We start from the raw sequence: 66,991 nt of genomic DNA on the forward strand, positions 1-66,991 counted from the left end.
CTTTATAGGGATGTCCTATATATATAATTGTTGATTTGATAGTTTCCGGTGCATGGCCTCCAGCCATGGCCATGGGCCCCAAATCATGTCTCTCTCAAGTCTGTTCTTCTTAACTTTAGACCTCAAGTTGTAGATAGGTGAGTCACATCCTTGTAACTTAAAAATTACCTATTTTAAAGACAGTTTGCTTTTACTTTCACAGTGGAATTTAATCATGTAGCTGCACATTTTACAGAGTTTGGTGGTGATATTTTGTGCAGACATTATGCATTACTATTGAAGCTAAGCCTTCAGTTAATTATGCATATTATAGGGTCAAATTTTTAGTTGATGTTAAGTGTAAATTAAAAACTCAAAATGCTTTATAAACAAACATACAACATAATACTTCCTTAGATGCATCGTAATTAATTAGTAATTGTTTAATTTACATGTAACTATCATGTTTATATATAAAAAGAAAATAAGAGAAACAGTATTAGCCCATGCTCTAAAAAACGATAACTTTCTTAATTTGAAAATAACTTAACTTTTCTTTTGGAATCAATTGAAATTGAACTTCTTATTTATCCTTCATTACAACCTTTTACGTCGGAAGACCACAAATTTCAAAAGTCAAGCCACACAAAATATAAAATATTCACTAGCATCAAATTTGTATTCTGTCAAGTTATGCCAATAAAGAGATGCAGGAGGTAAGATAGTAACCAACAACCACCCAAAGGAACATGGTTAGGGAATAGAATATACTTGCATTCAAGGTAAACTGTATTTTATGTAAACGATGTGAAAATTACCAATCAAATGAAAAAAGTACTAAGATAAGATAAAGTAGGTTAATAAGATAACTACTACTCTATCTGACGAGACCTTTTTAATCACTTGTGGAGATACTTCCACTTCATCTTTTTGGAGGACAATAATTTGGAAAGTGGCTTTTCAGTGATATAATTTGATTAGGCATAAAATTTAAAAAAGAGATGAAGACTTTTAAAATTTATAGTCTAAAACAAATCATAAATATTTATTTGGCTGTAAAACATTTCTTTAAGGATAAAAGGCAAGAATTCAAGTTAAATTATATCTAAATATAAAAATATCATTTTTTTTTTTTGACGGATCGAAAAAGAAAGCATTTTTTTCTTGAGAACTCACAAGCCGCTCCATTGAAACAGTAAAAACAAATTGATCCTTCATAGAAGGACAAACGCAAGGGAATAACTCATGGGAGCTCATTTGGATGAGTATTTGAAGTTTGTGGGGGAGGATGGAGAAAAAGATTTCGTGAAAGTTTTGAATCATCAATATAATTAATGTTAAATGTAAATAATTGAAGAAACAATCACATGTAGATAAGAATATGGTAATCTTCAGGGTATTTTTTTTATATATATTTTAAAAATGGTCATATATTTTGTCTAAGGGTTGTCTGTTTATGGGGATTAAGGATGTTATCACAGCATAAAATTTGTCCAGTATTTGATTGTCGGTGTTAGCTAAAATCAAGATAAAATTTCTACCAAAATTATGGGATTATCTATTGCTAATGATGATCACGGATAGGATAATGGGGGAGAATGTCAATTGTTCAAAGTTCAGGGAGAATTTGATTTTTAAAGCAAAGTTGGGGAGGGTAAATGATTTTCACCCATTAAATTAAGCATAAATAGTATAGAGCTTAATACTGGAAAAAATTAATCTCTATATCACTAATGGTTTGTATAACTTATATTCAGCAACTTAGATCTTTTTATACGACAGAATAGTGATTAAAAATTGTGCATCAACAATACCTTAATTAGCATTCATCGCATTAGAATTCTTATATTATTATTAACCGCATAATAATCTAGATATCGATATTTAGCACATTATAATATGCCAAGAACAGAGGCGAATCTAGGATTTCATGAGGATGAGTTCACCATTGCTTTAAGATAAGATATAAATTTTTATGGGAACATCGACTTCCTGAGCAAAAGATAATTAATTACATCTTTTTAAGAAGTAAGTTGTTTTATTAAAGGAAAGAAAAGTATATGATGCAATATGAAGTAAAAACACTTTTTTACTTGAGTAATAATATAAAAAGGAAAGTAAAAAGGTAGCTTTAGAAAATAATAGCAAAAATTAAAAAAGCTGCCCGAGATTGAACCCGTGACCTTGAGAATACAAAGATAACCTTGACCAAAGGCTCCACTTAGCCTATTATGACCATGTGTTCACTTAGTTAATATTAGATATATTTTCATAATTATACACATAATATATCGAGATTAGTCGAGTGATCATGTGTTCACGTGACCCAAAATTCACACACAAATTCGCCCCTGGCCAAGAACCACATGATCCCCTTAATAGTTAATGCAGATGAAATCTCCTCTCTTTTTCGACCACATGATAAAAAGATTTCAAAGACGTTTGTGAGATTTGAACTAATTATTTTAACGTTTGGTTTTAATATGGATGCATCGATTGAAGAATATACTTTCATGCACATGCTGTTTATTTATATTAAACGACTTAGCAATTTTTATGCAATTTTAATCCCCATATAGATCTAAATCTACATTTCGCATATTTCTTCATTGACGCAACTTGATGGTCGATTAATCTACTCATTGAGATTAAGAAAAGTTTAACTTATCCTTCACATTTCAATTTCTTTGAACATCAAGGTTTTATCGGTTGGTTGGTTTACTATATTAACAAAAATAATCTCACTATAAAGCTATACATAAGTTGTACTTACAATAATTGATAGAGTGTAGAATAGAATATTATTGATTCTGATTGCTAATACCTACGTAATAATAAGAATAAGACTAACTAAATACCCCTCCCCCCCGCCCCCAAAAAAAAAAAAAAACCCTTCAAAGTAGTCAATCAATGTACAAACTCGGGCGGATACAACTAGGTGGTTACGGGTTTCATATTAAACCAATACTTTCGGCACGAAATACAAAGTTATGTGTAAACATTCTCCAAAATTACAATATATATAGATATGAACATATAATATCTACATAATTAGTACTCTCGCCATCTCAATTTATGTGATGACATTTGATCGGAAATAAAGTTTAAAAAAGAAGAATTTTTTTTTGAACTTGTGATCTAAAATAAGTCATAGATACTTGTGTGATTACAAAACATTTCATTAATTGAGGGTAAAGTGAGTATTTATAAAATTAAATTATTACCAATATAGAAATATGTCTTCTTTTTTTTTTTAACTGGCTAAATTGGGACAAACGAAGTACATGACTTTTAATCTTCATACATATAATGCTAAAACGAGATCTCACTTCTTCATTTATGGAATGAGATAATCTTTTTTGAAATGGAAAAAATCATGGCATTTCGACCTTATGCAAAGCAACTCCGAATTAATTGAAATTTAAAAATGAATACTGGGTAAGAAATCAACAAAAAGAATGTATAATTAACTCATTTGACGTGTAGAAAAGAATTCCTGCCCTACACACCCGCACCTCACAATAATTTTATCTTCACTATTTAAAGGACCATTTGCCTACCAGATAATATGATACTGAATTATATGGACCATTTGCCTACCACACAAGTGTTTTTAGTGGACTAACAATTACATCATCAACAGAAAAAGAAAAAAAAAAACACTTTTGCAAGTTGCATCACACTTAGTAGAAAAAATGATTCAACAGTCAAATTCTTGATTAAGAATCATGCAAAACAAACATCACAACAAACACAAAACCATCATAAAGCACACAGATTTAGAACAGATTGAAACAACCAAAGGAAATGCAAATTGCAAAAAAAAAAACACAAAAGACATTCACAGTTCAAGAAACCTTCTTGACATTCAGCCTCTAAATTAATAATCTAACAACATGAAAAACAATAACAATACACATAAACAAACTAATAAAAAAATTCCCAATATTGGGAATTTTAAATCTGAATCTACACCTTATTATTTATCTTCAAGCAAGTGTAGAATTCTTCTCTGTTGTTGCTGAAGTCCAAACAATGTCCTTAAGTGCAGGTCTAAGCTCTTTGCTGCAGAATTGGTTGTACTCCAAGGTATCACCACTAGATTTTTTCACTTCCACAACCAAAAATGAATTTGTCACAGCAAAAATATCAGCATTAATTCCCAATTTACCCTTCCTACCACTCTCTTGACCTTGCAACCTAACACAACCATCACTTTTTTTCACACTAAAATTCGAAATTTTCGCCACTTCTTCTAATTTCTCAATCACACTACTAGCTGGCCTAGTAGTTGCGAATATCATCTGTTCCTTCTCCTCCTTCTTCTTCTCCTCGAATAAGGGTGACAAATCGAACCCTTCAGATAACGAAATTATGTGAAACGCGTTTAACGTCTCAACTTCCTTAGTACCCTTACAATTGTGATCACTTATCGTGATAAATTCTTCATCCTCTTTTGTCCTTAGGGTTTTTGGCACGGATTTCTTGAACCACGTCGAATCCATGATTTTCGACGTGGTGATTCTTGAATTCGGGTTCGGATCCAACATCTTTGTGATCAATCTCCTTGCTTCTGATGAAAACCAAGGTGGGCATTTGAAATCACCCCGGTAAATTTTTTTATACATAGCCATGATATTTTCATCTTGGAATGGCAAAAAACCGGCTAGTAACACATAAAGAATTACACCACATGACCAAATATCAGCTTTTGCACCATCATAGCCTTTTTTACCTATAACTTCAGGAGCAACATAAGCAGGGGTACCACATGTTGTATGCAACAAGCCATCTTGTCTTAAATGGTCGGTAAATGCACTCAGCCCAAAATCAGTTACCTTAAGATTCCCTTCTTCATCTAACAACAAATTTTCAGGCTTTAAATCTCTATGATAAACCCCACGGCTATGACAGAAATCAATGGCTGAGATTAATTGCTGAAAATAGCCTCTAGCCACATCCTCTCTTAACCTGCCTTTCGCGATTTTCGCGAAAAGCTCGCCTCCTTTAACGAACTCCATGGCGAAGTAAATCTTTGTTTTACTTGCCATGACTTCGTGGAGCTCGACTATATTCGGATTTTTCACCATCTTCATAACGGAGATTTCACGTTTGATTTGCTCCATCATACCGACTTTAATCACCTTTTCTTTGCCTACCACTTTCATAGCAACGTTTTTGCCATTTTGCACGTTACGTGCATAGTAAACTTTCGCGAATGTACCATGACCTAAAAGACGTCCTAGTTCGTATTTCCCATGCAAAGCTGCACATCTCTCCTCAGGTGCCATTCTTTTTGGAACAAAAAAACTACGATTTTTTTTGGTTGGAAAATAGACTAAAGATCGAAAAGGGTGTTTGTTTATGTTAAAAAAATATAAAATATTTACCCGTCTTCAACGTGTTTCCGGTGACAATTCCGGCCACTAGTGACTGGAATTTGGGATTTTCCGGCAACCAAAAGGGGATTAGAAAACGGAGAGAATTTCATCTTTCTGCATTCCCTAGCTATATTCCAATTAATTGGAAAGAAAAAATTTCAGGGAGTTTCTTTTTCTAGGGTTTATAGAAGAAAAGAAGTGAATTAATAGGTTTTTTGTTGTTTCTCTAATCTTTCTGAATGGAGGCTCTAAGCATAAATTTATAGGTGGCTCAAGGGTAAAGCCGCCTTCTCAGCAAAGGGCTAATAGCGTTTTTGGTCCTTCAATTGTGAGTAAATTCTGAATTTCATCCTTGTGGTATTTGATGAAGCATATCTAACCTTCAACTAATTGAGATGTGTATCTTTAGTCCTTTTATGTAAAAAATATGTTATATTTAAACTACTTTTAGAAGTGTATTATCATTAAATATGAGATAATAATACAAGTTTAGTATGACACATCAGTAACTAAGCAGTGGAATAATTTATAATTAGGCTAAATTTATGAATATTCATTGGCAGAGGGATCAAAACTGCACAGTTCATGCTTAGTCAGATATTACAAACACCGAAATTAAAATAGAACCAATAATGGAGGAACCCTTTTGTGAATACATAGAGTTGTTAAGATCCGACGGCGTATAGTTTTGTTGATTGACACGTGGCAAGATCTTAAGAAGTTAGAAGGAATCATGAGGATATTTTAGGCAATTATAGAGTGACACGTGTAAGAACAGGTAGGATTCAAGTAGGTTCGGTTTATTAGTGACGTGAAGAACTTGGTCACTTTAAAATTTGGTATTTTTATGACTATTTTGCCCTTGAGGAGGTAGTTTGCCGCATTTAGTATAGTCTTCAATAATTTTAGGGAATTTTGGTTCCATAGCTAAATATAGAGTACCTAAAATCGGTATGATTTGACTATTGAGGCTGAATTATTGAGGTTTTGGTACAAGGGTATAGTTGTAAAATTATATTTTCACCCAAAATATGGAATTAGTGGGTTCATCTTTGGAAGGTTTGTGAAAAAAATACTTAAAAAAGTTATACTGTAACTCAGTTTATATTACAAAAGTCCTACTTCATATTTTTACTAATTTCTGTTTGTTTTTGTTTTCTTATTTGGTATGTTTTTCTTTAAAAAAAGAAAAAGAAATCAGATGACTTGATTTAGTAAGTCAAACCATCTAATTTTGATGGGCATGATCTTTTCTAGATTATTTTTTTTTTGAACTATGCTCAGCATATTTCGACAAGTGTGGTCCCGAGAAGGTAAGATATACGTAGAACTTAATCTTATCTTTGTAAGGTAAAGAGGCAGTTGTGATTGACCCTCGACTCAAATAAAGTCAAACTTATAGTTTAGAACTAAATGTGTTAAATTGCAATAGGGTAATTGAACAAGTTGTAAAAATATTGAAAGACAAACCTATTAATTTGTATGTATGTTAGCTGTACCCAAGTAGGTTAATATTTTCACTTTTTGGTATTTTAAAAAATCCAAAACTTGTGGCCAAAACTTGAAGTACCTCAATACTATTGGTGGCAGATTGCAATAATTGAAAATTTTGTCATCTTGTGACTGACAACCAGAGGGTAAGCTGACGAGGACTCTGGAATTTATCTCTTTCACCGTGGGTCCTACTAACTGAATCCCATAAATTTGAATCAAGTAAATATCCATCATTATAAATATAATATTATATTATACTCTTCTTTTTTATTTTCTAACTTTACGTTAAAAACGAGGTGATATAAGATAGTACTGGATCCGTCCGTTTTTAGTTGTACATGTTTAACTTGACACACTCTTAAGTAGCAATTAATAAAATAACGATTTTACTATATCACATTTAATTATTTTAAATTATATAAATAATTAAAATTAATCAAACATACTTTAAAAATTGTACAGTTACTGACAATTTCTTTAAGTCTCAACCCAATAATTAATAATAAGGGTAAAATAGATATGAAATGGTAAATTATCTCTCAATATTTCAAACTGGAGCAATAAAAATGAACGTCTATTTTTTATATACTGAATAAGTAAAAATGGACAGATGGAGTACTATATAATCTATGCACATGGATCGAGTAATTTGTCTCTTTGACCAAGAAAAAACATTTCTAATTTCCATGGTTCAATCACTAATCGCAAAATTTTTTACAATAAATTAGGTAGATATATTTGGAAGCTCTCGACTAAATAAGCATTTTACAGAAAACCGACAAGAAATTTCGCTAATCACTGACCGTTTTGATCCATTGGAACAATTCGATAAATCTAGTAAATCGTCTTAGGAGACCCGAATTGGAATTCATCGGTACCAATGCACAAGCTTCCAAAATAAAATGTGATCTTTTCGTTGTATCAATATATTTTCTTATTAGTTTATTTTAAGAAAATTACATATATTTTAACCTTTCATTTTACTTTTATTTGTATTATTATGACTACATAAATGTCGTTGTATATCTAATACCATAAATTTTAGATATATATATTTGTTTGATTTGTTTGATTTAGTGTCTAATAAAAGACCGTTATACAAATTGAACTAGGGTTAGTATTTATATTAGAGATGATTAGACATGTAGGCTATCTATTTATCTTTAATTTAGTTTCTGAAATAAACTACTAAGTACTAGTTAATGTGTAACTATATTTATGGAGAGAGAATAAATTTACAATTTTAATTTCTTGATATATTAAGAGAAAAAATGATCAAAAGAGATCCAACTATGAAGGTATTCTTATAATCTCACATTCATTTAGATAGCAATAGAATAAATTTACAATTTTAATTTCTTGATATATTAAGAGAAAAAAGATCAAAAGAGAACCAATTATGAAGGTATTCTTATAATCCCACATTCATTTAGATAGCAATACATTCATTTTTTAAATTTCATTTGCAATCAAATACCGTTATATAGATCGATTGAAATGGGGGCACATCATATAAGAGAAAATTGGACAGGTAGGCTATCTATTTAGTTTCTAAAATAATCTATGAAGTACTAACTAATGTGTTCCTATAGTTATAGTGAAAGAATCTATCATTAATTTCTCAGTATATTTAGAAAAAGAAGATGACAGGTAATACAATTATCAAATTATTCTTATAGTAACACATTCACTTTAGATGTTAACAAATCACCTTCTCACCTAACAATTTAATAGTTTACCCTATTGTGTCGTCCTAATTCTAGTCATACTTTTACCTTTCAGTTATGGTAATTTATTTCATTCAGAGAAATATCAGTAAAATAATTATGACTCGTTCCAGTTCATGTTCTAACTTAAAACAAACTCTCCACTTTTATCTCACAATTTAAGTTGTATTAATACAGGTTCAAGTTAACTGAACTCCTGATTATTACTATTCAGTTGAGTTTTTCTCGTCCTATGTTTCTTACGTTTAAGAAAAAAAAAAGGCACTTCATTAATTTCTTAAGTCAACTCACTTAATTAAATGAAAAAAAAAAAAAAGGGCCCTGAATTGTTGGAAATAGAGCAATTATCTCATTCATTTACTCCAGTTAGTTAATCAATAGAAGATACACACAGATTTTTGGAACAAATATGCACCAACTATTAGCCAAGTGGAGCAGATATGTCCTGAACTATTAAAATTACAACAATTATGAAGTTTGCTTACTTTTCATTTTAGCCTAGTGAAGCACACTCCCTCTCCACTAATGGACTTCATATCATATGTAAATTAGCGTAAAATAATATTTCTTCCCCTAAGTTAAAAGTTGAGATTGTAAAAATATATTCTCAGTAACAAATTAACAATATAACACAATTAGTGAACTAAATCAAAATAATAATTTCCGTAACAATATAATACAATTAGTGAACTAAATCAAAATATCTAGGAAAGTAGGAATTTCCACTAATTGAAAATTTTGTCATTTGTGACTGACAAGTGACAACTAAAGCTGACGAGGACTCTGGAATTTATCTCTTCACTGTGGGTCCTACTCACTGAATCCTGCAAAATTTGAATCAAGTAAATATCCATCATTATTAAAAAAAATTTCGTGGTCAAATCTTGCTTTTTACTTGTCTATAGTAAAAAAAATGACGCTCTAATTACGATAACGGGTGATTCGGTTATTTAATTGACGAGTTTTAGTCCTCATTTGACATGCGAGGACGAATGTTCTAAAGGAGGGGAGAATGTCACACTCCATAATAATCCTTGCTACTTGTATTAAAACAAGAAAGAATGAGTTAAGAAGGTTCAAGGAAAGTTAATCGAGTTAGTAAGAATATCGTTATAAATATGGTTGTCTTAAGTATCTCGAGGTGACCTGGTAACCTAAAGGATTTGAAATCGCGTTATGAGTATGTATATGAGGTAATGTGAGTGACCTTTTAAAGTATTTGAGATTATTAGTAATGATATAGAAGATGGACAAAAGATAGGAATATACTTTTTCGATTGGAGTTTCGTCGAAGCTTTGTGAGTTCTACTTATGGTTATTGTGATTCTACGGACCCTTCGAGACATGTATATGAATTGTTATGGATGTAAATGACTGTGTATATGTATGTATAAGAGGTTACATGAGGTTGGAAGAGGATTAGAAGTTAAACGAAATGAATCGGAACAATTTCAGTAAAATCTCGGACCCGATTTTAGCCTATATTGTAGGAGGCATATCTCCTAGTATATGAGGAGTTTTAAGGTGTTTCAAAAGCCTAAAATTAAGTTCATCGAGTCTAGTTTGCAACGCAACAAACAGCTCGTCAAAATGATATCGGGGTAAGGAGATATGGATGATTCAAGTCGGGCTGAGTATTAAGACTATCTCAAGATACAAAGTAGAGACTTTAACTTCCGATTTCGTTTGAAGTCACAATTTATCTACAAATTTTGTTTGGTATAGAAGCATTAATGGAAATTAGGAACTACTTAATTGTGGTGTTAAGTTAAAATTAGTGGCAACAATGAGCCAATATGAGCATTAACATGCCATGTCCAAAAGATGACTCAAAGTCATCTTAAATAAGACTACTATGGGAGACATACAAATATACATTTAAATGTGATTCATCCACTACACTTACATTATATTGTGGACAACCAAATTGAAAGAAAGGAGTATGGAATTCAGCCAAGTGACTGAAAATAAGGCATCCATGTGAGGCATGCATTTGAATATTTAAGCATCTACTACTTTATGAAAGTATACATTGTTTTAGGAGGACATAACATGGTGGAGGGATCATTTCACATTAAATATTGCTCATTCATCTTGGCATAATTACAATGGACAAAGGGTGGTGTATGAATCATTCACCACACATACAATTGTCTTGTAAACAATTGAAAAGAAAGAAGAAAGGAGAAACAAGAAGGTGAGGTTGGCCAAAAGTTGTAGAAAACAAATTAGAAAATTTAAAGTGTAAAGTTAATGGAATGAATCATGCCATAAGTGGAGCATGTGACCAACTTGTAGGCATCAAAGTTGAACCAAATAATGACCAAGAAATCAGCCATCACAATTCATTTCAACTACACAACACAAAGAAAGAAAACTTAAGCCTAGAGAGAGAGAGCATTCGGCCAAGGGGCTGATTTTTGAGCCCTTTGAGTCTTGATCCAAAAATTATTTTCCAAGGTGTTTCAACCCTTTAGAAGGTCCCTAAAACGTGAAGATAGTCTTTGGAGCAACAAGAACCATTTCCATCTCAAGTCACCAACTCTAGCCAAGTAGAGAAGTCAAGTTGTCAAGGTAAGATCTAACTTTCTTGTCATGTATTAAGGGTGATGTAGATGTGTGAATATAAGTTGTATGCATGAAATAAGGTGTGTTGATGTTGGAACATGATGGTAGTTATGGGGTTATATGTGTTGATGTTGAAGTATGGTTGTAACTTGACGAACATGAATCGCATGCATAAAATCATGAAAGTTGGTGTTGGAATGTTAGTTGGCCGTAGGGACTGTTTTGGTGGAATTAATGGACTGATTTTCTTTAATAAATATGGTTGTTACTATCATAGATCTCATGGTAAAAAGAATGAAAAGAATTGGAAGGTTAAAGGTGAAGTTATGTTAGTATGAAAATGGTTGAATCTATGATTTTATGTGAGAGATGTTGAAGCATGGTGTAGCCGTGTGTGGACTGTTTTGTGAAGAAGTTAGTGAACTGTTTTTACTTGATATTTTGATTGTTATTATCATGAATTTTATGATGGAAAGGAAGGTGTTTAATGGTTGGAGTTGAAACTAAAGTCATTTGTGAGTTGTTTTAAGGATTATAAAAATGACGATATAGCGTAGTTGCGTATGAATTGATGTTGTACTTGTCGTGTGGATAGCTGGTCATAACTTACTAAAATTATATGAAAAGAAGACATGAAATGATGTATAAAAATCGCATGTGGTTGGCTTAGTATGTTCGTAAACGTTTGCAAGAATTCCGAACATCGTTATGTTGTCGGTTAGAGACTGTTTTGGACATGTTGTGGTAGTGGACTGTTTTGGACTTGTGTTTTCATTAAGTTGGAAAGAATAATTATAAGTTAAGAGTATACATCATATTGTATGTTGGATGGGCTGTTATAAGTTGTTACATGCAAACGTTAAGGCTACAAACTAATAAAAGTAACTTGAGAATGTCGAAGCCGTATGTGAATCGTTATTGCATGTTATGAATGTGGGCTGTTTAGAATATTGTGTGGGCTGTCCGGATTGGTATTGAACACATAATTATTGATGTTGTATTGGTAGTATGTGGTTGGTTTAGATACAAGAGAAAACATCGCCTAAACATCTAGAAAGGAGTTACTAACGTTAGAATACGTTTGAATCTCCCCGTAGCTTAACCATAGTTGTTGGCGTCTTAATATAGGTTGAAGTATTATTGGGTAGCGTACACATATTGTGTGACGAATAAGCACTAAAGACCTTGTCCGATCGGAAGCACTTCGAAGGAAAAAGCTTTGGCATGGGAGTTCGTGACACACAGTCGGCATTGAGGTAGGTTACGGTTTACCTTATGGTGAGACTTTGATTAGCGAAGCGTATGTTTAGATGATATTGTCGGAGAATGCATATAAACTGCGGGTATCAAGTTGGGTTAGATATTTTCTTAGGTTGGACCTTGTTGTATGATTTGGGGGATACACATCCCGTTGTGTTGTTGACTTATCTTGATCTATTTTTTTTTTTTGTGTGCTCGTTGCCACTTGAGACATTGAGTATCTGTGACTAATGATATATCATGACTATGATATTGCGGTGCTTTACTTGATTGATATGGAGATGAGAATGGTGATCCCATCGTGGCTTTTTGTGTAGCCTTATTCTTGATATTACTTGTATTCCATGTGCGGTACCGTTTCGGATTGAATTGGTTTTTAACATTACATTTCATCATACTCATATGCATTTCCATGATACATTGATATATGCATGGTTATGGCACTAATGATGATATGTGAGAGAGTGTAGCCTCCGAGGTCTTTGCGGAGAGGGTAAAAGAGAGATGAGTGTTTGTTGCCCGAGGTTTCTTGCGGGAACGATGGAGTGTCCGATGCCCGAGGTCTTTGCCGGGATCGTGAGAGTGTGCTCGTGATCCGAGGTTATATTCGGAGCGAGTGGTACATGGACTTCGCGGGTCCCCCATGGGTCATGATCGCCGAGACGTGGAGTTAAGCTCCGTCCGGGACATGTTGTACAAAACTGCATATGCATTGCATTCATCCTACATACATTATTGCATTGCATTGCATTATATCTTGGTTCTTTTCTTGATTGTTGTGATACTACCGTGATGTACTGATTCGGATTGATTATACTAAGACTTGGCACAATTGGGTTTAGATGCTATAACATAAAAGATGACTTGTTCTGTGGATATGGATTCATATTGACTTGTACTTGTTGGTTTATATGTTTTTCTTGCTTGTTGTCTTTATATACGTTATCTAGTCTTTGTCGGCCTATGATACCTACGAGCCTAGTGTTGTGCTCATACTACTCTTGCTACACTCCTTCTGGAGTGTAGAGTTATTTTCGAGCGATGTTCGGAGTCTCACGACCGTTTCGAGGCATTCGTCAAAGGCGTTTGGGTGAGCTATTTGAGATATTGCAACCCGAGTCTCTCCTTAGATTTACGTTGTTCTCTATCCTTCAACGAAGTCGTATCCGGTTGAGTCTATTTATCTATTCAAATTGTAAACTTCTTAGAAGCTCTTGTATGAGTCTAGCCAGATTTTGGGAATTTCTTATAATAACAGTATTTATTCCGCATGTTGTATCAAATTAAGGTAGTTATCTGAAGGGTTCGCCCACCAGGGAGGGTTAGTGTGGGTGCCCGCATGATCCATAATTTGGGTCGTGACAAGTTGGTATCAGAGCTTAGGTTACCCGGTCTATAAGTACAAGAGCAATGTCTAGTAGAGTCCTACTTATGGGTGTGTTGCGCGCCACACTTATAATTGGGAGGCTATGGGACATCTAGGAAACTTCGATTCTTTCATTATTTCGTGCTACTTCATTCAAATTGGTATCTAGTTGATCCCAATTGGTATATGAACTTCTCTGTTTTACCTTCTCCCGGATGATGGGAACTCATCCTTAAATTCTTGCGCGAACGGTTGTTTCCGACATGTGGTACAATACGAGCTGTGTTGTCCTAATTTAGATGCGTGACTAAGTTCGGTTTCTAGCTATGACCTGAAGTTTCAGCTGTGTGGAGTCGCGGTTAGGCTCGTTATTGTAAGGTTGGTTGAAGGAATGGGAAAGGTGATTCATAGGGTCATAAGATCTCCATATTTATAGTATTGGGTTTTCTCGAAAGAGGCAAGAACGCATTTATGGCTTAATAAGAGCGATTTGTCTCGATGGTATGATCGGTTTTAGGAAGCGTATAGCAAGTAAGAGTTCTTATGGTATAGATGAAGGATTATCGGGTGCTTTGCATCTAAGTTTTCGAATGAGAATTATGGGAAAGTTGTGAAATGGCTACTGAAATTCGTATTAAAAATCTGCATTCTTTCCAAAACTTGAAACCACCATATCTCATTCATTATAAGGTCAAATTGAGTGATTCAAAAGCCTAATTTGAGTGAAATTTCACAAGGAATCCGTTGGAAGCATCAAAAGCGAGTTTTGGGATCCGTTGGCACGAGAAACGAGACTGAACAGCTGGGCATTTTTGTTATTAATGTTGGATTGTAGTGGGGATAAAAGATAAAAATAATTTGATCAATGGATTAGTGCTATGACTTTTCCTTTCTAAAGGTTGGTGGCAGTGGAACCTAATTATGAAAAGGTGAGAATAGGGTATAGATGTAGTGGAGTGGTCATTTAACGAACGAATTATTCAAAGTATTTAATTATTTTATTTTAGGATTGTCCACCTTATAATAGGATTCATTATTTATTTGGGTTTATCCACCTTATAATAGGATTTAATTATAGGCTTACATAGGCTTCGGTCACATTATTAGAAATCTTAATTTTATTTTCCTTGCACATATGAACTACTTTTGACCCGATTCCTCCGGCTAGTGTCGGCAATTGCAAGATTCAGATAAAGCAAAGGGCAAAGCCAACTAAATACCGATTAAATTTGAAACTCACAAATTTCTTTGAGTGCAGGAACTTTTTAGACGTGAATTTTGGAAGGGTAGAAAATCCCCAAATCATTGGCACTGCATCATTAATAATCATAGATCAAGCACCGCATTTAGGCTAGTTCGCCTTTAATTGATCATTTTAGGTTTGTTCGCCTTTAATTAAACATTTTAGGTTTATTCGCCTTTTATTGAAAAGAAAAGGAACTGCATTTCAAGAGCTGTGATATCGACGGTCTACACAAATGGAAGTTTTAAAGAGATTGATTTCACCACTCAAATCAGCATTTTTACCATTGTCCCAACTACTTTCTTCGAGTAGCTAATAGGAACACACAAAAAAAAAAAAAAAAAAAAAAAAAAAAAAAAAAAAAACAAAGTTCAATCATGCAAGGTTGGGCTGCTGGAGTTGAAACAGTCGGCAAGAAGAGACTTAATGACTTCATCTTCATCATCTTCCTCTCTATGGCCATAACCAATAGCAGCATTATTGTCTGCAACTATCGACCACTATCGCGGTAAGTATCAAAAGAAGCACACGCAATTCTGCCATACCCATAAGCTTTCTCTTCTTGTGGTTAGCCTTGAAACAAGATTGCCTTAATTTCTTTGTTTTCTCCTCAAGTTCCATGTCTGGGATTTCCTCCATCCTTTTCTTCTCTTCCTCTAATGAATCTATCACATCCTTCCACTTCTGTTCCATACCATTTCCTTCCCCCCTCTTCAATTCCTGCAAATATTCATCATCGAAACAAGGGTAACATGTCTATTAAGAGAATATAATATTATTACATAAACTAAAAGGTGAATTTTTTTTTTATTTTTTTTATTTTATTTGAAACAAGAGTGTAAAGAAGATGTGTATATAGAGAGAGAACCTTAACATTCTTGATTAGGGTTTGAAGACTCATTAACTTCCTATGTGGCCACCTTCGAATTCCCAAATCCCTACATCTTATCTTCAAAAGTGTCACCCCAATATTGAGTTCCTTGGCTGCTTGATTTATTGGCATGTAAAAACACTTTGAAATTGCTTCTCGAGACAACATTTTTTGCTTCCCTTTTTCCGTTATAATTATCTTTTCTTGATTGTTGTCACATGACAACAATTCACAGTTCTCATTCGCCCAAGTAATTGGGTACTTAATCCAAATCCACCGCTCGTTTCGCTCCACATCCCCGCACCCATAACATTATAATACATTAGCTAATTTATTTAGAACAAATACTATTAGTGTATACAAATAGATATTCGAATATGACCATCACCTAGGGTAGGGTTATAAAAAGAAGATGAATAAAATGGATCTTCAAGAGTACAGTCCATCATCAAAGGATTGTTAGCAGCATCAAAGGCGAAATCATACTGATGATCGATAGTGTAGTGGCTTGAATTACCTTGCATTCTTTCTTTAATTGGGTTCGTAAGGAAGGATCCTAGAGGCATATACGCAGCACTGGTTCTATATGAACGAAGAGTGCATGAACGAAGGTCAGCTAGTGTAGTCACTTCATGTACATCATCTCTTCCCTATAAATTGCTTAATCCAAGTGGACGGCTGATCTTGAAGATGCCGTTTGCTTTTGCTTTTGGAAAGAGGACAGCTCCTTTCATAAAGTTGTCGGCCATCGGGGTTTTACCTGAAGGGTAAAAGCCTTTTTGAGAGTGGAACGATTTGCTTTTTATAAAGCTTGTCGGCCACAAAAAAATCAAATGAGCAGAAAAAAAAAAAAAAAAAAATATATATATATATATATATATATATATATATAAAAAAAAAAAAAAAAAAAAAAATAGGAATTGTGTATAGATACGTATTGTTTATTTTTAAAATACGTAATTAAGAATAGACGTATATAACCGATAACAAATACGTAATACGTCAAAGCCATTATATACAAATCAAGAATCAATTAATTACGTTATATAAGTACGGTTAAGAAATCTATATTGACAAGAAATAATTTGTATTAGTATTTATACACATAAGAAATATATAAAGACAAGACTAGTATTTTAAAGTAAATTATCTACCCTAAGTCTACAATACGGTGACTTATACCTTATATTTGACTAATTTCGGTATAGTTAAGTAAAGGTCGGTTATTCATATGTAAGCATCTTTTTGAGGACTATCGAATAAGGCGTGGGTCAATGGAATTAAATACGGGTGACAGAATGATGATGGTGTGACTAGCACTAATGGTGAAATACTTTTAGATATCAGTGATCACGTTAGTGAACTTATGAACTAAGGAGAAAGGGAAATTATTTCCAGTAAGGATTTTTGGCAAGGGTACTTCGACGAAAGAAAATTTAAGAATGGTGAAAGAAGGGTTAGTGAAATCAGAATACTTTACCAGTTCAGAGTGGGCAAGGTTTGCGTCTTATTCTAAGGTTGGTGTGGTTCTAAGGAAAATTGTGAGGCCTATCGATAACGTTCATAGGTTTGGTTATATAGGATTAGAACATTTTGACAAAAGCAATGGTTATATTCGGAAACGAGGATGGGGGAAAATTTTGAATTTAAAATATGAAAATTAGGTCTTTTATCTAAGTTAGAGGGAGTTCCGACTAGTAAGGAGAGAGAGAGCGAAATGTTTATGGCGTATTCCATAGAGGTTTTCCGCATTGTCCTATTAAGGATTCTTTAGTTACCATCGCGTTCATTCTCTCTTGTCGCTCGAGGACGAGCGATTGTTTAATTGGTATCTAATGTAACGACCCATTTGGTCGTTTAGCACTTTTAGGCATAATATTCCTAAAAACACCCTTTTCGTGGTCAAATCTTGCTTGTCTATAGTACGCGATAACGGGTGATTCGGTTATTTAATTGACGAGTTTTAGTCCTCATTTGACATGCGAGGACGAATGTTCTAAAGGAGGGGAGAATGTCACACTCCATAATAATCCTTGCTACTTGTATTAAAACAAGAAAGAATGAGTTAAGAAGGTTCAAGGAAAGTTAATCGAGTTAGTAAGAATATCGTTATAAATATGGTTGTCTTAAGTATCTCGAGGTGACCTGGTAACCTAAAGGATTTGAAATCGCGTTATGAGTATGTATATGAGGTAATGTGAGTGACCTTTTAAAGTATTTGAGATTATTAGTAATGATATAGAAGATGGACAAAAGATAGGAATATACTTTTTCGATTGGAGTTTCGTCGAAGCTTTGTGAGTTCTACTTATGGTTATTGTGATTCTACGGACCCTTCGAGACATGTATATGAATTGTTATGGATGTAAATGACTGTGTATATGTATGTATAAGAGGTTACATGAGGTTGGAAGAGGATTAGAAGTTAAACGAAATGAATCGGAACAATTTCGGTAAAATCTCGGACCCGATTTTAGCCTATATTGTAGGAGGCATATCTCCTAGTATATGAGGAGTTTTAAGGTGTTTCAAAAGCCTAAAATTAAGTTCATCGAGTCTAGTTTGCAACGCAACAAACAGCTCGTCAAAATGATATCGGGGTAAGGAGATATGGATGATTCAAGTCGGGCTGAGTATTAAGACTATCTCAAGATACAAAGTAGAGACTTTAACTTCCGATTTCGTTTGAAGTCACAATTTATCTACAAATTTTGTTTGGTATAGAAGCATTAATGGAAATTAGGAACTACTTAATTGTGGTGTTAAGTTAAAATTAGTGGCAACAATGAGCCAATATGAGCATTAACATGCCATGTCCAAAAGATGACTCAAAGTCATCTTAAATAAGACTACTATGGGAGACATACAAATATACATTTAAATGTGATTCATCCACTACACTTACATTATATTGTGGACAACCAAATTGAAAGAAAGGAGTATGGAATTCAGCCAAGTGACTGAAAATAAGGCATCCATGTGAGGCATGCATTTGAATATTTAAGCATCTACTACTTTATGAAAGTATACATTGTTTTAGGAGGACATAACATGGTGGAGGGATCATTTCACATTAAATATTGCTCATTCATCTTGGCATAATTACAATGGACAAAGGGTGGTGTATGAATCATTCACCACACATACAATTGTCTTGTAAACAATTGAAAAGAAAGAAGAAAGGAGAAACAAGAAGGTGAGGTTGGCCAAAAGTTGTAGAAAACAAATTAGAAAATTTAAAGTGTAAAGTTAATGGAATGAATCATGCCATAAGTGGAGCATGTGACCAACTTGTAGGCATCAAAGTTGAACCAAATAATGACCAAGAAATCAGCCATCACAATTCATTTCAACTACACAACACAAAGAAAGAAAACTTAAGCCTAGAGAGAGAGAGCATTCGGCCAAGGGGCTGATTTTTGAGCCCTTTGAGTCTTGATCCAAAAATTATTTTCCAAGGTGTTTCAACCCTTTAGAAGGTCCCTAAAACGTGAAGATAGTCTTTGGAGCAACAAGAACCATTTCCATCTCAAGTCACCAACTCTAGCCAAGTAGAGAAGTCAAGTTGTCAAGGTAAGATCTAACTTTCTTGTCATGTATTAAGGGTGATGTAGATGTGTGAATATAAGTTGTATGCATGAAATAAGGTGTGTTGATGTTGGAACATGATGGTAGTTATGGGGTTATATGTGTTGATGTTGAAGTATGGTTGTAACTTGACGAACATGAATCGCATGCATAAAATCATGAAAGTTGGTGTTGGAATGTTAGTTGGCCGTAGGGACTGTTTTGGTGGAATTAATGGACTGATTTTCTTTAATAAATATGGTTGTTACTATCATAGATCTCATGGTAAAAAGAATGAAAAGAATTGGAAGGTTAAAGGTGAAGTTATGTTAGTATGAAAATGGTTGAATCTATGATTTTATGTGAGAGATGTTGAAGCATGGTGTAGCCGTGTGTGGACTGTTTTGTGAAGAAGTTAGTGAACTGTTTTTACTTGATATTTTGATTGTTATTATCATGAATTTTATGATGGAAAGGAAGGTGTTTAATGGTTGGAGTTGAAACTAAAGTCATTTGTGAGTTGTTTTAAGGATTATAAAAATGACGATATAGCGTAGTTGCGTATGAATTGATGTTGTACTTGTCGTGTGGATAGCTGGTCATAACTTACTAAAATTATATGAAAAGAAGACATGAAATGATGTATAAAAATCGCATGTGGTTGGCTTAGTATGTTCGTAAACGTTTGCAAGAATTCCGAACATCGTTATGTTGTCGGTTAGAGACTGTTTGGACATGTTGTGGTAGTGGACTGTTTTGGACTTGTGTTTTCATTAAGTTGGAAAGAATAATTATAAGTTAAGAGTATACATCATATTGTATGTTGGATGGGCTGTTATAAGTTGTTACATGCAAACGTTAAGGCTACAAACTAATAAAAGTAACTTGAGAATGTCGAAGCCGTATGTGAATCGTTATTGCATGTTATGAATGTGGGCTGTTTAGAATATTGTGTGGGCTGTCCGGATTGGTATTGAACACATAATTATTGATGTTGTATTGGTAGTATGTGGTTGGTTTAGATACAAGAGAAAACATCGCCTAAACATCTAGAAAGGAGTTACTAACGTTAGAATACGTTTGAATCTCCCCGTAGCTTAACCATAGTTGTTGGCGTCTTAATATAGGTTGAAGTATTATTGGGTAGCGTACACATATTGTGTGACGAATAAGCACTAAAGACCTTGTCCGATCGGAAGCACTTCGAAGGAAAAAGCTTTGGCATGGGAGTTCGTGACACACAGGTCGGCATTGAGGTAGGTTACGGTTTACCTTATGGTGAGACTTTGATTAGCGAAGCGTATGTTTAGATGATATTGTCGGAGAATGCATATAAACTGCGGGTATCAAGTTGGGTTAGATATTTTCTTAGGTTGGACCTTGTTGTATGATTTGGGGGATACACATCCCGTTGTGTTGTTGACTTATCTTGATCTATTTTTTTTTTTTGTGTGCTCGTTGCCACTTGAGACATTGAGTATCTGTGACTAATGATATATCATGACTATGATATTGCGGTGCTTTACTTGATTGATATGGAGATGAGAATGGTGATCCCATCGTGGCTTTTTGTGTAGCCTTATTGCTTGATATTACTTGTATTCCATGTGCGGTACCGTTTCGGATTGAATTGGTTTTTAACATTACATTTCATCATACTCATATGCATTTCCATGATACATTGATATATGCATGGTTATGGCACTAATGATGATATGTGAGAGAGTGTAGCCTCAGGTCTTTGCGGGAGAGGGTAAAAGAGAGATGAGTGTTTGTTGCCCGAGGTTTCTTGCGGGAACGATGGAGTGTCCGATGCCCGAGGTCTTTGCCGGGATCGTGAGAGTGTGCTCGTGATCCGAGGTTATATTCGGAGCGAGTGGTACATGGACTTCGCGGGTCCCCCATGGGTCATGATCGCCGAGACGTGGAGTTAAGCTCCGTCCGGACATGTTGTACAAAGCGCATATGCATTGCATTCATCCTACATACATTATTGCATTGCATTATATCTTGGTTCTTTTCTTGATTGTTGTGATACTACTTGATGATGTACTGATTCGGATTGATTATACTAAGACTTGGCACAATTGGGTTTAGATGCTATAACATAAAAGATGACTTGTTCTGTGGATATGGATTCATATTGACTTGTACTTGTTGGTTTATATGTTTTTCTTGCTTGTTGTCTTTATATACGTTATCTAGTCTTTGTCGGCCTATGATACCTACGAGCCTAGTGTTGTGCTCATACTACTCTTGCTACACTCATTCTGGAGTGTAGAGTTATTTTCGAGGCGATGTTCGGAGTCTCACGACCGTTTCGAGGCATTCGTCAAAGGCGTTTGGGTGAGCTATTTGAGATATTGCAACCCGAGTCTCTCCTTAGATTTACGTTGTTCTCTATCCTTCAACGAAGTCGTATCCGGATTTAGTCGTTATCTATTCAAATTGTAAACTTCTTAGAAGCTCTTGTATGAGTCTAGACCAGATTTTGGGAATTTCTTATAATAACGGTATTTATTCCGCATGTTGTATCAAATTAAGGTAGTTATACGAAGGGTGATATAAATATATATAAGTCTTGCCACCCCAAAGAACAAAAAGAGCGAAAAGTGCCACGAAGGACATAACTTGCCACTCTTGCGGCGAAGATCGAACTGCGTGCGGCATTTTTGCATGTTTTTTTTTTTCCTTGTGCACACTTGAGCTCTATACTTTTTCAGTTTTTGTATCTTTAATTCTTTTAACTTGCTATTCTTTGCTAATCCAAATTAACTCTTTTTTATTCTTTAATTAATTCTTGACTCTTTTTTACTTCCTCTTTCTTTAAGTATTAATCTCTTTATGCGTGCATTAGTGCATATCCTATATCAATAGTACTAAATTTTAAAATGTCACAAATATTAAAAAATATATATATAAATAAATCGTAATTTCAAAATTTTAAAACAAATTCAAGTTTTAAAATGATGAATATTATTAAGTTAAGAGTTTTCAAATTTAAAGGTTGCTTTGATCTTCAAGTAACTACGCGCTTATGGAAAATGAGTGGGTTGAAGAAACAATTTTGACTCTTTCTACACTATATATACGCGCAATACACCGGGAAAATAGAGATGAATCTATTGAGGTGTGGTATTAGATGGTTTATGGAGGTTCAGATTTTTAACATACAAAATCTTTATCTTTCTCAAAGTTTTAGAGGATAAGGCCTCTTACTCCTACAAAAAAAAAAAAAAAAAAGGGCCGCTTAGGCATCGTTAACCGATATCCGCATATTCGTTCGATTTGTCTATATTAATCGAAATAGATAAAATCTGACCCAACACGTAACTCAATTTTCAAGAAAGCAGAGCTTAGTTTACCCTATTTGAACGGTGTGGTACCCAGAACCTTCAAATCCTGGATCCACCTCTGCATTTACTAACAATTTATTGAGTAGTAACTAATGTGTTCCTATATTTATAGTGAAAAAATCTATCATTAATTTCTCAGTATATTTTGAAAAAGAAGATCACAGGTAATCCAATTATGAAGTTATTCTTATAGTAACACATTCACTTTAGATGTTAACAAATCACCTTCTCACCTAACAATTTAATAGTTTACCCTATTGTGTGGTCCTAATCCTAGTCATACTTTTTCCTTTCAGTTATGGTAATTTATTTCATTCAGAGAAATATCAGTAAAATAATTATGACTCGTTCCATTTCATGTTCTAACTTAAAACAAACTCTCCACTTTTATCTCACAATTTAAGTTGTATTAATACAGGTTCAAGTTAACTGAACTCCTGATTATTACTACTCAGTTGAGTTTTTCTCGTCCTATGTTACTTACGTTTAAAAAAAAAAAAAAAAAAACAAGGCACTTCACTAATTTCTTAAGTCAACTCACTTAATTAAAAGAAAAAAAAAAATGCCCCTGAATTATTAGAAATAGAGCAATTATCTCATTCGTTTGCTCCGGTTAGTTAATCAATAGAAGATACACACAAATTTTTGGAACAAATATGCACTAACTATTAGCCAAGTGCAGCGGATATGCCCTGAACTATTAAAATTACAACAATTATGAAGTTCGCTTACTTTTTGACACAAAAATACCTTTCATTTTAGCCTAGCGAAGCAGATTCCCTCTCCACTAATGGACTTCATATCATATGCAAATTAGCATAAAATAAAATTTCTTCTCCTAAGTTAAACATGCAGATTGTAAAAATATACTCCCGGTAACAAATTAACAATATAACACAATTAGTGAACTAAATCAAAATAATAATTTCCGTAACAATATAATACAATTAGTGAACTAAACCAAAATATCTAGGAATTTCCACTAATTGAGAATGCGTTTAGCTGAAAATTTGAATCTTTTAATTGAAGGGTTCAGCTGAAATTTATTTTTTGGTGGACTTTTTATCTGTTTAAATGGGTTCATATTAAAAATTAAAACTTTAAATTGATTTTTATAGTCCCTTAAAAAGTACAGCAAATAGCAGAGAATATCCAAAGTACACGAGAATATCCGCTGAACCTCTTATCAGTTTAAAAATAAAAACAGATAAGTTTTCTATTACTTAATATTGTTGGACAATAATTATTTTGAAGAAAATTATAAATATATAAATATCCCATGTGATGGAAATAGCAGAAATTGCCTAGAAGTTTGTAGTTGTTCTGCAGATTCATATCAAGTACTATGATTTTGGACATGATTTAAATTAGAGGAAGAAACCAAGAAAGTAGAAGAAAATAGATGAGGCCATTTAAAAGACATCGTGCTTCATATTTGGCGGCCAAAAATAGACAATTTTGACACCATTTTGCACGTAAAATGTTGTGTAGAATAATCTTCAACTAATTTAATCCCACCAATTAAAAGCAGGCCTTTCTTTTCTTTCTTTTCCAAATTGGCTACTAATTGAATGCAAGAGATATAATACACGTGGGTCAAATCTAAATTAATCGGGGTAAAAAATTATCGAATATCCTATGATTGTAATATCAACTAAAAAAAAAAAAAAAAAAAAAAAAAAGAGGAGATTATAAGATCACAAGACCTATATGGGTGATATCAATTTGTCAGGATTGAAGTTTAATCATATTATTGTGTCCGAGATATATTTATAAGTCAATGGAAACTGTAAAGAACTTTTAGCGCAAGAAAAATTAACTTATTTTTTCTTATTATATTAGATTAAGATGAGATTAATTAGAGCGGCATGAATATTATATTGAGGATTCACAGGGAAGTGACCACAGTTTAAAGCATAGCTAAAATTTACAAAATATTTAAATTTTAGCCGCTTTGAAATGAAGCTTCAGACTTGCGACCTGAAGTTTCAACTCTAATTCTTAGGGTTTGATATAGGAATTAGCAAAACCTAATATCATACCTCAAACTTGAAGTTTGACCAATTATAATAAAGGAGAAGGAGAAGGAGAAGGGGAAGGAGCGCTCGTTTGACCTGAAGTTTGCCCCAGGTCAAAGCTTAAATTTAAATATTTCGAAACAATTGGCAAGATCATTAATAGCACTTGTAAAAGCGGATACCTGATGCAAATTTACAAATTCATACATTCTTCCAAATTTATTTGAGATTGAGGTATATTTTGCGTAAGCACTTATGGACATGTTTGGTTTGGCCTATTTATCTGCTTTCAATTTTTTGACAAAATCAATATCAGAAGACCAATTTTAAAGCTAATAATTAATTAGTTATTCAATAAAATTACTATCAATCAATTCTTGAATAATCACATCTAAAAGGTTAAAATTGGTTTGATCATCAAAGCCGACCATTCCCCTTACGTAATACTTTAAAAATTGTGAATGTTCGTCAATGTTGTTGAAGCTGACAAAAAATATAATCAATTTCAACCATCAGAATCCAACTCTTTTTTTTCCTTAAGAACTTCTTTAATGGCCTAGTGGTATAATTTAATTAGTATATAATTTAAATAAGCAATAGCGTGGCATATATTAACCTAACTTCACTTTGAATAATTCAGTAGAGACAAAATTCGTCTTTACATAAATATATGTGAAATAATTAATCTAAAAAAAAAAATCGTGATATGTTCGACTCTTTTTTATCTTTTTTCTAAGTGACCCTAAATGGCATTAATTAGGGCGTCCACTAAAACTATTCAAGTCAAGTTTGTCACCAATTGAGTCAACCCTTTTCGGCATAATATTTTTTTCACTAATTAAGAATACATGAAAAACTCTAATACACTAATTAAGGTTTAAGTTTGCCAATAATTTCCTTAACTACTTGTGAAATGATTTCTCTTTCCTCGCGGGAATCAAAATCATGTCAGCAAGAATTCACAGGATTATTGTTTCCTGGGATATTTTTCAAAATACATGCTTCGTTAGGAATTTATACAATAGAATTTTAAAATAGAATATTATATTTTTAATTTAAATGTATGATCTAAATTAATTTTGGAACTCTTCTGGTGTTTCATTAGTCTTTTTTATTATATTAAAGAAATTCAGCAATTTATATATTATAACAAAAACAATTTACTCTTGCAATATTTGCACAATTTAATTTTCATGAAAAGGAATATAGGGGTCGTTTTGGTTCATGAGATAAGGTGTGATGTGATATCCAGGTGTAAGTTTGAGTATAGATTTATACTTTGTTTGGTTGAAGGTATAAAATAATCACGGATAAATTTATGCTTTCAACTAAACAAAGTATAAATTTAGTCTCAAAATTAATTCTGAATATCCCATCTTATCTCATCATATTAGGTAATGTTATTTCATCCCACAACCAGCAATTATTGAAATATTCACTGATAAAATGGTAGAAAAGAGACGAGGACTTTGGTTTGAAGGAATATGAGATAATAATTCATGAATAAAATACGAGATTATTTCCCACGTTTGGTTGATTTTTTTACTATGAAATTAGTAATATTGAGGTTGTTTATATTATAATTGTGATATTATTTTTATGTGTTATCCAATGTGAAATAACAATTCTATGATCACTAACCTTGTAAATGTTTTTAAAATATCCCCTAAATAAGCATAAACAATTTATTTCGAGCTCAATAAATCAACTGAACCGATGTTGAATTGCGATCTCAGGCTCACAACATTTAGATCTTGAATTCATCTCCGCAAATATATCACATAAAATAAGACGAAAGGAGTATTATCTACTAGTAATATAATTTGAGTCAACTTCAATTTCACCAAAAAGGGGCAGCATCACGCTTGCTTCAACAATTTAAACAATCATTTTCTCTTTTAAAAAATTTATATAAGTAACGTATTTGCATGTGAAATATTTGAAGATTATAACTATCATGAGAGTAGATCTTCAATGATGAAAAAAAGACAATTGAGACAGCTAAAACATTGTTATTTTTTTTTTTTTTTCCAAATCTCTACTTAACACAGAAGCAGAGTACTCAATCGATTAGCCAAAAGAAAAATTGTTTATTGTTTTTCTGATGGAGAAATCAATTTTCTTAAGTGGTATCAAATGTATCATAAATTCATGTCGGTAATCATATGCTATTATCAAACATAACAGTGATTAATTCATTTACATGATTAATCAGAGTCCTATTTAGACAGGTTTCTTCTGATTCAGGTTTTATTCTATTTTAATTATAACAAAAAAGAAAAAAACGAAAGAAATGGAATAAATTGTTAATAGGTCCTATTCTATTTGGTGATAGTCTACTATTCTGGGAATAAAGTTAGTTGTATTAGTGACATTTGGTCTTGTTGGTATCCCATTGACATCAAGCAACTGAAAGTGGTATTCAACGTTTGTACATATTTATGAGAAAAAAACAACCATTTCTAGAGAGTATTAAATACCTCAAAAAAAAAAAAAATCTAATTCCCATATTGAGGGCGGGTCAAAGAAAATGGCTTGTAGTTATGTTGGTCAAAGCAGACAATACATGTCACATATTGCTTGGATTATGACGGTTTTTTTCAAACCGAATGTTTCTTATATGAATTTATCTAGTAACGAAAAACTTCTTGGTATGAAATTTAACGTTTTACTCTTTTTAGATGACTTATTGAATCATAATTAGGCGAGCTAGCAAACTTTGAATAACGAAGAGTTAAACAAAATATGAATTTGTCCTTCTTTACAATTCATTTTACATCTATTTATTTTTCGTTATTAAGATCTTATTACGGAATAGTGGGAAAAGAGCAGGTGAATAATCATTAGTTAAAGCATCTAAAGGTGTTTAATAACTGCCCCATAAATTCATATACCCACCGTTGAATACATCAACTTGTGTATTATCAAAATGAAACATTTTGTTTTAAATTCCAATATTCAATGTGTATATTAAAAAAAGATAGAGCGATCGAATACTAAATTCCAATATTTAAACTTTATTACACATTGGAAAGTTTAGTATCCTTGTTTCCAAATTATGTTGTACATAAACTTCTATCACAAAAAAGGGTGGGGAATTAACAATTATAATACATATAAGACTTTTCCAAATACATTTCGTTCAAAGCCCAAACTAACAAATTTATAACAATTTCAAATAAGTAGATTTAATTTAATAAAACGTGGGTTCAATTCACCTTATATTATGGGAGTCGACGTTAGTTTAAGAGTAATGTAATTACCTAGAGTATGTTGAGGAAGCGTGAGCAGAAGAAACTTGCATAACTGGTGAAGCATGAATAAACCTAAATATATCTAAAGAAAATAACTGGAATTATATAAGGACAAAATTGGTGTCTTATTTTCACTACAAAAAATTGAAATTAGCTATGAAATTCGTTGCCTATCTAGTGCTAAATAACCCACAGCTAACAATTTTTTTGGATAATTCGTCACTAAGCAGTTGGGTAAATTGGATTCACGATGAACTTTTATTATTTGGTGACAAAAGTTATCCATCGCTAATTTCTAATTTTTTTAATTGTGCTGGTGCGAGAGACGTAATTAATCATAGTTAATTCTAAATGGTAACGTTTTATTTTGTTTCGTATTGTAGAATATGTTTTCAAATCCAACTTTAAGACGTCACTCCTTAGATGCACACTTGAATGGACTAAGTTTTCTAAATCATGTTTTGCATGTTTATATAAGCTCTTTCAACCCTTTAAATATTACAAAATTATCTTATATAGAGTTATTATATCAATTTCATAGCATTAATGCCTGGATGAATATCGTCAATGTATGTAGACCAAGAATACCAAAAATAATAAACAATAAAAGTCAAGCCGTATCAAAATTTGATTTAAGTAGACATAGGAGATGTTGTTTGCAAAAGATTCAACTTTATTTCCGCAACTTAAATGAAATTTAAAATCTTAATCAATTTTCGAGTCTGACCAAGAAGAAATCTCCAAAAGTAGAGGGCAAAAAGGTCACCACTATTAGCGAATTCGGGATTTTCATTAAGAGAATTCAGAATATAAATAAATAAACATACCAAGAAGCAAAGAAAATTCAACATCTATATACACAAAAAATAATTTGGCCCTTATATATATACCATGTAATTTTCTCAGAAAGAGAAGATTAGGATGAACCCCTTGTATTCCCTAGCCATACGTAACAAGCCAACTGCCTATGACATGTACGTGTATTGTCCACTTTGACACAACAAACCTTACGAATTTGTCCCTTAGACTACATCATCGGATAAAAAAGCGATAAATATCGCGAACTTGATGGCGTATTATATATAGAAATCTTTACTTTCCTCTTCCATTCCAATATATATGTAATTCGCCTAAGATGTCCTGTGCATGAGACCCCCTTCCTCGAAAGTTTGTCAGTCGTCCTTCTCTTTTGACTCGTCCTCATCGGCCCTCACAGGTAATTAAGAACTTTAGTGTTAATTTACATACGTTAATCATTAATCACATAATCAATTTATTCATGCCAAACATTAAGCACGTCGTAAAGGGTTAAATTGGACGGATACTTGCCATTAAAATTGAGATACGTGTGAACCCAAATATACCTCCAAGGTTCAATTATTTGAAAAGAAAAGGACGAAAAGAAGCTAGTGCATCTCCACATGGGGTTTCCAAGATTCTTGAGATGCCAGGATAATATGCACAATGGATCTTCTACAACTTGATTTTTATGATCTGTACCGCAAAATTAAACCTCCCCCATGCAATCCTACAACAGTAGCCAGCATGAAAGGAAAAAGGAAAAAAGAAAAAGAAAGAAAGATATAGATAAAAGAGTTTTAGCCATACATATATCATAAGTATAAGAAATTTGTATACTATCAGTTCACTTTTATCGATTGTGGCAGGTAATCTCTATTATTTTCAAGATTACGAATCTCATGCATATTTTAAGGAAGTAATTGCTTGTAAATATCATTTGAGTGACTTGATAGTGTAAAATATTCTTTAAAATGACAGTGTTATAATTTAAACTCAAATTAAAATGATGCGGTACTGTTGTGCGGATCCTTCATTTGTTTTTACATACTCGTGTTCAACGGGCGGAGGTGGAGCTAGAACTTAAGTAACGGGTTCATTCGGATTTAGTTTTCTAATGAGACGGAGAACATATTATATATATGTGAAAACTCACTAGAATTTTTTAATGATATTTTATCTGAATTCATAATTTTTAAGATACAATGAATTAAATGTAAAGAACCTTAAAATCGAACCCATCAAGTTAAAATATTATGTCAGATACACAGGGGGAGCTACATTATTCAAGGGGGGTCATTTGACAACCATTAATTAGAAATTCGGATAAATAGGTCAATTTTTTTAATGTACATATACTACATGTTGAATCCTTTTACCTTCTTCATATGTTTTCTTTATAATTTGAATTCTTTTACTAAAAATTTTGCTCCGCCATTGCAGATACATACCCATAAATGCGTTCGACCAACAAAGGTACAGAATAAAATTAATATGATTAATTCATTAGGATTTGTTTGGTTTGAGGTATAAAAAAGGCCATGTTTAGATATAAAACACTACAAGGTTATTAGACAGGTTTGGTCCAATTTCATCTGACACACTAACGCCAAGAATAAGAAACATCATTTCCCCCCAAACAATCCCCGTTCGCTATGACCTCTAGGTAAAATTAGTATTCTTTTTATTTAACTATAATATATGGTTTAATGCTATTGTTTATTTATGGCAATGAAATTCGAATATATCTTGTCTGTTACGTTTATCCTGTCATATTTATTTGTACCAATAATTTCATGTTAAAAATTAAATTATTAGAGTCGTGATCATATGTCTATGCTGCTGTGTCGTTCAAATTGAGGCAATAGTTTGGTAAATGGACCCTAATTAAAAACGAGTTACAAATATTCCTTGTTGGTTTATAGGAAATGGAGAATTTAATGAATCTGTTCATTTGTTTGTATTCCTGTGCAACCACAAGTGTATCCTATACTTTTGCGCTGTTCACGTGAAATTAGGCTGTGATTGATATGGGGATTATATTATACATCTTGATATTTTGTATTACTAATATTCCAAAAAAAAAAAAGAGGAAGAAATCCCTAGTTATAACTCTATGGGGTGAAATCCAGGGTTGATAGGTGGACCACTCAGAAGGCAACACATGGAGATATTAACTCGAACGGATCCGGGCTGTTGGAGGAAGATATGGGACGCAACTCAAATATGTCTTCGTAACGTCATCCCAGGGATACCTTGGGCCAACTCTATCCCGATAGGACATATGACGCTCTGGGCTCAAAAGAAAAATAAAGTCGTCGCCACGGGGCCTCCCTTCCCCGGGTTTACTTCATTTTCACAGCTGGAGTGCATGCACTCCCAACAACCCCCGTCTCACGTCCGTCAGTCTCGAGCCGCGTGACACTGTGCGATGGGACATCTACGATGTAGGCTAGTCATTTCACTTGTACTTTCATATTGAAAAGTCTAGGGCTTGGCTAAATACATATGCCTCTAGGAGAAGGAAGAGACATCTGATCTCTCACACTTGTAACCCTAACTCCATTCTCGAGATCTGAATATCTTCTTACCATTTTCTCTAACACTTGTCTCTTTACTTCATGCTATTTACATTTTTGCATTTTACATAGCTTTCTCGATTTACCTAGAAGATAAAGTGTTTGTGATAAAATACGATGTATTTATCTTTAAACTTTTTAAAACAAATTTAACTGATTATCCTAAAACCACTTTTAGCGGTAAACAATAAATATGTTGTTTTGGTCAATAAGTTTTACCCTCAAAATTGGTTAAACGTAAAAGCAAAGAGTTCTACACATCTCCTGAGCAAATCAAATGCTCTAGATTCTAGTTTTTCATATATCTTTCATTTAATTTAGAATAACGTATTGGAGAAAAAGGTGTAAAAGTCCAACTCATTAGTGAAACTGTATATATGTACCGGGCCAAGGCTCGTGCATTATATTCTTAAAAAGATTGTAATCTAAAACTTATTATATGCTAGTATCTCTCCGTGTTTTCTCGAAGCCTAGAATGTTCTGTGCACTCTGTTTAAGGAGTCAACATCCTCGATTATTTGTTACACATCATTCATGGTTGCACACAAAGCAATTTTGCTACCATATTTAACACCCTAGTCTAGTAGTAAACTGTCTATGATGGACCTGGTCTTACAAAACACTTAAAAATGTATTTCTATTGTGTTTTATCGATGTGGGATTCACATAAAGTGTTGCGTAAGCAACACGTTAGAAACTCGACGTTTTCGTTGAGAGTCACCTTATCATTAATTACTAATGTTACACGTGAAGTGACTATTACATCATGTGTAACAGTCCAATTGTCTATGTTGGGCCTAGACTTTAACAATTTTAAAAGAGTCACAGATCTTACATTTTTCCGAAGTGAAAGTGTTACAAAAAAGAAAGCAGTAATTAAAAAAATAATGCTACAATTTTTTTTTTTTTTTGAACATTAATGTTACAACATAGTTAAGAGTAGGAAAAAAAAGATTCAAGATAGGATTGCACGTTTATGTACAGCGTAGTGTACCATATGTATTACGACTAGTAGTCGACTATTATTGATCTTATTTTATACGTGTGGTGATGAGCTAATAATTGGGAGGAAAAAGAAAAAAAAAACTAAGTGTGGGATCCCCAGATATGGCATACCTTTATTATTATTAATTATTATGAATATGAATTATTAAATGATATTATTTTAATTATTTTGATGCACTTTTTCTTGGCTTTATTATCTTGATGTCATCTCCAAGATCCAATGAAAAAAAGCAGAATGTTTTCTCATATATTTAAATATCATATCAAAGCAGGAAAAATTGGTTGGATGCTTCCGATTCTTTGATTCACCAAGAGACAGGGAAGTCAATAATGTCATCAAACTTTATTTTTTTCAGCTAATTTTTTGTTATAATAAAATTATAAATATATTGTAAAGCATGGGCGGATGAATTTAATTTGGAAAAGAAAGGCAAACAAAATGTTGTTTTGTCACAATGTCCTTAAGGTCACATGGCATAGTTTATTTGTATTTAAAAAGGAGTTTCCTAAAAAAGATTCCCTTAATAATTCGAGAGGGGAAAATTAGAAAATTCATGATAAAGTATGGTGCTTTTTTAAAGCCAATTGAAGAGAAACAAATGTATGACTTTCTTTATATTTTAATCAAGAATTTGACCAATTATTGCATTAAAATTGTAATCAAAACATTAAATATTGAAATAATTACTAAATAAAAATCAGATAGCAAAAGTTAGGCAGATTAATCTTCTTCTTCTTCTTATTTTTTTTTTCTGAGATGTTTAATCAAAACCTCAAACTGGACTTGTTAAATTCGTTTTCTTGGTGAAATAACTCAATCTTTTTGCCAGTAGTAGTAGTAATTTATGATTAATATATCAGTCAATTGATAATAAGAGTTAGACATACTTACACATACAAAGTTGAGTAACCTATTAATTTTATTGCAAATTTGCATTCTAAATTTTATCCATATATACGATTATTCAAATTGATTAATAATTGTATAAGCGAGATTAACTTCCAAAAAAAATTATTTTAAATCCTTTTATTAATATGCTAGAATCAAATGTCAATAATGTGCTTCAAGTTGGAATTTGGTATATCCTTTCGACTTTCAAGTAAAAGATACATGATTTTTGTAGCTTGTTCGGCAACTTTTTAAAAGGTCAAAAATCCTTATGTTTTTAACTTTTAAATAGAAGCTGAAGAAAGTAGATTTCTGAAAAATAAATTTTTTTGATTTTTTTAAAGAAAACAATTACCAATATCACCAAATTAATTTGTAATAACTTCCTTTTTATAATAAGACACTTAAAATACTTTTTAGAAAATATTGGTTAAACACAAATTATTAAAAAAATTGATTTTCAAATGATTTAGCTAAATGCAAACCCTACTCTCATAAAACTCTTTTTCTAAATACACTATTACTAAAAAGTATAGTATTTAAGAACGCTAATTTCAGCAGTTTGGTCCAACATGCTATAAGTTCAATTAAACAATTTGTTTTCAATTTGAATTAGGTATACCTATGAAAAAAATAAAAGACTGTTAACTTATAATAAAATTATATTGAACCCATTACTTTAGACCATGAATTCATTAAATTATATTGAACCCATTAACTTTAGTCCTTGAATTTATTTTAAAAAGACGGTTTGATAAGATTTGGTTGATTGACAAAATAACAACCAAAGGTACATCTTCTTTTCCTCCATTCAATTAGGTTCTCATTAAGCCAAGTATTAAACCCTCCGAATGTAGCAAGTTCATCAAAATTACGGATAAGAAATTTAATCATAGTTAAACTCTGAAAAAGAAATTAAACCTTCCATTTAATTTTCATATGTTTCCAATACACTCTCCATGACGTGGCAACTTTGTCAAATGAAAACGTGACACATGGCGGTGGGGGGTCCATCATAATAGTTAAAAAATAAATTATACACCCCCTCCCAATTTTCATCTCCTTCCCCCCCCCCACCCCCCGCCCCAACTAGCCGCGGCTCCCCCACCACCCCCAACCGCCGTCTCCCCACCCCACCAATAATTTCTTTCCCTTTTCTTCTCTTATTTAGGTCTATCAATGTCTTTACAAGACCCACTAACCTTTAATGAAAGGTGAGATAAAAAAAAGAGTCATAGTAATGGTGAATCCCCATTTTTTCCGGGGAACAAGATGGTAATACTACTTTTCAGATCTAAAAAGGTCAAAAAAAATGGTGGTAAGAAATAACATAATTAAAAGAAATGAAGTGTTATAATGAAGAAGAAGAAGAGAGAGAAAAAAAAAAAAAAAAAAAAAGGAAGAAGAAGAAGAAGAAGAAGAGGAGAACGTACAGTGGAGAAGAAGAAGAAGAGAAAAAAAAAAAAAAGGAAGAAGAAGAAGAATGTACAGTGAACATTTTGGTCGAAAGGGGAGGGGTGGGGTGGGTTCAGGGGACAGATAGGTGGGGTGGGGCAGGTGAGTTATTTTTTTATTTATTTATCTATTAAATTTTATTTAAAAGAGGTAAAATTTTAACCAAAAAAAAAAATTAAGGAAAAAAGAGTTGTCCACTCGCCCAAGAAAAAGTGGATTCAATTGTTGTGCCACGTAGGCAAAAGGTACCCAATAGGATTGAATTTGACTTTAGGTGCGATAAAGACAACTCGGTTTAGACTTTCACAGAGAGAAAATGTGATAAAGTTTAGGGGACTATCTATGACTTAAGCCTTTATTTAAGGTTTGCCTATGGTAGGACCAAGTGGAGAGCTAGAGAAATCGGAAAGAAATAGTAGCCTCACACTATTGATTGAAAGGTATTCAAAAATTAAAAGTTGACAACCAATTCTTTTTTTGTTCCTCTTAAAGTCAACCAATCAATACCTCACAAGCTTCAATGTGTCTTCTTCTTCAACATTTAAGTTACAATATTGATAGGCCATGTTGAGATAATGTTCAAATTACATCTACTGATATGTTAGAGTGAAACATTTTTCTCTTTTGGTCTTTTTTTGGACATCCAGAGTTACTTTTCAAAAAAATCGTGAGAGTGTGATAATATTCACATCCCTCGTTTTGAGTATTTACGCTGCAAATTATGTTTTGAGACTCGGTATCAGTCAATATTATCATTTGAGACCTGTTAACATGGTTTGGATTGGAATTCAATTGGCTCAGATAAGTTTCGACACCATTAGACCAAATTGTGGAAGTGCAAATTTTCTGCCATCTAATGCCTACAGTACTTGCAGTTCCTATACTTTTCAACACAAATTAAACTACCAAGTGAAGTCAAACAAGTTAGGATTAACTTGAGATATGAACTTGGTGAGTGTGACTAGAAGTCTTTGATTGTGTGCTTAATTTGTCCTTGCAATAAAAGCAATACAGATATTCCTTACATTTAGCACTAAAAAACATCATTTGTGTCCTAAATTGCCTGTGGTTACTGAAAAGAATATTATATAATTCTCTTAACCATGAGGATTAATGTGTTATGTTTCTTCATTGTTTTGAAAAGGTGACAAATAATGCATTCCTTATGGAATAAATGGAAAAGGAATCATCAAAATACGATGATGACACTAAGTAACAATTAAGAAGGTAACATATCTTGTCTAGGAAACATCGGTATGTTGAGATGACACAGTGATGTAAACCTCAATAAAATTTGGAAATGTGACTTTAAGTTAATGTAAATGAGAGATTGAAACACCCTCAAAAGTTAGTGATGGGATGGGTATAATATTGTCCATCTTTAACCAGTAGTTTTGGATTTGAGCTTTGGTCACAGAACAATTCTAAGAGCGCTTTCATCTTTAATATGTTATACGTTTTGCGAATATAAATTAGTCGGAATGCTAATAATGAATACCGGGTGGAAACCACAAAAAGATATATTAAAACAAAAAAGACAATTTCACATTATTATTTTGGACGATCTTTTCGTACCACTTTGCTCGACCTATTTACTATATATCCAATGTCCTAGAAAGACTAGATCATGTTTTGTAAATTAATCTCAAATTCAACAGTATTTGGCAAACTGAAATTAATATAAGAATGGTGCTTTGAATTATTTTTAGTTCATGTGACTTCAAAGAGAAAAAATCTATAGCATCTATCAATTTTAGATTAAAAGGCTAATTAAACATTGTTTTCCTATAAATCAACAGTCAGTGGTAATTAAGATTCTTGGATAAATGAGAGAATTTCTACAGTTTAAAGTTGGTTTGAAATTCGACTTTTTAGAACACAAAAGTGAAGGAAAAAATCAACTGTCACCAAAAAAAAAAAAAAAAAAAAAAAAAGCCAGCCTCATAAGTTATCTTGTTAAATTTGGTGTAATTTTACCAAAGTTAAATAAAATTGGACAAAGAGTCCTTGCGCATTAATCTTGTTATATTGCGCGTCTGTATTTTAATTTTAATCACAATTGAAAAAATTGCGTAACATGTTGAAAATTATGGATCCTTTTCAAAAGAAGTTGCCGTATGCTTTAGAACTAAGGAACTAACAAAGTGAAGGGAAAGAAAAAGAATACAAAAGTGAAAAGGGGAAAGAAAAGCTAGTTAAAAGGAAAATTAGTGCTCTGAAACTTTTATCTACTAACGTTGTAAAAGTATTTTTACACTATTAAGTTCTCTAAAATATAATTATGGGTACTTGCGTATAATAAGTGCAACTAATTACCTCAAAAATAAATCGGACAATCTGTTACAAGCTAAACTATAATAGTGATATAAAAAAACATTACAGTTTCAGAGTACATACGTTAAATTTCTGTCAATTTTGCTTCTATCTTTATGCTGTTGAAAAATATCAGAAGATCTAGAAACCTAAACATTATAGTTTTGGTTTTTATTAGCAGTTTCTTTTTGCATGGAATGATAGAAATTTGATGTAACATGACCTTAGTAATGATTTATTATGGCACATTATTTTGCACCATATGTAATAAATGTGATGTAACATGATCACACATAAATCATCAGAAAAAGAATTCCTTGCACGTATTTGCTTCTTCGCTTGTTATGGGTGACCATCACAAATTATGATGGACTGGAAACAACCTTGAATAAAAGTTCATCTTTATTATGTCCAGTAGTTAATAGGTTTTTGTTCTCACCCAGTATTCGGTTACTATATTCATTGGCCAGACTAGATTCAAATTCAAGCAGGGAAATCCAACATTAAATAGGAGTAAATGCTCTCTAATAAAGGCGGTTACATACTCAAGGTTCGAACCTGAGATCTCTGATTAAAAATGAAAAAATACATATCGCTCCACCACAATTCTTGTTTGTCTAATTAGCTGTAGTTCGTTCATATAACTAAAATATGTATGTTAGGTCAACTTATTGCTAAGTTATAATTATAAAGTTAGCAATTAAAACCTCATCTATATATCATGTTAATATGAAAATGAATGGTATTGAATGTTTGTCATTAATTTCAACCAAAAATATGATTCTGAAAAACATGCGACAACAGCCCACATGTGTTAGTGACGCCTACTTCTACAACTAGTACTAGTAAATGAAGGCTCACTTCTGAATTTAACATGCAGTTAGAGGAGGATCCATGTGTGGAGCTTAAAACTCCGTGACAATAGTTATTGTTCAATTAAGTGCTGAAAAGTGGCCGATGAATACTGTTTTAACAGTATTTTCTCCATTCTTAGGGCTTAAACCTGTTTTGATGGTTTTAGTTTGGAAAACTTATGTAAATGTATCCTTCGGCCAACTAGTTTACCAACATGGCCGAAGTATACACCACCTATACACTTTGGTAGATATGTTGTGTATAGGTATATGTATTGTATGTATAGCGTATGTATATTATATATATATATATATATATATATATATATATATATATATATATATATAGTACAGAATATACACTACCTATATAATGTGTACATATTTTGTAATTTAGATGGCAAAATGGTCTGTAATTTTCCATTTTAGTTTCCCAAGTAAAAAAAAGGCATCATGACCTCACTCTATGACCATCTTGAAATTCCTATTAAAAACGACATAAGTTTGGAAACTACACCTTTCATTGAACTAAAATAATAAAACGATTAGCTAGTTCAATGAGATGTTTTCCCATCAAACTTGAAAAGGAATAAATGTCTATTGTCTGTATGATGATATATCCACCATACATCAGTTTGAAGTTGATTGTTCACCACTAAGATGATGTTTTGCCATCAACGTACACTTTCTAAGTTTGATTTTTAGCCACTTAAAATGAGAGGTTTAACATCAGTATACTTTCTGGAGTCGACTGAAAATTAAACCATAAAATGCACATGGAAAAGGAATTTGAAATTTTGTAAACAAGATATGTTATTTGTTTCAATAAGTGAAAATGATCGATCAGATCAAATAAAAATTATTTACATTGATAATGTTTATTATCTGAACTCTTTGTTTAAACAACAAACATGTAATTGATCTGATTGAACTGATCTTTTAGAGATATTAAAAAACGAATGAAGTCCACTCTCTACAAATTAAATAAATAGTTGCAAATAAAGAGGTTTTTCAGTAGAAATTTTCTTATTGAGTGTGACTTCATACATGATCCTCCATTTATTATTTCAGATATTGGTCCACGAATGTCTGTTATGGAGATGGAAACATGATATAACATATTCTTATCTTTTCAACCAAAATGTTGATATTAGGAGAGGCTCATCAACGATGACGTACGTTCGATTTTTCGTAAGCAATATCAATATTTGAAGAGAACAGAATAAATCACTATAATGACAAGCAGTGTCATCTTATCATTTTTATATATACAATATATTTAGTAAAAAAAATCTACGAAGTAGTCTCTCGTAACATCGCTTGGTGTCCGCCCATGCTCGTCAAATAGACAGTATGTCCCTCTTTAAGTTCTATCTATGCATTGATAGTAAAAATAATATACGCAATTATGTCACTTATTAGTAATTATAAGTAAATTATTTGTTAAATCCTAAATTCTATCGTTGCATGAAAAAGCTTCATCATAACAAAAGAAGCAATTGAAGGGTTCTATCTACGACTTCTGCAAGCAATCGCTTGAAAAAACCAATTCCAACAATTTCAGAATTAGAATAAAATTCTAGTTAATATCACCCTGATATGTATTTGTTGGATTAAATCAATACAAAGACACTCGTACAAAAAATAAATGTCGTGACATTACTATTTTCATCATACTCAATGAACAGAAACAAAGTACAAGAAACTTAAATGACAAATTCTCTCAAACCTTCGAAAGGAATAAATTAATGACCACCTAAACATAATAGGTCCATCTGCTAAAGAATTACGTATATATACAATCTTGTTTGTAAGTGACACATCGCGTTCGAAGCTAAAGGAAATTTCTAGGGGTTCAATTGAATTTTCTTTATCGAAAAGTGCACTGCATAAGTAGAGCAAAAATTAAAAATAATTATTAAATATAAACGATTGAATCCCCTTATCATAAGATAATATTTTAGTGCAGCGCGCGGTAAATGAGGTTACAACATTAAATCCGATTACAGATTCAAATCCTAAATTGGTACTTTAGTGTAATTTTTTTGAATCCCCTTTTATAAATGAAACATTTATGCGGTATATCAAGGCTGCCCAAAAAGTTACTAGAAATACCCATTTAAGAAAAATGTTACACTCCATACATGTTCAGGAAAAAATATTCACAAAATCCCAGCAGATATGCTTGTTGCATACTTTCGGGCTATAGAATTAGGTTTACAAACATTAAGAATAGTTGAATCACATTGTTGTATACTGTTAAGATAGACAAATGCAAACTGTATATTCGAAGGTATACAATGTATATAACTGTTGCGATATAATCTTTTACGAGACGAATTTTATAAATGAGTACAGACAGGTAAATAGTTTATTCTGTCTCATGAAAATTTTCTAAAATTTCTTTATCAATTTTTGGATTCGTCAAAGAAATGCTTATTAACAAAATGTTGACACGTGTTTGCGCATTGACTTCTAGAGTCTTCCCTTATATTGCCCCTTTATATTCAGGATGTTGCTAGTGAACTAGGTTTAATTTATTGGACTTGCATGCAAATATAGCCAAAAATAATATTAACATCAACACATGCCCTGAAGAGAAATTGAATCGTTAGACAAAGTTGACACTACAAAGCACGAACAAGAAAGTTGGTCCAATTAATATAAAAAATTCATATAAAATTCGACACCTATGAAGGGAGACAAGAAGAAAGGCTTTTCATATCTTTTATGTACACTAATATATTTATTTGTCTCAATTGAGATATCGATTAATCGCCTGTCCAATAATAACAACAATGTAAATAACAATTAATAACAACGCAGGAGCAATTAAGTGTGTATATGAATACGTGCATGTAATTAGTCAGTTAATGTTGTCACACTTTTGATCAATATTTAGCTAGAGAAACTGCACATAATGATACTAGTTCAAGTCGAAGGAACAATCATTTTATTAAATCTGCTATGGCCCCCTTATATTGAGCATGTTACTAGGGAACTAGGGTTTTTGGACTAGCATACAAATAAAGCCAAGAATAATATTAACGTCAACACATGCCATGAAGAAATTGAATCGGGGGCGGAGCTCTAATTAAGAGGAGTCAATTGACACCCCTTCACTAGAAAATTATACTGTGTAAATAGGTTAAAAAGCTTTTTATGTCTATATACTATAAGTTGAATCTCTATGACTTTTTGTGTATTTACGTTTTTATAATTTGAATTCTTTTAGTGAAAATTCTGACTCAATCAATGATTCAAATCTTGGATTCGCCTCTGCTTCTCTGAATGTGTATTTGCGTATTTGGTTTTCCAGAGTCTTCCCATATATGGCCCCTTATATTGAGGATGTTGCTAACTAGGGATTATTGGGCTAGCATGTATAAATAAATCCAAGAATAATATTAACATCAACACAAGCCACAAAGAAATTTAATTGTTATACGCTATAAAGCATGAATAAGAGAGGTGGTCCAATTAATATAAAAAATCAAAGAGTATTTGGCCGAGGACAAAGTCATCTTGTATTATTCGTATAAAATTCGACACCTATATGCAAAGGGAGACAAGAAGAGAGGCTTAATTTTCATATCTTTTTGTACACTTTTTCTTTTGTCTCAATTGATAAGCTATCGATTAATCACATTCCCAATAAGAATCATAATAATAATGATGTAAATACTAACAATTAATCAATTGGTGAATCAATTGTTGTCAGACATACGCTTGATCAATATTTAGCTAGAGTAACTCCACATAATGATAATTGTTCAAGTTGAATTAGCAATCGTGTCATTTCTAAACAAAAGAAAACTCATGCTTTTAACCTGGCTGGGTTCATCTGTCCGAAAATCATAGTACTATATATTTCAGTTAAATATTTTTCTTAATGCGTGTATATATATAGTAGATGTTGAACCCTCTAGATTAAAATCTTGCTTCCGTCAATGTTTATAAGATTAAGTTACACTAACAAGTGTGTTTGGCAAGATAAAAGTCATTTTTCATAGAAAATAGTTTTCGGTGTTTAACTGATAAGTTAGATAATTTTGCTGAAAAAAATATACTAAATATTGATAAGAGAATGGAAAATGGGATAATGTTTTCATCAAATTTTTTAGTGTTAAAGAGTACCAATGATAATCTCTCAGTATTGCTCGGGGAAAGTAACACGATATTAAAAGTTAAGATAGTTGCAAGAAAAATTATTTCCATCCTTGAAGTCATTACGATAATCAATTTCCTCAAAAATAACTTTTGTTATATCAAACACATTACACAAGTCATGTTTTACGCAAATGAATGATTATACAGGTGTCTATTTGACAACGTTTAGTTGACAATAATACAAAGGTAAATGTAATCATATGTTTGCACAATTAATATATCCATCGTCAGTAATGTGATCATTGTTTTCGCAATTATAATATATAATATCCAGCTTCAATAATTAAGTTCTAACCACATCTTTATCTTTTTGTAATCAAAGGTTCGATTATTATTACATTTAACGTGATCCTAGTCTCAATAATTTAGAGAAAATCCAAAAATGAAAACGTGTTCTAGTAGAATTTTACTTGTCCACTGTGAGTGTGACTTCTAATTATTGTATGTTGTTTTAATTCAGATTTTGGTAAATGAAACAGATCGTGTATATTGTGTGTCCAAACATGGGACAAATGTTTTTTTCCCTTTGCTTTTCAGAATCTTGACATAACTGGGTGGATTACGTGTCACATTGTTCTACATGTGTTACCAATAATTGAGAATATTATTTTAACTTCTTTAGATCGATGTGTAATTTTTTCACGCAATGATATGTTGACCACATTATGTAATAGATCTTGAAAACTAATATCGTTGAACTTTCTACTCCATAAACGATATAAGTTGCATTATATTATGGTCGTGCCTTTTGTTACTACTTCATTTTGGTTTAGTTTATGCATTGACAAAATGGACGATAGTAAGATAAATTCCTAGATTGTGGGGGATGAAAAGATCTCTTCATTCTTAATTGAAGATCTCTAGTTCGAGCCTTACGCAACGTGAATTTGAATCAGCCAAGCACATAACAGTTATCGAACGCCAGATGAGAAAGAAAGACAAAACGACTATTATGACAATGATAAAATAAATTCCAAGAATAAAGCTGGTATGGTATCGATAAGAAAGTTGACTTTCTAGACACTTGATCAAGAAGTATACAATTTTCAATAATCAATGGAAGAATTAAAATAAAAGTATTAAAACACCATTCATTCACCTTTCTGGTCATATCAACTTGTAACTATTAATTATATTTTTTTGTGAGATTAGAACACTAGAATTTCTTTTTCATTTTCGTAACACCTCATCATTGAAATGACCTTACGTCTATGCCGTCTTCTAGGGAAAAAACTATGAAAGTTTTATCGTATAGTCGTATTTAATGTCATAATCTTTGCTCTACCAATTGAGCTATATCCCTGAGTCAAGTGAAGTATGCATAAAATAGTAAGATGTTTTCTTCTATTCTTTTCCCTAGAGCAATTGGGTCAACTTGGACTTGAACCAGTATCAGGCTCATTGATGACTTTCATCACGTCAACGTAACACCCTACTCATATCTTTCCCTCCCCCAGATAAATAGAAATGACTAATCATAAATCAAAGGGTCTAAAAACTTGTATGCTCAGCCAACATTCCAAACTGGTCTCAATACTATGGGATAGGAGAGAAAAGAAAAATAGTTCCGAAAGGACATCCCGACTAGCTAGTGCGCTCCTCACCTCAATGCTACACTTCGGCAGCTACGAACTAAGACACTTCAAAAGAAAAGCTACATCCACTACCTACATTTACCTTGAGCAAGGTAGCCCGAGCTAAACCGTCTTACTGCCCTGGTTCTCTTCTTGTGGAGAGAAGCGCTTAGTGAAAAAACTTACACTTCGCATCTAAATGAGATCTAGCACTATAGGTTGTTGGGTGGACCAAAGCTTGCCCCCGACTAGCAAATCCTTAACGGCCTCTATTCACTTCTTGGAACGAATTCATAGGCATTTCTATTAGTTAGACTTCATACTATATAAACAAATAATTGAAACGTGCATGAAAAACGTTAAAACACAATGTCTAGACGATAATTAGTCAGGTAGAAAAGCCCACTTAATTGGACTGAGGAGAGAAGGCAAAAAGAAACCGACCAAAAATCCGAGCCGCTTGCCAAACCCCATCATAGTCCATTAAAATTGAAGATAGCTAGAATCTATCAGAAGTCCAACTTATGCAAATCCTTTAGTTTATTGAAATGTTAAGTGACTTTTAGCACTATGATAACTAGCAAAATCAGCATTCAAAATGCCACACAAACATTTCATGAAATTTGGTCGATGTCTAGACAAAATTCAAGAAAGCTCTGAGGTCTGATTGCCTCAGGCGTGAACTATTTTTCCTCATAGTTGGATGATTTCAGTTAGTGAAGGAAACCTGAAAGAATTCTACTGGATTTACAAAATCAGTTATGCCCTATTCAAAATTAAGGTCAATTAGCAAATTGTTATGAACTGACTGGGAAGTTTTCTTCAGGCGGCTTTCGCCACAAATAGTTAGCAGCTTCAATCCACCTTGGATGAACCAAAAATTTCTCCTGTTGCAATGCCTGACGCGATTTTTCGGTCTTGTCATTCACGGAGATGACATGTGTCACCGAGTGATCGACTTCTGTGGAGAATTCAGCTCCTAATTGCTCAGCCAATTTCCAGTAGTGGTGATTTTCTGGTTGGCACTGTATGGGAATTACCCCAGTGAAGACGATTTTACAGCCCTTCAGTATCTCCTTCCGAACTGTTTTGAGCACCTGCAACAATGACCGATATATATTCTTAATCAATTGAATTCTCTGATACAATGCAAATCTGCACACTCTTTGCCCAAGGTCCAAAATCCATCCAAAATTAATAGTATATCAATAATAAGTGATTATTGCACTTGAAGATATAAATTCTATCAACTCAAAATCGTCGACATTCTTCTAAACAATGGAGAGGTGTTGGCACTTTAGGATTTTAAGGTCCCCCATATGCTCAGTATTCCTTGTTATGGTTTCCAGGCATCATTATGCTATACATCAAATTATCGGTAATCAGAAAAATACAAAATAAAAATATTTTAATCATGGCCAAATATTGATCACCCTTTCATGGGGAGTAGGTGCGCTTCGTAAGACAGCAAATATGTTATTGACCAGAGTCACTTTCACAGACAGAACTACTCTGTTTTATCACAACTCTTCTAAAATTTCATATAATTTTGGTCAACTTTGCAAACTGGCACTTTATTTAAATGACAGATATTAGACTGAATTTGGTAAAAAATGATTCACAAGAGTATTTTGAAATGTGAAAAGTGGGCATTAATTTATCTTAATTCGAATTGGCGAATTAAGAAAAGAATCTTGAAAGAGGGGTTAGGTTTTCTGGAATGAGCAGAAAAAGGGTGGTCACTTTTATTAGGAAGGAGTACTAAACTAAAAGTTATCAATAAATTAAACTGTTTGTCGAGAATTTTACCTGCCTAACATCCCGCTCCATAATATTGTCCTCACGTTCCTGAAAGAAGCAGCATTGAGGAGAATTAGAGAAGCCAAACAATGTACTATAACAAAATTAGCAAGCATAACCACCTCCACTAACACAGATTACTTAAGTAAGAAGTGAAGTAATTTGTATTTAGAAGTGGGTCCAAAAGTGTAGATGCAATTAACTTTTGAGACATATGAACGCTTTCTAGCATAAAAGTCAGTCCAATGCAGTATCCTTCCTTAAAATATTAAAAAACTATTGAATTATCTATGTGTCCTTTGAAATAAGCCGGACACAATATTAAGACAACTCTAACAGAGACTATGATGTTAATTTGGGAAGAATAGCAAATACATACCGGATCGAAGAATAGACTGTGGATCCGCTGCAGTACTTTTAGAACAGAGGCAAGTGCTCCGTCAGCTTCATTTTCATCACTTTTCCGTTCAGAAAGTGATTTACATTTTAAACCAAATTGTCGACAACTTGAGGTAAAGAAATGATATCTATCCATCAGTATTAGATTCTCCCTGTGCTTCCCCCATACCTAAAACAGCCCATCGGAAGGTTCAGTTCACCAAAACAACTCATTTTATCAAATTAAAAGAATAGAATTTAGCAAGAATATATAACTTATTAATAGTCTTCACGCAGATTAGATTACCCACAGAGCAGGTCTACAGTGATTCATGCACTTGGGACCAGATACAAGTTTAATTCTCTTTTAGAACAAGAAACTGGTTTATAGACATTAAAAAGTTCCAGGGAGTATCTGACAAGAGATACATTGAAAAGCAAGTGGAGTACCACCTTGCACATTATTATTAATTGTGGCCTTCAAGGACGTACAATCATATTGCAATGATAGAAGAAAATCATAGCCTCTGCACAAGGACGACATGCACAAAGCAAGAAGTGGTTCAATTTACTACTTGCAGGCAAGAGCAGCAAATTGTTTCATCCATTATTCAAAACTTGATTTCAGTACATAACAGCAACTCTACGTTTTCTCTATACCCGAGCAAAGTGCAGCAAAAACAAACGTGAACACATGACATGGCACAAACACTAAGAAAGAGGCTTAGATGACAATAACGCTCAACAAATTTCCAAGCAGAAGATAGTTAAAAACTCCAAAACAAATCTGAACTGTCAGAATAGCAATATGTGGAAAATGGAAAGCTGTCATGGAATTGGGGTGGTAAGAACTCAAATTTAATCCGATTAACTCTCCCTTCCTTTATAATAATAAGCCTCCAGTGGTATTATCATTTCCTGACCATTAAAGAAATTCTTTCATTCTTCATGCAGGGATCATATAGTCCTAGAGAATTGCCCACATGCTTACCACTTCAGTATCATCAAGGATCAGGACAGCACTTTCTTGACCCAAAACAACATCGAGACCCTTTTGATGCCTCCGAGTGGAGTCCGATTGAGCAATCACTCTAGAATGGAAGTAGATACCTCCCGGGTCAAGTAATTTTGCCATTTCCAATGCATAAGGACGTTCACCCATCGTGTAAATGTACATCTCGAATAAACTACTGGCTTCTTTCAGGAAGGTGTGGACAAATGGCCTCAACTTTGTCATCATGTGTATCCAGTCCAATTTGAAAAGGTTGCTTCTTAAAGCATCTGTAAACAAGTTGGGAAAACATCGTAAAACAGTGCACAACAGGTACCTGCAAAATAACTATCACAGCCAAATAACAAGAACTTAAACCAAAAGAAATCCTTACCATATATGAGGTTCAAAATAAACTAGCATAACAAAAGACAAAATTAACTTGAATGCACTCGACACCAAAGATGACCACAAAGAATAATAAAAGTGAAGAGCTTACGAAGCTCTAGAATTGCAGGCCAGATCATCCAACAGCATAATTTAGAATGCCCATATGTCAGAAGTCCAATGGAAGGGAACATCACTTGTAAACACAGTATGATATGTCCATTATACGTTCTAATGAAGAGCGCCTACTAAACATTCTTTACCTAGTCCAGGCATCAAGACCAAACATTTACTCAACAAAAAGATATACCACTATACATCATGTATAATATTACAATGCCTTGCAGCTAACTTTCAACTAGGGAAGTTGTTTTCACTTGTCTAGCTTAAAAGCCAGTCTCCCCACCACCCCCCACCTCCCCCCCCCCCCCCCCCGCCTCGCCTCTCCCTCCCAACTTAAATGCAAGGTTTGTTCGTGACAGGGTTCAAACACATGACGTCCTCCTAACCCACACTCATGTGTTCCGTCCTTACTGCTGAACCAAAGCGCTGGGAGCCACAAGCCAATCTAGAAGGTGGGAGAGAAATATAAACAACTACATCATACAAATATTTCCAAATTGTACACAGAGGTGCAATGCAGCACTGCTTAGAAAGGGTGTTCTATGTCTATATATCTCTACATGTATATGAAGAGAATCAAAAGACTTGTCAACAGTGCCTTCTATATAGCGCGTGTGTCTGTATAAATATCTGGGAAAGAGAACAAAAAGAATAAGGGATCGTTTGGTTCATCGTAGTCACAGTGACACATACTTGCTATCAGATTCAGATCCCCTTTTAACCTTGGAGTTCAAATTAAGGGAATAAGAGGCTAGTAGAAGATCGAGTAGGAGGCAGAAATCAGTGCAGTATTGATTAGAGGCACAACTAAACTAACTCCAATGGCAGTCTTATTCTTCGTTTACTAGTCCTAACTCCTAACTATCTAGTTACTGTTACCTCGTATATTTTCTATGGCTTCCTTCCCTATCTAATTCATTAAATTAGTAGTCACATAACATGTACCACAAAATCCCATTCAAGCTTAGATCAAAGAGATCCTAGCAGTACTTCACCTCACCGCTGCCAATTGCTCTACACCTACCAATATATCCGACAGATTTCAAGCCACGGCAAGGAGACCTAGGCAGTACATATAACTTGTAGTACTTTCTTACTCTGGCTTCCCTAGCTTCCATGAGCCAGTAAAACAGATTTTCACCACTTTTTCAGGAGCAAGATATAAGGACCAAGATATAAAGCCAATATAGCACATAACCAGTAAGAGTAGCATACCAGGCAGTGCTTCTCGTTGGTCCTTCAAGTATAATTCTTCTGCTGAAATATCTGCAAGTCTAGTTGAGTTCAGAAGTGTGTGGTCTAAATCAAGAACCAAGATCAGCTTTTTGTGGCGTAGTAAGTTCTTCAGGTCCTTGTCACGCAATCGAGCAATTTCATCATCTCCAAGCCTCAAATTCTGCAAAATTAATGACAGAATCCAGTGAATAGATGTACAAAGTTCACTAGAAATTTTTGTTCCCAGCACATCATACAGTGCCTTCCATTTTCTCTCAACCTATGTCTCACGGCCTCTCCAAAAATGTTGCCGCACCCCTGTCTTATCCTCCCAAGATGCGCTACTTTTGAAGGATCCGACATGCACCGGCGACATTTTTGAAGAGTCTGAGAAAACAAAGCTCTCAACACTCCCCCGCCCAACCCAACCCAACCCAGCCCAAAAGAAAAGAACAGATGTATACAAGTGTATTGTAGTGAATACTGAATCATGAAGAATAACCTTGTGTATGTATCCAAAAGCCACACCGGATTCATCTTCCACCTTCTGCCCACACCGTATACACATCCCTCCCATAACACCAGGATGTGTGCATACATCCAGCGCCAAAGATGCTCCTGCACACAGGGACATGTCAGATTTTCATACATAACCACAGATACAAGTACATAAAAGAGGGGGAGCGGAAAGCGCGTTGATGAGACAGGAAAAGGAAGAGTCAACGAACCTATAAATTCAAGTAGCTGCAGCCTATTAATTTCATCATATAATTATTTCTTTCCCGGTTTCTTTTTTCTAACTGATCTACCATTTCCTAGTGCAGGCCCCTCTCCCCAAAGAATAAGCTCAAAGAAGCATCAACCTTTTTGTTTCAAGGAATGGAGCACGGCATCACCTAACTTTTATAGAAGAACTAAAGACCAACCTACCTTCTAATACTTATCCTTGTTCAGACTTCAGCAGCCAAGGCTAATAACTTGATGTTAGAAGATGTAATTATGCAAGGCGACTTCAGAAGCTTAAAATGACCTAGTTGTAGTATAATCAGATTGTAGTTACTTCAGGCGAATGAACAATTTCCAATAAGGTCAACAATATTCACAACAAGAAATAAGAGCTTTGAGCAGAATATACAAAAGCCAAAAGAATTCTTCCCTGTTAGCTGTGTGAGAGCTGACAAATCAATAATTTTTTTCTTTTTTTGAGAAGGTGACAAAAACAGTCAAGTTTTCCATACCAAATAAAACATTCTAAAAAAAATATTCAAAAGCTGAAGACAGTCATATTTCAAGTTGCAAAAAGGCTTTTTATTTCCTTCAAAGCATTGACTGTTCCTCTCTCTCCAACCATGGGACATATAGAGGAATAGCATTTGAAATTCTTTTGTTCCATAGAGTTTTACTCACCTTCCAATCTTTCAAGTTTTCAATGTCATGTAAAACATTCAAAACAAACAATCAAAAGGTGAAGACCATCATATTTCAAGCTGTGTAGAGGCTTTTTATTTCCTTCAAAGCATTCACCATTCCTCAACCATCTTTTGTATTATCTTCTTTTTTGAATGACTCTATGGGAACTTTTTATACCATAGTCATGTAAAACTATATATCATCATTTGTATTATCTTCTTTTTCGAATGACTGTATGGGAGCTTTCTTGTATGTTATTCCTCTCTCAATATCATAGTCATGTAAAACTTTTTACTATTAATATAAGTATCCTTTTAACCAAAAGAAAAAAAAAGAGAATAGCATTCCAAAGTTTTCTCATGTTTCTTAGGTTTTCCTCCCCTTCCAATTACAAAAGAAAATCTTTCCAAGTGATAGGCATCTCCCAAAGAACCTTAACAAGATATAGAAACGTGTATCAAATCTCTAATTCCAGATTTTGATGTCTATGTATGATACAGAATTACGAACAAACATCTCCGGTGACCTCCTCTATTATGAATTTCCAGATCATTTTTCCAGACCATGAAATAGTATTGCTGCCAGACTAGCACTGTGCTCTATATCCATCTTTAACCATGCATTTTTTTTTGGTTAAGTCCATGTTTCGCCATGTATTTCAGGTCAATGAAGCTAAATCATCAATAGGTTGATGATGAAGATGATTACTACCTTTCAATCAAATGAAAAGATAAGCACCACAATATTTGCGTGATCGAGTACATGATTAGCACCCTGTTTAAATTGTTTTCTCCATGCTTAGTTGAAGGTTATAATCATACTTTATTCGTGAGATGAGAGAAAATAAGAGAGAAAGGTCTTCTTGAATTTCTGGTGAACAACATACAAGAAAGCTCCTTATACAAGAAACTTTAACCATCATTCCATATGAAGATCACTAATCGTCGGGGTTACTAGTTATAGCAGTCATTAAGAACAATATATACATTGCTCTGTAAGACTTTGATGAATCAGTATGATGTATAATCTATCTAGACATAAACAGTGTATCTACATACAGTCTAACGCTACCCTTAAACCAGAGCGTATTGATCAAATACTCCAAAGTTATATACACTTGATTCTTAAACCTCAAGTGAATCAAATGGAGTACACATTGGGAAGTAATTAAAGCACCAAAATATCAAAAGAACTGAAATTTTCAAATGCCATGAAAGTGCTAACATGGCTTGTATTGGTTATCCTCACACATAATTGACAACGTGATGTGAATTCCTAATTGAACAGTGCATTGACCTGGCACAAGAGTATTGTAGCATCCTAATTGAGCAATCAAGAGACGTGATCAATGACCGGATTAGTTGGCTAGCTTAACATGTTAGTTAACACGGAATAATGACTGACAAATGTAGTCTACTAATTTGATCAACTAACCATGGGCTACTAATTTCACAGGTCGACTAATGTGGAATAACGACACGACCCTACAAAATTGATGGCACACAAGACGTGTGGATGGTCAACTAACAAGTTCAACGACTAGACAAGGCACGTTGTTTTTTTTTTTTTTTGGGAATAAGTAGACAAGGCACATTGTTAGTAAGCATTTGACAATTTAGCTAATGTTGTGGAAGAAATCTCAATGAGACCAAAGGCCACAGAAGAGTGCAAAATTGGGGACAAGTAACTCATGGGTGAAGCAAAAGACTCTGGGTATTTTCAATGATTAAAGGCACTGATACCTCGAGAGAAAAGAAGCAATGAAAGGTTTTCTTAAATCCCAATTAGTGATGAAAACATACAAGCTCACTATTTATTTTTAATGGAAAGTTGACTATTTACATAGGGGTTTAATGCTACATTAAATAAGAAAGTTCTAACAACCAATACTCCTAATTACGGCACAACCAGTAACAATATTCTTAATAAAACTATATATGTACAACCAATCTAGGGACATTCTTAATAAATATAAAGAGCCAATCCACATAAACATAAACCAAGAGATAAAACCGCAATAGGAAATGCCATATATTGTTAACAGTCACAAAGATGCATCATCAAATCAGTAACCAACATAGAGCTATAAATAGAACATGATATTCAGAAAAAAACTAGTCTTAGCTCGGTAAAGGTCAAACTCCACTCATTTAATAATATTAGGGCCCAAGTTCGAGCTTAACTTTGGCCTCAAATATCAAATAAGCCAAGCTCATATAAGAACAAGCCTGATTCATTTATGTTCGTGAATAATATTTTCTTTTCTGAATTAGCTTAAAGTATTTGAAGAAAAAAAAAATTGAATTGAATAGTTTCTTGAGTTATGTTTTCTAAGCTCAAACCACCTTTTCCCAGTAATGTCTGTGAACGTAAGTCTCAAAATAGTATTGGAATGTAAGGAGACTAAATTCAATGGAATAGATATAGAGGATTCATATACCACATCCTGACTATTTCATGATTGAGGCGCAATTCACTGAATGTATGTGAACATATTAAAAACTACCTTAGAATTTAACATATTAAAAACTACCTTAGTTTCTAATTCTACAATGGAGATATATTAAAATTTAAATTACTAAAATTCATTTCTTGTAAACTCGAACTTGAAATCCTTTATGAGCTCGTTTAGTTTTCAAGTTAGGCTTGCACTTGAGCCCGAGCTTTACTTAATCCATATCGATAATCAAGCTCGAGCTTGGTTTGAAGCTCATATTGCATTTAGAGTCTAGCACAAGCACCAAAACAAGACTCAGCTTGGCCCAATTATGCATCTATACCTAAGTAGGTACTGACATGAATTTAAGCAATAATTATTGTAAGGTGTTATAATATCTCTACAACAACACCAAAACATCAAATCACTCAACTCGATCTTGATAAAATGCTTAACAAATTTTTCTTTTTATAAGTAGATAAAATTCTGAACGACTTGTCAAAATACTGAATAACTGTACGAAAGCCTGACCTGAAGCTTCTGCTGGTTCTCCACGAGACGCTGAACTCTGTGGATCAACTTCATCATCAATCAACTCTACTTTGCGCTTCTTTGCCCTATGATATCAGACATCAATGAGGAAATGGAACATGTAGTTTAAGCATAAACATTCAAACTGCAAACCCCTTCTATAATTTGCTTCTTATTCTATTGAGCAGAAACATTCAAACATTTAAAAAGTAAGTTGTATGTTTAGCTATAAAATGATTTCCAAATTCAGTAGAACTAACAATAGTTGGTGACAATCAGATATAATTCGCTCCTTACTGCACTACTTTGCATTTGTTCTTTATTTTTTATAACCGTGGTGTCCGGGCCAGCTTGCGCGCACCTCGACTAATTCCAGGGGATACCTTCCACCTCCCACTAACAACAGGTACCAAGTAACTCTGTCCACCAAGACTAGGCCAGAGAGAAGAAATCACCTAGTGATTTTGTCAACCTGAGACGTCATGGTTCTCAACCCACTTTCATTGACCACATCTAACTCAAAATATTATCTCAATGAACTAACAAATACAGACTTCAGAAAGAATCTTATAACACCTGTGGGAATCAGTGTCACCATCATCATCATCGCCGTCGTCATCATCGCCATCACCACTGTCTTCATCTTGCTCTTCCTTGTCTTCCACCTCCTCCTCTCCCTCTGCTTCTTCATTTTCTACTTCATCTAGGTCAGGTGATACATCAGAAGCAGAGTCCAACTCTGCATCGAGAAATGCTGCAAAATCATCGCTGCTTGATGAGTGCACGGGAGAATCTGCTGTCAGACTCATCTGGCATGCCAGTCATGAATTATATAAGAATTATGCTACATCATAAGACTCACAGTTGATACACCAAAAAAATAACCAACAAATCAATAACTTTAAAAAAATTCAACATATATATGAGGATATACGGAAAGCATAAAGCTCAATCCCACTGCAGTATTGAAAAGAACAACCCGTATAAAACAAACTTAGGGTGTGTTCGTTATGGAGGAAAACATTTTCTTTCTAATTTTCCATGTTAGGTTGGTCAAAACTTTTGGAAAACATTTTCTCTAGGAATACAAGTTCCTTAAGAATATGGAAAATGACTTCCCCAGTGAAAGTAGAGGAAACAAGTTCCACAAGCGGCATTCCGCATTGATTGTATCCTCCCCACCCTCCAACACACCTCATCTTCACCCCAACCCTGTAGCCCCATCCCCACACCACTACCCCCACCCCACCTCCCATAGTATTTGTCTAGATTATATACAAATGCTTTTAGGATAATATTTTTCACTTACATACACAAACAAGAAAATAAGTAAGATACCCACTTATTTTCATGAAACACATCTATTTATTTTTTATAATCGTGGTGTCCAGGCCAGCTTGCCCGCACCTCGACTAATTCCACTGGATACCTGTCACCTCCCACCAGCAACAGGTGTCAGTTTACACTGTCCACTAAGGCTAAGACAGATGACAAGAAAACACCTAGTGTTTTGTCTCTTTCGAGAATTGAACCTAAGACCTCATGCCGCTCAACCTACTACATTGACCACTAGGCCACATATCGAACACATCTTTAAATAGTAATTTTAGTTTAAAACTTTAGTGAAGCATTCGAGACGTGCAGTTTACAAAAATTTAATGTTTCGATTTTCAGTTTTGTTAGATGAATCTAAATCTACAACTCATTCACCTAGTTGTAGCCCTAATTTTCCTTCGTTAAAACCCCAAACAACCCTCTAGCAAGAATTAAGCAAATATTAACTTAAATACACTAGTAAACACGCACCAAAATAACCAAATCAAATCAATTACTCATATCATTTGTATTTAAAAAAAAAAAAATAGATACTCACATTCACTTAATCAAGTTTATAACGTCAAATTAAGGGTACCTGAAATAGAAATCTCGGGATTTTACAGACAAAAAAATAAAAAAAAAGGGTTTTGGCGGTTATATAGAGCTTGTATGTACGAAGGGGCTTTTGAATGAAAAATTGATTGGAAGATAAAAATGTAAGAATATGTCTGATTTAAGACATTTATAGGAGTGATATATTTTGGAACTCCCAAATTAGCTAATAGTTAGAACGAAAATGGGTCAAAAATGCCCCTAATGTATTAGAAAAAAATTAAATTTGCCCTTATTCCACCTATTAAATCGTGATTACTCTTAATGTTAAATTTCGGATTAAAAATGCCTCTTCTTCCATCTATTAGATCCTACGTGTTCTTTACGGTTAAAAATATTCATCCTTGAAATTATGAGATGGCATATGTGAGCCTTTAATTAAAGTTATTGATTTATGAAGTAATTGCATGGTTTGCCCTTTAAATGGATTGGTCTTTAATTTTTTTTCCTTCAAACAGTGTTTTAAAAGGTAGTTTCCGGACTAGTCCCTGGGAGGAGCACTAACAAAACGCCTCGGAGCTCGCGTGCGGGTTTAGTTCCTGTGAGGCTTACGCAATTGCAACTATCATTTTTAAATTTGCCCCAACGCCTAACACTGTGGCTCACCTAACAGTTCTTACACAAATTATATGTTAAATTCCTTAGCTAAAATCGTTAACCCTCATAATTCTTTAACAAATGAATGATACTTAATATTTTTTCATCTATAAAAAATAGAAGATTAGGTGCAACTCAAATAACAATTCATAGTATTGCATATTTACTATTTGAGAATATCGTGAAGGTAATATCACTTAACTAGTTGCACGAGGACCGTGCTAAGTCCAGGCCCAACTCCAGATATAAAAAGTAATATTTTAATTAAAGAAATATAATTTATGTTGGTAATAAATAAACTTCAAATAAGTATATTTTCAATATATAAAAGCAAAACTTTCATTTCACTCCTTTGATATCTTAAATTTCATTTTGATGAAATTATTTACTTCAAATTAAATGCGGAGCCATAATTTGAAATATATGAGCTTCGAATCCTAATTTTTTAAGTTATTTATTTCTAAATTAATAATTTATACATATGTAATGAAATTTTAAGACAAATACAGAATTTGAACCAAAGTGCTACAGAATCTGATCAAATCGGTAGTTGACACTCTAATTTCGTCCTACTTCAAACTCATTTTGTGTTTAAAAGATTAATTTTAGTTAACCAAACAAGAGATTTTAAAGATAACCCGATCTTGACAGATAATATTGTCTTCATTTTCAACATTATATGGCATCATTTAATAATTTTTAAAACTATGTGAAAATTATTTTTGTACTAATCTTGGTAAACACATATGAACTCATTAAAATATAAATATAAAGTAAAAGAAATGCCTACATATGAGTAAAAGAATTTTCAGAAATTCTCAAATTTCGTAATACAAATATAAAGTAAAAGAAATGCTTACATGTAAAAATCTATAATAAGGAATAAATGAAAAAGAAGAAAACAAAGAGCAACAAGAAGCGAGAATATTTAGCGAAGAAATGACTATTTTTTAGGTTAATAAAGATCAATAGAAGAAAGCAACAGGGAAAATAAAGTGCAGCGGATGGGGTTGTTCCTCCCTTAATCAGGGGTCTCGGGTTCGAGCCTGGGTATGAAAAGATCCTTGGTAGGGAACGCTTCCTCCGATTGGACCCCATGCGCCGCGAATCTTGATTAGGCGAGCTCCAACGCGGGTACCGAATACAGGATAAAAAGCAGATAAATAAGGCAGAATGTTCGACAATTTTTAAAAAGTAAACCATAAGAACAAAAAATAAATTTGACTTTAAAAAATAAGATCAGGACCTAAAAGTAATTAATTGAAAAGTTTTACATTTTTTGGAAATATTTTGTGAGGACTACAAAAGCCCTTTTGTTGTCCCTTATATATAGTCGTAATATTTCTTTTAAAAAAATATAGCCGAATTGTACATTTTCACTTGTCATTGGTCTTTTGTCCTATGTATCAAAATTATCATATTTTATTATTTCGCTATTTGACAGTAATTTTGTTTTTATTCATGATGGAGTTACGTTTTAATTATAATACAGATAAAGTTTAATTGATTATTTGCTTATAAGGAGATAAAATGAATAGTATGATAGTAATATTGTTTTAGAAATTGTGATTTTTTCATTGTTTGAAAGTTAAGATGTTAGAGTTAATTTGCATTTCATAATAACTTTTATTTCATTGTATTGTTTATACTTGTTATGTTGTATATAATTATAAGTTGCGAGTGGTGTATAATGGATTGTTTTGATCAGAGGCGGATCTAGGATTTTAAACTTGTGGGTTCCCAATAATTTTTTAACCCTAAGTTTTTCTTGTTTCTCACTTTTTTTGTTTTGTTTCAAATTTGATTTGAAATATTGAAATTTGGGTAAATGTAATATTTTATTAGCTGCTTTCTTTTCTAGTTGACTTTGTCATTTTATTTTTTTTTACAAAAAAAAAAAAAAAAAGAGCAAAAAATGTGAAGTGTAGTAGTAGTTTTCTGCCTTCTGCGCTTGTTAGAATTGAGAAGCGGATTGAATTTTAAAAAAGAGTCCATCGAGTTTCGACCTCACGTCTGCCTAGGAAAACACTCAAAAGGTCCCTTCCTTGCCATCGAACCAGCCACCCTTTTAGTTGTGGGTTCTAATCTGCAAATCCTTATAGTCTTCATATATTTTTCAATAAAATTATGGGATCTACGGTGACGGGTGTGGGTTACTGTAGATCCGCCCCTGGTTTTGATTAGTTTTTTGTGATGATCAAGACCTCTCTCTCTCTCTCTATCTATCTATCTATCTATCTATCTATATATACACACACACATATTTCATTTATTTACAGTTTTCTTTTATATTTTATGTAATTTTACCTATTTAAAAATATTTATTGTAATTATATTATTTTATGAAATACTAAAAATTAAAAATTAAATACCTATGGGGCTTACACCTCGCCAAGGCATATGTAACACGTCCCATCTTACGCCCCCGCCTTTTAAAACATTGCCTTCAAAATCAAATTTATGCCTAATGAAATAATTCTTTAAGGCAGTAGCATAATTTGTGAATATTGTGATGTGTAACTGATGATAGTCTAGACATAAGTCCGATTTTGAAGACAAAATTTAAAGGCCAATTCGCAAAATTGCCCTTCTTTTGGGGTGGTCTTTAAATTTTGCCCCTCATATTTGTAATCTTTAAATTTTGCCCTTCGGATAAAACTCATGGGTTCCAGGTTCGAACCCCCACTCAAGAAAAATTTTAAAAAAATTCACAAGGCAGAGTTTAAATTTCGCTATGCCCCACCAAAGTGAATTTTAGTTATGTTTAACCAAAAGTCTTCCCCCGAGACGTACTTTGCCTTGAGGCATATATATATATATATATATATATATATATATATATATATATATATATATTAACTTTTCAACGTAAACTTTTAGTTATACCTTAACTAAAAGTGTGCCCCACACATAAGACATAACTAAAAGTATGCCCATAAGGCGGAACTTTTCCTTAAGGAATAACTAAAGTTATGCCGGACCCGGCATAATTATAAGTTCCGCCTTATAAGGCAAAGTTTATGCCTTAAGGAAAAGTTCCGCTTAGGGGCATACTTTTAGTTATGCCTTAACTAAAAGTCTGCCCCATAAGATAACTAAAAGTATGCCACATAAGGCGGAACTTTTCCTTAAGGCATAACTAAAAGTTTGTCTTATAAGGCAAAGTCTATGTCTTAAGGAAAAGTTATGCCTTATGGGGCATACTTTTAGTTAAGGCTTAACTAAAAGTCTGCCCCATAAGGCATAATTAGGAAAAAACTTTTAGTTAAGGCTTAATTAAAAGCTGCCCATAAGTATCTAATTCAAGATACACTTGTTAGGGAATAACTAAAGTTATGCCGGACCCGACATACTTATGCCAAGTCTGCCTCTAAGGCATGATTATGCCGTGTCCGGCATAACTTTGGGTTATTCCTTAACAAGTGTCTGCGCGGTCCCAGATACACGCTACCCAAACCTTGCACAGATTTTTTTTTTTTAATTTATGCTTGAGCGGGGGTTCGAACCTAGAACCTCACGATTTCTGCGCGAAGCTCAGGGTTGCAACGCGAAGGCAAAAATTAAAGACTAGCAATATGGAGGGCAAAATTTAAAGACCACCCCAAAAGAAGGGGAATCCGCGCAAAAAAATGAAATTTAAAGACCAGCCCATTTGAAGGGAAAAATTGGAGAGCAGCACAAAATAAGCATAAAAGTGCAAATGACCCTGAATTATTTGGTCCATGTGATACTAGGCCCAGCCCATACATAACCCGTACACGGACTTTTGAACTTGGAAATGAAAAATTGATTGAAAGATAAAAATGTAAGAATATGTTTGATTTAACACATTCAAAAGTGCTTATAAACTATAAAGTCATAAATAGAGAGTGACTAACTTATGACTTTTGGCACATTTTAACTATTGAAAGATAAAAATGTAAGAATATGTTTGATTTAACACATTCAAAAGTGCTTATAAACTATAAAGTCATAAATAGAGAGTGACTAACTTATGACTTTTGGCACATTTTAACTTACAAGCAGCTTAGATGAACGCATAATTAAATCAAAAAGTACTTTAAACTAAATTGACTCGCTTAAGCTCAGTCAAACACCGTTGACTGAGCTTATGTATTTTATTACCAATAACGTTATATGTTATGGTATAATTCAATTTGTTATTACAGTAACACATATTGCATAAAAATATTGACACAACCGATTTCAAAATAAATGTAGAAGATTATCATTGAGGAGGAGATTTTGTCATTAATTATGGTTTTGGATACTTCCTGAAGGCATTATAATCTCAAAAGTCATGAGTTGAAACTTATGGCAAAGGATTGTATTAGTTATAAAATTTTTCTAAGAGAAAAATGTGCAAATTAATTTTTTAAAGGCTTTAAAAGATAGAGCTTTAAATATGGTAAAATGAATTGAATTGATAAGAACTTGACATGTCTGTTTTATATACAAAGGTTATTATTTGGGAATGTTTTATTGCAACAATGTATATCATATGTGTACATCACACATAAATTCTATGGATGTCACAAATATACATAATAGATAATAGATATAAGAATATACAACGGGATATATACATATATACAGGTTGGGATACATAAATATATAGGGGGTTGTACACAAATATACACCCTGCTTCAGCTCGTCTTATTCAATGCACTAGTTCAAAATTTCTGCTAGCAATTCTTCAAATCAATCCAAAATGAGCTCAAATCTATATATAATATAAAGTATATAATATAAAGCTAGGCATAGATAAGGTGATGTGGCACCTCTCTATGGCCAGGATTGCTATTTATCCTTTTTGTGGTTGTTTTGCATTTTTCATCCATTTTCTACTAACTAATGGATTTAGAAAATGCCTCCTAAGTAAATATAGCAATAAAGCCCATTTAGCAGTAGTAAATGATGATTTATATGATAAATCTTTTCATTTTTCAAACAGTGCCCAAGTAACGGTTATCATTTTTGAGATTTTTTGGGTTTCTTACCTCATTTTTCTGTTTACAAAGTTAATATATTCATCGAGTTAAAATAGATTTAGTAGTGTAGTTTACCCACAATAACGCATACCCACGTAAGAAACTACTTATGGCAGTTAATAAATTCTCTATGTCACACATTAATGAAATGAATTACTCCAAGACCCACGTATAGTTGTTACTATTCAAAACTTTCAAATTCCTTATTCATGCAAGGAAAAAGAATTCGAAAGGTCTCCAACAGTGAATATAAATATAACAACAAATGCAGCAATGCCAAACGTGAATCAGATTCTTGTAACCTTTCAATCATTTTTCCTTCTCAACGCCTCTTTTTTGTGGTCTTTACTCTAAAAATGACCCAACTCTCATGTCACCTCACCAACAAGCAAGAAGGCAGAGTACCCTTTGTTATTTCTCCCACACAAGTTCAATACATGATGATGGACTTTCTGTTTCCCTTTTCCTTTTCTTTTTCATATCATAATTTGGACTCAAATTTATATAGTTAGGTTGAAAGTTAGCTTCAACTGCTGACTCTATCCCCCCATCCCTCGGAAATATGGCACTGATACCATATTTTGGCAAAGACGTGGACTTGTGGTATCATGAATGTGGAGAGCATCAATTCACTTCTTGAGTCCTGATAATATCTGGAGATTGCAGTTTGATATTTGTAATCAAGCTTCGGGGCTTTCCCTCAAACTTAGACTTGAAATGCGAGATAATAGTCAAAATACCCCCCAACGTTTGACCAAAATGCCAACTACACACCGAACCTTTGCGGGGGTCCTATTACCCCCGGACAAATTTTTCAAGAAGCAAATGGCCCTTTTTTTGCGATGTGGCAAAATCCGCTGCAACCCCCAAATATTAAATGGCTATTTTGTCCACACGCGCCCGGCCCACGTGCCACGTGTTTAATTTTGCCCCATTTTTTATTAATTTCCCCTTCCTCCATCCATCTACTCTTCTTCAAAAAAAAAAAAAAAATCTCTCAATTTTCCATACTCCATTTTTATTAAGGATCTGAAAACCCATACCCAATTCTCCTTCATCTTCATCAACATTATCATCATCATCATCATCATCTTCACTAGGAGTTGAAAAAAAAAATCACACCAACTTGCTCAAATCTAATCCAAACAAATCCAAATGTGAAAGGAAGCTTCCTAACACCAAATAGAACAAAGTTCATCCATTAATTTGATTAAACAATGGGCAATTCGCGTAATGCCCTTCTTTTCGGGGTGGTCTTTAAATTTTGCCCCCTCATATTTGCGGTCTTTAAATTTTGCCCCTCATATTTGTGGTCTTTAAGTTTTGCCCTTAGCTTGGATACCGAGGTTTTGGGTTCGAACCCCGCTCAAGCATAAAATAAAGAAATAATTTCGCAAGCGCGGGGGTAATGGAGGAGTGTACCCCCTCGATAACTTCCTTAAGAAAAACTAAAGTTATGCGGAGGGGGCATAACTTTTCCTCAAGACATAGTTTAGTTATGCCTTATGGAGCAAAACTTTTCCTTAAGGAACTATGCCTTATAGGGCGGACTTTTAATTAAGGCATAACCAAAAGTATGCCTTAACTAAAAGTATGACTTAACTAAAAGTGTGACTTGAAAAGTTTAAAAAAAAAAAAAAAGTCTCAAGGCAAAGTCACTCAAGCATAACTTCCTTTAGGAAAAACTAAAGTTATGCGGAGGGGCATAATTTAGTTTTGCCTTGTATGGGCAAAACTTTTCCTTAAGGAATTATGCCTTATACAAGCATTTTAATTAAGGCATAACCAAAAATATGCCTTAAAAAAAAAAAAAAAAAAATGTCTCAAGGCAAAGTACGCCTCCCTCGATAACTTCCTTAAGGAAAAACTAAAGTTATGCGGAGGGGCATAACTTTTCCTCAAGGTATAATTTAGTTTTTTTGCCTTATGGGGTAAAATTTTTTTCTTAAGGAACTATGCCTTATAGGGCATACTTTTAATTAAGGCAATTAAGGCATAACCAAAAGTATGCCTTAACTAAAAGTGTGCCTTTAAAAGTTAAAAAAAAAAAAAAAAAAAAATTCTCAAGGCAAAGTCTGCCCCCCCCGGCATAACTTCCTTAAGGAAAAACTAAAGTTATGCCGGAGGGGGCATAACTTTTCCTCAAGGCATAATTTAGTTTTGCCTTATGGGGCAAATTTTTTTCTTAAGGAACTATGCCTTATGGGGCATACTTTTAATTAAGGCATAACCAAAAGTATGCCTTAACTAAAAGTGTGCCTTTAAAAGTTTAAAAAAAAAAAAAAAAAAATTCTCAAGGCAAAGTACGCCTCCGGCATAACTTCCTTAAGGAAAAACTAAAGTTATGCGGAGGGGGCATAACTTTTCCTCAAGGCATAATTTAGTTTTGCCTTATGGGGTAAAATTTTTCTTAAGGAACTATGCCTTATGGGCATATACTTTTAATTAAGGCATAACCAAAAGTATGCCTTAACTAAAAGTGTGCCTTTAAAAGTTAAAAAAAAAAAAAAAAAAAAAATTCTCAAGGCAAAGTACGCCCTTCCTCATAACTTCCTTAAGGAAAAACTAAAGTTATGCTTGAGGGGCATAATTTTTCCTCAAGGCATAATTTAGTTTTGCCTTATGGGGCAAAATTTTTCCTTAAGGAACTATGCCTTATGGGGTATACTTTTAATTAAGGCATAACCAAAAGTATGCCTTAACTAAAAGTGTGCCTTGAAAAGTTAAAAAAAAAAAAAAAAAAAATGTCTCAAGGCAAAGTCTGCCCCCTCCGGCATAATTTAGAATTTAGAGAAACCCATTTAGTGTTCTTCATAGCTTTCTCCAAATTCTTAGCAATGGAGTTTAATTTTCTCCCAAATCAACTCAAAGAATTAGTGCTTAAATAACTCCAACCAAGCAACAAGTAGCAACTCCAAACAAGCAACTTCCAATCGATTTTCTTTAACAAGATTAGATTTTTCATCCTTATTTTTTTCCAGATTTTTCCTTTTTCTTTCTTCGCATTTTTCATTTTTTTTCTTGATTTTCGTTTATGGTGGAAAGTTGTTCTTTAACAAGTTGTTCGGAATCATATGTGGATTTTCTTCGCCTTGAGATTTTCGTTTATAATGGATATTATTTTGACAACAAAAAATGGGGATGGATATTAAATAGGGTGAAGATGAAGATGAAGTAGCCTAAAAATGGAGGGAGTTCAAATTTTATCTACTTGGCATCATATGTGGCAGCTTAGTTGGCGTCCAAAACAGTCGGATGCATTTTTAAAGACCGTCACGCGCCATCGGGCGGTGTATTCACGCTCTTCACGCCACATCGCAAAAAAGGGCCATTTGCTACCGAAAAAATTTGTCCAGGGGGGTAATAGGACCCCCGCAAATGTTCGGTGTGTAGTTGGCATTTTGGTCAAACGTTGGGGGGTATTTTGACTATTATCCCCTTGAAATGCAGAGTCCATGTATACAATATCGTTCCTTGAACAAACATTTGTTCTTTTACTCCTTGATTGGTTATGTAATTGTGCATTATTCTTACAGCACTGTAACAACATGTGGATGTGTCTCATGTTAGAGATATGACTCTGAAAGTGAAAAATACTACTCCTACTTTATTTGTATAGTTAGATATAACTGTTTTAGCAACTGCAGTATAATTTGAAAATTTAGAGTGTATGGAATATCCGGTTTTGTGCTTTATTCCCCTTTCAATTTTTTTGTTTAATTTCCCAGATTCTTTAAGATTTTAAACAAGGAGAAAGTGGTTAAAATACGAAAAATTAACTCTACATCAATTCTTCTTCAGGTTGTTGCTTCATTTACATACTTTTTAGAGAACGGAAAAGGGTCAAATATACCCCTGTACTATTAGAAAATGGTTAAATATACCCCTCGTTATACTTTGGGTCCAAATATACCCTTTCCGTTATACTTTGAGTTTAAATATAGCCCTCTGTTATACTTTGGGTCTAAATATACCCCTCTTCCGTTAAAATTGTCTATGATGGATATGAAATATGACGTCGCACTGACAACTCGGTGAGGTGGACACCACATGGCATGCCACCTCACCACCCCAACCAATTCATCCCTCCCTTCTCCGTCTTCTTCCACCACTACCATCTCCTCCCCCTCTACAACCTTTTCTCCATAGGCAAAGATGACCCTGCTTCTTTTCTCCATGGTTTCCTTACTCTGAAACCACAACTGGTGAACCTCTTTCTTCCATTGGCGATTTGGATATTTTGTTTCTGTTGTAAACCTTGATGAAGCTTCTGGAATCTATTTTTTAGGATAGGAATAGAAAAGGAATCTTCTAGGTTGCATCGAACCCTTGAGTTAAAAAATTGATGTGGAACTGGAACACTCTTGCAAATGCCGTCTTTAATTGATTCAATATTCATTTTCAACATGGTGGTGTGGTGGCGCCAGTGGTGGCAAAGGTTGTGGAGGGGAAGAGATGGTAGTGATGGAAGAAGGAGAAGAAAGGGGTGAATGGGTTGGGATGGTGAGGTGGCATGCCATGTGGTATGTGTCCACCTCGCCCAGTTGTCAGTGTCACGCCATATTTCATATTCACCATGGACAATTTTAACGGAAGAGGGGTATATTTAGACTCAAAGTATAACAGAGGGGTATATTTGAACTCAAAGTATAACAGAAAGAGTATATTTGGATCCAAAGTATAACGAGGGGTATATATAACCCTTTTCTAATAGTACAGAGGTATATTTGACCCTTTTCCGTTTAGAGAAATAAGTATCTTCACCTAGATTAATTTCTAATAAGAAAATCGACTTTAGAGAAACGCGTGCAATTAATCTAATTCATTTGAATATGAAAACAATAGGGTATTTCAAATATTCAAAATGTAAAATAATTGTAATATTTCATTATGGAGTATTATGAAAGGATCCTATTACAAATTTAATTAGACACCTTTAAGTTCGGTAATTGTTAAATTGTTAAAATTCTATTATAGTCTTTTATAGTTTTAATATAAGCTCACAAGTGTTATCAACAATGTTTTTGAACACCTATTTTGAACTAATACTTATCCGATTTCAATTTTAGATCTGAACGCTTCAAGCACAACATTTACATTCAGTGATAGAAGGCGGTGGTTGTATTAATGATGGCGTTAATATAATGATATTTCTACATGGTGAAAGAATAATGAGGAAGAAAATGACTTTTTATTAGGCAATGTAAGCTAAAACTTCAATTATTTACTATGACAAACAACTATGTACAGTAATATGAAATGAAGACTGTCTTTATACATCTCAAATATTTGCTAATTTTTTCCCTTTAATGTGTTTTCTTTTGTTTTTTGGATTCCATTAAACTGGATCTTCTCCCAATTTTCTTTTGTCTTTCAATTTTTTCTTGCCAATAATCCTCGGTTTCTGTAATTTCATCTTCACCTAACCATCCTTCTTTCATCAATTTCTGTTGGTAGTACCTAAATCCCACATACAACATAAAAACTGCAAAAAAGAAAGAAAAAAAAATTGTTGATTATATCCAAAAAATTTATTTAACAAAATAATGTTTGAAAATTTATTCAAGTAATAATTAAAAGTTGCATCTGCATAAATAGAAATGAAGGAAAAGTGAATATTTTTTTCTCAAAAAAAAAATAATAATAAAAGATAGTAATATTACCTGTCCAAATCCTTGCAGATATTGAAGATAAATTCCAAATGAGTGTGAATATTGCAAATGCAAATGCTTTCTTGTGAGTACAAGATACCCAAGCGTCTCGAAAGCGTCTAATCCAAAACGTACCTTCATATTGCAAACATTTTGTACGTTACAAAAATTTTAATTTCTCAAAAGAAATAAAAACTAAAATCATCAAAGATTTTGGTGGGACGGTAAATATCCCTCCACCTTTAATCAGAGATCATGGGTTTGAGCCAGAAATGAAGTCGCCTTCGACAAGAAAGACTTTAGCCTTGAATTCAGATTAATCAGTCCTCAAAATGGTTACCACACACAACGGGTGATAAACAACAAAGTTAAATAAAAGCAATGTACCAAATGCTCACCTTAACTATTTATATATTTTTAGCATTTAACTTTTTACATGCTGATAATGTAAAATAATTTTTACATCATCAGGTTACTTAAAAAATAAGTATGGTTAACCGACCATAATAAGGAACTAGTCACCTAAGACTTAAGGCAAATAACGTGCTACTAGCTACATGTTAAAATTACAATATAAAATTTTTATGAAATTTGAAGAAGACTTCTATTATTACGTAGGGATCCAGTAGCTCAGTTGGTTGGCTACCTGAACTTTCACCTTGTTGGTGAGGGTTCGAATCCCCACGTTGTAATCCCCCTCCCCCCCCCCCCGCCCCAACCCAAAGTAATAAAGAAAATGAAAAAAAAAAAGAGACTTGTATTATTACATACTGCTCGGACCATCAACAATTTAGACCATAAGATTTATGAAATCGAAAGGGACAAATTCA

At 33.3% G+C, this 66,991-nt stretch overlaps 3 protein-coding genes and 1 non-coding gene across 8 annotated transcripts in view; 1 reads left to right on the forward strand and 3 right to left on the reverse strand.

Moving 5' to 3' along the window:
- Positions 1 to 3,826: 3,826 nt before the first annotated feature.
- LOC132041225 (CBL-interacting serine/threonine-protein kinase 6) lies at positions 3,827 to 5,603 on the reverse strand. Its single transcript, XM_059432064.1, has one exon. The coding sequence runs from the start codon at positions 5,268 to 5,270 to the stop codon at positions 3,969 to 3,971; it is 1,302 nt and encodes a 433-aa protein (XP_059288047.1). The 5' UTR covers positions 5,271 to 5,603; the 3' UTR covers positions 3,827 to 3,968.
- A 38,642-nt stretch (positions 5,604 to 44,245) lies between these two features.
- LOC132039798 (RNA polymerase II C-terminal domain phosphatase-like 4) lies at positions 44,246 to 55,114 on the reverse strand. Of its 5 annotated transcripts, none has more exons than XM_059430324.1 (9): positions 55,078 to 55,114; positions 53,570 to 53,802; positions 52,994 to 53,079; positions 49,118 to 49,233; positions 48,616 to 48,796; positions 46,891 to 47,180; positions 45,901 to 46,089; positions 45,531 to 45,569; positions 44,246 to 44,818 (listed from the first exon to the last, which is right to left on the reverse strand). In XM_059430324.1, the coding sequence occupies exons 2-9, from the start codon at positions 53,800 to 53,802 to the stop codon at positions 44,519 to 44,521; spliced, it is 1,434 nt and encodes a 477-aa protein (XP_059286307.1). In that variant the 5' UTR covers positions 55,078 to 55,114; the 3' UTR covers positions 44,246 to 44,518. The 5 variants fall into 5 exon arrangements, with proteins under 5 accessions (XP_059286307.1, XP_059286302.1, XP_059286303.1 ...); XM_059430319.1 differs by lacking the exon at positions 55,078 to 55,114 and adding an exon at positions 54,906 to 55,055; XM_059430320.1 differs by lacking the exon at positions 55,078 to 55,114 and adding an exon at positions 54,906 to 55,053 and having other exon boundaries at positions 53,570 to 53,837.
- Positions 46,375 to 46,472, forward strand: LOC132041276 (U6 spliceosomal RNA). The gene has a single exon (XR_009410974.1). It is a non-coding gene; the product is annotated as a U6 spliceosomal RNA (small nuclear RNA).
- Positions 55,115 to 65,682: 10,568 nt separating the features above from the next.
- LOC132040191 (reticulon-like protein B21) overlaps positions 65,683 to 66,991 on the reverse strand; it is a 6,589-nt gene continuing 5,280 nt past the window's right edge. The window contains exons 8-9 of the mRNA XM_059430815.1: positions 66,174 to 66,296; positions 65,683 to 65,995 (exon numbers count right to left, since the gene is read on the reverse strand). Of these exons, the coding sequence (XP_059286798.1) occupies positions 65,817 to 65,995; positions 66,174 to 66,296 (302 nt within the window). The 3' untranslated portion in view covers positions 65,683 to 65,816. The remainder of the gene's footprint in view (positions 65,996 to 66,173; positions 66,297 to 66,991) is intronic.

This window comes from Lycium ferocissimum, chromosome 12 (assembly GCF_029784015.1).
Source record: "Lycium ferocissimum isolate CSIRO_LF1 chromosome 12, AGI_CSIRO_Lferr_CH_V1, whole genome shotgun sequence".
Taxonomy (NCBI): Eukaryota; Viridiplantae; Streptophyta; class Magnoliopsida; order Solanales; family Solanaceae; genus Lycium; species Lycium ferocissimum.

What these genes read in the sequence shown, in the direction of transcription:
- LOC132039798 (XM_059430324.1), bottom strand. Translation starts at nt 53,802, where the DNA reads ATGAGTCTGACAGCAGATTCTCCCGTGCACTCATCAAGCAGCGATGAT. An exon ending in AGAACCAGCAGAAGCTTCAG is followed by an intron (nt 49,234 to 52,993) that starts GTCAGGCTTTCG and finishes CCCTGTGTGCAG; the next exon opens with GAGCATCTTTGGCGCTGGAT. An exon ending in CTTTTGGATACATACACAAG is followed by an intron (nt 48,797 to 49,117) that starts GTTATTCTTCAT and finishes TTAATTTTGCAG; the next exon opens with AATTTGAGGCTTGGAGATGA.
- LOC132041225 (XM_059432064.1), bottom strand. Translation starts at nt 5,270, where the DNA reads ATGGCACCTGAGGAGAGATGTGCAGCTTTGCATGGGAAATACGAACTA.